Genomic DNA, 72089 nt, shown 5'->3' with positions numbered 1-72089 from the left:
GTAGGTTGTACTCTCTTATTTTATATCTTTCCTGTAACTCTGCTATTTCTCTTGAATGATACTTGTCATACCTTTCATTCCCAAGAAAAGATACTTTAATTTGTACTTTATTTACATGTGAGAATCTCATACATGTAAATATGGGCACACATGACCAATTCAATAAAAAATTGTCAGATTATGGGGACCTCTGGCAACAGAAAGATAATTTCTTCTATTATCTTTAGATAAGTGTGAAAACTTTGGATATCTTTTAATAAAAAGGGAGGCATATGCAAAAAAAAACCCACCAATTCTGTCATGATCAATTATATGTTAATATAATAGTTTACATTGCAGAATTAAATAATAATTATTTTCAAATTTGATAATATAAATACCAATTCTGTAAACTTTATACTTAATTTATTTAAATTATAAATCAATATAAAGATCAGAAAATTTGAAAAATACCATGCTTTAATTAACCATCACATCAACATTATGCCACACATAACTCCCATTATTAAAACATTTGGAAAATTAGACTTTTGAGTAAGGAGAGATAAAGGTCAAACTCAAAATTCTCCAAATGTACCAAAAGGTTTTTTTTTCCTCAATTTTCAAATTTATTTTACTTTTAAAATTGAAAACACTACAAACATATTCTAAGAAGCAAGTTTCAAAAGAAAAAAAAATACCAAAATTTTCACTTTGAAATTCAACCAACATAAAACCAAGTTACTTTACTGACATATTACTTTTTGTTTTTATGGTTAAAACAGAGATAATAGGCCTAGGAATGAAAACCTAACAAATGACAAACTTCAATTCAACGCTATCAAGTTCTACATATTGATGGATTATTCTTTTTCCTTTTTTCATCTTCTATATTTTCTACAAAGCTTAACATAAATTTAATAGAGACAATAGATTATTCCATCTTTACTGGAAGTGAAACCCATACTTCCTCTCCAACATGTATAGTAGGCTGGTTTATGATAAGCATGTTCTTTAAAAAAGAAAATAAATCATTTTTATGGGAGTTGCCCTCATGTTTATTTCAGATGCCAAATGCTGAGAAGAACCCTATGTGCGGTAATACATGTGGTTACATAACTGAAACTGAGGAAATCTTCCTTTTGCTAGACAGCAAATCATTATAGTATGCATTACGGGATGATTCTCCCTAGTGTGTTTCATTATCAGGAGATTTGTGTAGTCAATGCAATGGATTAATAAAATAACTTCTCATATGAAGAGATCAAAGCTCACATTATTTGTATATTTTATGTATAAAAGAAGTGGATAATTATTTGTTGCTATTGAGTTGACTTTTCATCCTCATTCAGCTTCAGGGGAAGCATAGTTCTGATTGATGTGTTTTCCTCTCTAAGTTATAATTAAACATTATTAATTTAAAAATTGTAGTTGCATTTAAGTATTTAGGAACTTACACTGATAATTTCTATTTGAATGAAATTTGAAATTAAAAATAAAAGACTATTCTTTAAAAGGGTTTATTATGACCACAAAATAATTCTTTAAAAAATATTAGATATGACCTACTGGAACACAAAAGTGAGAAAATATTCTTTCTCAAAGATACATTTTAACTTAAATTCAGAGAAGAAGGTTTAGAAAATATTTGAGAATCCACTTAACACAAAAGGCTCAAGGATTTTTTCCAACTATTGATAATAATAAAACATGGATAAATTTTGTCACGAATAGATAAAATTATATTCACATAAATATATTTCAAACTAACAAAATATTACTTCACTTTGATTTAACTAACATTTTTTCTAATACAAATTAAATTTCTAGATAGTTTTTAACATGAAAAGTGCTTACACGTGGGGTAGATGATTCATTTCATCTCTTTTTTCATTAAAGGATAATTTGCTGGTGATCTTCGTTAAAATAATATTCATGCTATAATGTTTATAGGTGTTGAGTAAAAGTATTCATAACACTCAAAAGCTGTGTCATAAATCTCAGAACTCTATGAAAATAACTTTATTAGACTCCATCTAATATAAAGGATAATTTCCACATCATAGCATTTATAATCCATGGTACTATATCAGTGGAGGAAAATGGATGATAAGAGATATAATTAAAAAGATTAAGAAATCATTCATTTTCACCAAGGGATGACAGGTTTTTTTTTTCATTTTTCCTACTTAAAAATGTATATTTAAATTGAGCATGTAAACACCTAGTCTGTATATAGTACCATGTGAAAGATTTGAAGAAAAAGAAGATCAAAGAATAACTGATAATTTTGAACAGTTCATAATAAATTTAAAAATTAAACACAAAACATAATTTTAAAGAGCCATTTAAGGTAATTCTTGAATAGGGTCAAATATTAAATAACTGACAAGTTCTACAAACATTTTCAAAAGAGTGGCAAAACTTGCTGGCCTGATTAGTTCAGGAAAGGATTAGTTCAGAAAAAAAAGAGATGATACATACTTTACCCTAAGGATGCAGGATAAAAAATAATAAAAGAGGAGCAAGAATCACTTGAACATAGCAAATACTGAGATACATCAAAGGCATAATTTTTCCTAGGAGTTCAAATGAAATAATGAAGCTATAATCACTTAGCTTCTGCAATAAGCTGAGTAATGTCTCCCTAAACAAGTCCAAGTTTTAGTTCCTGACCTGTATATTGTTGCCTTATGTGGCACAAGAGACATCACAGTTGTGATTAAATTAAGAATAATGAGATAAGGAGATTATCCTTTATTATCCAGATAGGCTCAGTGTAATCACAGAGCCCTTATATGTGGAAAAGAAGAGGGCTAGGGTCAGAAAAGGTGAGGTGGGGACAGAAGCCATGAGCCAAGGAATATGGAAGGCCTCTGGTGACTGAAGAAGGCAAGGAAGTGTAATATATCATCATAGCCTGTAGGAGGAACCAGCCTTTGTAACATCTTCACATTAGTAGAAAGAGACCGATTTTAAATGCTTGACTTCTAGAACTGTGCTGTATTTAAGACTCTCAGAATTTGGTAATTTGTTACAGCAGAAGTACAAAACTAATATAGGATCATTCACTCTCACACATCCCTAATTCCTGCATGATTTTGGTCCTTTGTAGATTTAAACCTTTGAGGGAAAAAGGGAATGATGCAAATTAGCTAATGTTGATTGAAAGGACTGATAATGAAAAAGATTCATGATAGTTAATCAGTTGTTTCACTCAAAATTAGTTAAAATTAGCTAATATATGATTTTGTATTAATTAGCCATGTTTTATATTTTAGTTCTGACTACCTTACACCTCTGACATCTCATTTCTTTGCAAGTGTGCACACATGCACATGCGTGCTTTTTCAACCTATTATTATATGCCTTAAGCTTTTGACTTCCTCATAATATTAATGATACTATACCATGTTTGGGTTTTTCATTGTTTTTATTTTTCCTAACACAGTGATATTGAGTCAACATAGGTTTTGTTGAGGGCCACAGACAAGTCAAGATGGTGCCTGGCACTTTGCCAGGAGGAGTGGTTTGAGAAGTAAGCCATCGAGCCATTAAGATGATGGAGATTCCTTAATGACTGACTGCTGTGTCTAGATTATGTCAATTAAGTTAAGCTGTGTATAATTATTAAGATGATGAGGATTCCTTAATGACTGATTGCTGTAACTGGATGATGCTAAATTGAGTCAAGCTGTGTATTCAGTTAGGTATATATACCTCTGCTGTCCTACAATAAAGCAGCTCCCGCTGTATCAATCTTCACAAGTTGCTCGTCACCCCCCCCCACCCCCGGTTATTTTGCCCAGCCAGACTGCGGCAGGTCTTATCTCTTATTATATAGATAATATAAGTTTCAATGCTTATTAAATAAATGAATAACTCAAATAACCAGATTTAAATAAATCTAGTCAAATTGTTACAAATTTTCAGAGATTTAAAAAGAAAAAAATGTTCAAAGTTTACATAAAAAAGGCAAAGAAATAAGAAGTAGAAGAATTAGGAATTATTATGATTTAGATGTGCAGTTTCCCCCAAAACTCACGTGTAAGACAATGCAAGAAGGTTCACAGGAGAAATGATTAGGCTGGGAGAGTCTTAACCCAATCAATGATTTAATCCATTGATAGGGACTACCTGAGTGGTAACTGAAGTGGTAGGATGTGGTTGGAGGAGGTGGGAATTGGGGCTTGGTTTTGTGCATATATTTTTATATGGCCCTTGACTCTCTCTCTGCTCTCTGATCAGGATGTGAGCTGCTTCCCTCTGCAACACTATCTTGCTTTGGTGTTCAGCCCCATGGTCCAGCCTTCTATGAACTAAGACCTCTGAAACTGTGAGCCCTTAAATAAACCTTTTCTCCTCTACAATTGTGTTGGTTGGGTGCTTTAGTATAGCAGCAAAAGAAAAAAGCAGACTAAAACAGGGATGTATTTAACTGGAAGGCAAGAATATTACTTTGTGTCATGAGCTCAGAAGAAATGATTTTCATTAATAGAAAAATATATGTGATATTCATTGATAGGAATATCATATAAATATTAACTTTCTCTTCCTATAAACTGTAGTTTTTGTGTATTAATTCATTGTTTATATGTATTTTTCTAACCATAGCAGGATATTTTGATATAAATATTTATTCTGCCTACTTTTATTCTTGGTGATTCCTTCCTACTCATAAACCCTTGTACTTCAAATATAAACTGTGAACTTGAAATTTATTGCAGAAAGAAATATTTAAATTCTTAGTATTAAATTTCTAAGTGACTGAAACTCGTTTTAAAGATAATGGTCTTGACACATTTTTTTTAAAACCAAGAACCATTTTGTAAAAGAGAAATAAAATTTTCACTCCCAAATTTTGAAAGTCTCAAAATATCACATCACAAATTTTATACCATAATAAACCATACATGCTGATGTAGCTCCCTGTTGAACTAAGCCTCAAATGATAATTAGTAGTACTCAATTACAATGCAAACCATCTTAGAATTCATAGCTATATATATGTGAAGTTTTCCACTATAACTATCATAAAACTAAATCTGCCTTAAACAATATCAGTGTCCTATTGGTGCCCATAGCTGAAAGGTCTGGAAGAGTACAGGCTGCAATCAAGGGTTCTCTTTATGTCTTTCATATGGGATGGATGCTTCATTTGAAGGCTACCTCCCTTTCTTTTTAGAGGTCAATTGCCTACAGCTTTTAAAGACTGTATGATTTCTTTGTTTATAATTGGCCAGCTGTAAAAGATACATATCCCTTTTCATGAATTCTCAGAAGACAGAAGAATTTTCTTTCTGTAACACTTCTGCCAGGTTCTCATTAGGATTAGTCCTGAATGGGTTATGGATGCTAAATTAATATTCTAACCAAAATGGGTGTGAACATGCTGCTTACCTAGGGTCATATTGGGGCTTTGGAACTGGACTTGGAGTAAAGTTTCTTCTTTAGTACTTGTGCTGAATTGGAAATATCCAACAGTGTGGTAGAGAGAACTGCTACTAGCTTGCAGCAGGTAAATACACAGAAATGTTATCAGTTAGTTGAAATCAATCAGCATGCAAGTATTTGTGACACTAAAGTCAGCAAACATGTTAAAGTAAGAGTTTGGGATTTTCATTGGTCTGTTTTTTCTTTCTTTTGTTTTTTCTTTTTCCCCAGCACATTATTGGGTCGTTAACTGCAACACTTTAATAATAAGAACTATCAACAACAATAAGAATAAGTTTCAAAATAAATATATAATGTGAAAGAAGCCTGACTCTACTAAAAAAATGTAAAGCCATTGTACAGTTCCAATTATAATGGATTCTAGCGAATACTAACTTTTAATCTGTAGTGATAGAAAGCAGGGTTAGAAATGTAGCTCAGTGATAGAGTGATTGCCTAGCATATATGAGCCAGTGGGGTTATTCCCTAGCTCTGGAGGAAAAAACAACAACAAAAAGCAGATCAATACTTCACCTCAATTGTTGCTTGTCCAGAGAAATTACAAGAGAATTTTGGGGGGTGCAGATATGTAAATTATCTTGATTATGTTGATGATGTAATGGGTATTTACATATTTATAATAATCAAATAAAGGAATTTTATAGTAAGTAAGTAGACCTCACTAAAGCTATTTTAAAAATAATTAAAGCAAAAAAAAAAAATAAATAAAGAAGAAAAAGATGAAGACACCATGAAGAAAGTTAAAAGTCAAGACATAAACTGGAAGAAAATAATTTCAAATTATATATCTGAAAGTGAATTTGTATACACAATATACAAATAAACATACAAACTATATAACTGGACAAACTGATATTAACAGAATAAAAAATTATAGTGCACATTTCACTGTAGAAGTTATATGGGTGGTTAATAATCACATGAAACTATTCTTATTACTCATTAGGAGAATTCAAAATAAACCAAAATGAGCTACCAGTAGAAAATGATTAGAACGACTGAAATTCTAAAGAAAATTTTCCTTATGAGGGCTGATGTAACTGAGTGGCTTAAACAAGAGAAAATCATTGTTTAGCAGATTTGGAAGTTGTAAGTCTAAGATCAAGGTGTCACCAAGGTTGATTCCTTCTGACAGTTGTGAAGGAAACATCTTCTCCATCCTTTCCCTTCATCTCCATATGGTCATGACACTTCCTCTTCTTCTTCTTTATTATTATTATTATTATTATTATTATTATTATTATTATTATATTATTATTATTATTATGCTGTGTGTGTTTATTCAGTTTTCCCCGTTTTATAAAAACAACAGTGATACAGGGTTAGGGATCACTATGGTAACTACATTTTAACTTGGCCATCTGTTGAGGCCCAATCTCCAAATACCATCACATGTGCTGGGGACATCATTTAACACATAACACCAATAATATCAATAGTTGGTATAGATGCAGATAATCTGGAGCACTTATATATTTTTGTTTGGAATGTAAATAATATAGCCCCTTATAAAACAATATATATATTTTTAAATTTCTTGAAAAATTAAATGCAATCTTACCTTACTACTTAGCATTTTGACTCCTAGGAATCATTCATATCTATTAAAGATAAGTGGAAACTCATATTTACAAAAATGTATGCATGTGAATAAATTATAGCAGAATTATTCAAACTGTACATATATTTCATAGCATCCCAAACTGGACACTACTCAAATGAACATCCAAAAATGTTACGTTTACCTAATAAAATACTATTTGACAATTAGATTAACATAAATGACATGAATGAACATTTTACATGCTACATAAATGTCAGAAAAATATAGAATTTCATTCATATTTAATTTCCCAAACAGCAAATTTGTAGAAAATGAAAACAGATGATTGATTTAAAGATGATTGCTTTAGAGATGAAGTATATCCCAAACTCATGTGTGAGACAATAAAAAAAATTTCAGAGGTAAAATGATGAGATTAAGAGTGGTATAACCTAATTAGTACATTAATCCACTAGTATGGATTAACTGTGGGGGTAGGGTGTAGCTGAAGAAGATAGGTCACTAGGGGCATGTTGTGGGGTTTATATTTTATCCCTGGTGGTGCAGCTGTCTCTTTTGCTTCCTGATTGCCATGTTCTAAGCTGCTTCCCTTTGCAAGAATGTTCTGTTCTGCCTTGAGTCCCGAGATATGACATTGCCTCACCATGGACTAAACCTCTGAAACCCAAGCCAAAGTAAACTTTTCCTCCTTTACATTGTTCTTGTCTTTTTTTCACAAGATGATTAAAACGAAAATTGATATGGAGAAGTGAGGTCTTAACTGTGGCTAAACTGACCACATAGTTAAGAAGAACTTGGAGCTATTTTCTTGCAAGACAAATTTTGAAAAGTTTAGTGATTCAAGCTGGAAAAGCTTCAAATGTTATAAGTAGAGATCTTAATGATTTTGGTGGGAGCTAAGAATGTCAGAATGCCAATAAAACTGCAGACAGTAAAGACTGTGCTTGTGAGATTTCAGAGGAGGACTCTATTAGACATCAGACTAGGGGCCATTCATATTGTATTGTGACAAAGAAATTTTCCACATTTTGCCCACCTTCTGAGACTTTCTGTGAAGGTGAATTTAAAGATGCCATACTATTTAACCTAGTGATGGGAATTTCAATGCAGCAAAGCATTCAGGGTATTGGTAAGAGCTTTTAGACAAGAGTACTGTCAACATTAGGAGCAGAAAGAATAGCAGAAAATTTTGAAAAATTTGAATGCTGGCCATAACAGTGGGAGTGAAACTAGGGCTCAGGAAATTATGGTTGTTAAATGGAATCTAGACACATTAAAAAGATGCTTATATACTATACAGAGACAATAAGAAAGATAGTTTGTGGGCATCTCAGAAACTGGAAAGACCACACCTTTTCAGATTCAATGGTATAAAAGTAAAAATTATTTTAAGAAGTAACCTTGGGTTTTGTGTTTGGGAGCACCAAGCTTGCATAGGGAGGGTAACAAAATTATTTCATCTTGCTCAACCACCCAGGCACTCAGAAGGTGCTGCAGCCATGGTCCCAGGAGACTTGGCTAATGTTTGAGATGGCAGCAGACCTTGGCATCATCTACAACTTGGTGGGGGTTCTTCAGAAATGCAGGATTCTGGAGTTAGGGGACCATGAAGGCTTGCACCAAGATTTCAGAGGAAGGCCTAAGAAGCCTGGTAAAGTATAGCTAGGTTGGAATCCCTGAATGTTGGCCCTGAAAGGGTGATGCATGATGATGTGAGAAGGAAGCCAAAAGTAACAGAGAGACTCAAGATTAAGAGATGTCAGCGACATGCGATATCTGCTGAGTAAAGCTCCAGGAACTAGTAGAAACAAACCAGGACAGAAACCATATGGACTGCAACTGGGAAGATCATAAAGGCAAAACTGCACAATTTCTTTGGAGAGGGAATCATAATACAATGTCATGTGCCCTAGATGCTGTATAGGTGGAGCTAGAGGATTTGTTTACTCATCTGGACCTTAGTCTTGTTTTCATCCCATCCCTTCTTTCTATTTCTCATTCTTACTTTTGGAATGAAAATGTTTACCTGTGCTTGTATATTGGAGATATATATCTTTATTTTTATTTTCACAGTTGAGATGTTGGACTTGAACTTTTGGGAAATGATAAAATTGTTAAGACTATAGGGACTCTTGGAAATGTACTAAATATGTCTTGCGTTGTAAGGTGGGCATGAGCTTCATGGGACCAGGGACAGAATATTATGATTTAGATATGAAGTATCCTCCCCCCAAAATCTCAGATGTTAGACATGCAAGAATTTTTAAAGGTAAAATACTTAGATTATAAAAGGTACAACCAAATCAGTGGATTAATCCACTGATATGGATTAATTGGGTGGTAACTGTAGGTAGATAGAGTGCAATTGGAGAAGGTAGGTTACTGGCTGTATGCCTTTGGGATTTATATTTCATTCATATTCTACCAATATGTTCTACTTCACGTGGTGCTATAGCTATGGAATTGGCTGACCATTGACTAAACCTCTGAAACTATAAGCCAAGAAAAAGATTTCCTCCTCTACATTGTTCTTGTCAGAACTTTTGGTCTCAGTGATGCAAAGCTTACTGAAACAAGGGTTGTGTTGATTGGTATAGTGACATGGCTACAGAAAAAGAGAAGCAGAGAAATAAAAGGTGGCAAAATGTTTGTGATATATCTATTGAAATATAAAGGGTAGAAATTCATAGGAAAAAAGGGGAGTTAGAAACAGAGAGATTTAGAAATGGAGGTGAAAATAGAAGCACAGTAAGTGATACAGATAAAAATAGAGTGATGAATAAGAGTAAGATTTTCATTAGGGAAAATGAGTAGGATATTCGATAGAAGCACAGTGTTCATTCCAATAATTAATGGTAAATATTTTTTGGAAAAGAAATATTTCATTGGTAGACTTGAATGCCACAGTATGTAATTTGAGCTTTTCCCTCTGCACACTTAAATCATTTAGGTGTTTTTGAGTCAGGAAATAGTACACTGAAATTGGTGATTTAAGAAAATAAATTTAGGAGAATAATTTAGAAGATCAAGTCTTTTAAAATATCTGTTATATATTTAGTAAGGTCAAATGACTCAGGAAGATTATTCAAACAAGTTCAATCATTTCATGAAAAATTCACTTACTATAATATATTCTTCAAGCATGGAGAGCCACAAGAAGCATTTTCCTTAGGTATGAAAGAATGTTACAGCATACTTCTGCTATGTAAAATGCATTTTGTCTGTGGAAAATATAATATGAAGCCCAACAAATTTTCATTTCTGCTTACTACCCACCATATCATATGACTACCAAGGAGATGCACAGCTAACACTTGAAATTCAATAATATTTCAATGATATCCACCAAATGCTGCTTATACTATATGAATTTCCATTGTGGATAGAAAATTTCTATCCATCTATACCATATTTTTTATGTAATTAAAAATAAGTGTAAAGCATTATGGTCACAGTAAGTATACACATAAGGAAACATTTACTTCTCTCCCCAAAATCATTATTTCTATGGATTAAAAAGTCCTAAATATAGTACTTGAATATTTATTTTATGATATAATTATCACCTTTCATATTCTACTCTAACGTCTCAGTAAACATTGTCAGTTAAAGTCATTTGCATTTTTAATTCCTCACCAACCATAAGAGCAAGGTGATTGGATCTGTTTTTTTTTTTTAAACTTTGCTTACCAGCCTTTGAACAAACATAGGATTCAAATTCAATCCTGTATTGGGAAATGCTATTTTGAACAATGATGAACTGCACATATGACAATGATCCCGTAGAATATTATGAAGCTGAAAAATTCCTATTGCAAATTGATATGAAATTCATCATAATGTTACAGCACAATGTGTTATTCACATATTTGTGGTGGTAACTGGTGTAAACAAGTCTACTGCATGGCTTGTCATTTAAAAGTACAGGAATTCATGATAGTGAATTACTATATTACTGGTTTATGTATTTACTGAGGTATATTTTATTATAATTTAGGGAGCATTTCTATTTATTTAAAAAAGTAACAGTGAAACTCTATGTTTTGTTTTACCATCTATAGACTTATTCGTCTTGGCTTTACCCTGTTGACCTGTACCATCTGTTTGTGTCAGTGTATTCCATGATGCTATTGTAATGATGAAATAGTAAGCTATATGTTCTTAGAGCATGTGCCATTATTAAGCAATATAAGACTATATTTAAACATTTGACAACAGTGGTATTCCAAATGAGGTATGAGTCAAGCAGACACCTCCTTCTAATGGTACCTCATAAGAACACTAAATTTCAGCAATCATAACTTTAAAATAATTTTGATTATATAATCAGAAAGCTAATTTTAACTTCTAATGTTGTATTTTTCAAGGTTTTCAAAATTGACTGCCATTTTAATGCAGGCAAATTCCAGTCTCTCTCCTACAACTTTGGTTTCAGAAGGATCATCACTTTAGTGTTAATAAGCAGAGAATTAAATCTTTGGAAAAGAAAGACCTCTTTGAAATTCCACTAATTTAAAGTAAATACAGTTGGGTAATATAGAAGAGAACCAATGTAAAGAGGTTGAGGAGTGGCTCCTAGGTAGTCATAATCAGAAGACATTTATGGTGAAGCAGGGTGTATTTAGGCAGAAAGAACCAGAGATAATTGCCTGTGTATTTAAGAAAGTCAATTTATTTCAGGAACATCTTGTGCAAATGTTTAATAATTTTATACAGAATGTACATAGGGAAATAATTACAGAGTAATTGAATTCATGAAACTTCAGCTTTACTGGATAATTCATAATTATTTTCAAAAGCAGTTGATTAAATTTATACTCCGACTAGCAGCATAATAGTGTTCATCTTTCTTTAAACATTTTCCAACACTATGTAATGTACTTGTATATATGAGTTTAAGTGTATAAATGCAATATGGTATGTCATGGTTTTATTTTTCCCTAGTTTTCAATTGCTTATTAATAAAACTGAACTACTTAAATATATTTAATGGTAATTCAAGTTCATTTTATAATTTAGCTGTTCATAAATAAATCTTATCCACATGCTCTTAGATAATTTGTTTGATCTTTTATTCATCTTTCAGAGTTTTATGTTTGTTACTGATATAAATGTTGCCTAGAGTTTTGCCCTATAATTATCTTCTCAACATTTGTAACAAGCCTTTAAACTTTGTTTACTATACAGATAATCTTAATTTCATCTTAACTATGTTTTTCAATAGTCTCTAGAATGATTTAATCTTTCAAGGTCTCTTTAAAAATATATTTATATCGTAAAGTCATAAACATATCACTTTATATTTTCTTTTGAAATTTATGGAAATTTATCTTTTAGTATATATTATATATGTAAAATATAATATATACTAAAAGATAAATTTTTGTATTGTAATCTAGTTTGAATACAAATATTTTTTTTCCTACAGAAGAGAAAAATATTCCTGTTAAATTAGTTTAGACATGCATCTTTACAAATAATTTTTATGTCTTACAAATGCTCTTTTAAAATATATATTTTGGATGAATTGTCTCTCTTTTCCATGTTTCTACTTATATATTAATAAGCCAACAGAGGGCTGGGGATGTGGCTCAAGCGGTAGTGCGCTCGCCTGGCATGCGTGCGGCCCGGGTTCGATCCTCAGCACCACATACAAAGATGTTGTGTCCGCCAAAAACTAAAAAATAAATATTAAAAAAAATTCTCTCTGTCTCTCTTTCTCACCTCTCTCTTTAAAATATATTTTAAAAAAATAAGCCAACAGAAAGTTATCACAGTTATGCTTTATACTATTTAAAATGATTCTCAAATATAAAATATCTGACAATAATTTATTTCCCCTAATTGGATTATTGAGCTCAAGAAGACAGTCATTCTATAAATATATGTAATATTTGTCATTAAAAAGATGAGGACTTTTAAAAACTGAAAAGATGTAAAAAAGGGAAGAAAATAAAGGAAAAAATGAAGAAGAGTGTGGAGGAGTGAAGTAGAAAAGAATGAAAATTTGTTTTTTATTCATTTCAATATTTTTCTTAAAAAATATAATATCAGAAAAAGGAATTTAGAAATCACCAAAATTAAAAGCTAAGAAAATTCAAAAGAAGGACTTTTTATTCCTTGAGATAGTAATCATCTATAAATGAAAGCAAACTGTCAGTTTTGCTGTAGCATCCTTAATATAATTATAGGACTGAGATACAGATTTTAATTTGTTTTTGAAATTCACAAAGATATCTCCATGTTCTAGCTATGCAAAGTGAGTTATGTATTTAACTTTATGAGCCTCCATTTCCTCTTCTACTAAATGAAATAATATCATCTTATAGACTTATTTAAAAAAGACTAAATAAGATAATGGAATATAAAGTACCTAACATAATATATGGTACTCATGAAACAAATATACTCTAGAAATATTAAATTAGTTAAAACTATAAAAGCATTACCACTTTTTTTCTGAAATATGAGATTGAAAACCATACATTAGCCAGCCATTTTTGAGATATGAATGCAACATATGGATAGTATTGTTTAGTAAGTATTTTTTGTATCAACAAAACATAAATTCATGTGCTTAAAAATAATCTTCTAGTGTAAATGAGTGCTGGTAAGACATAAAAAGAGACAACTATACAGAGGGAAATCTGAAATAATTTCTTATTCAATAATCATATACTTTTGGAGCAGATTGAAATAGATTCTTTCTTATTTCTGCTGGGACAACAAAAAACAATTTTAGAGAATGAGATGAGTAAGTGGCACAAAGTTTCAATACATCAAAGAGTCACATTGACACTATACAGTGTGTTCTGCTCAGAGAAATACTTTTCATGGTCAGAAATATTCCTGTAGCACTGCAAAACTGATAATGTAGAGAATGAGATTTCTCAGGTTTTCAGGAGTGCTTTTACCATTCTTTGTCATGGGGCTCTATGCTTGTGAATAAAATTTTTTAACATAATAATTAGCTTTGAAATATTATGGTGGTCAGCTACTTTTTAGTTCTTCTCTTCATTTAATAAGATCTTATAGAACTATTTTTAAATGTGGTTCAATTTCAGATGATAATAATTTTTTCTACTTTCTTGTCAATAATTTGCCATCAGATTGAATTATTATTTTAAAATGTCAGCTTAGTGTTTCTGTCATACAAAGTATAATTTCTTCACTATATAATTCCTAGGGTTAAAACTATCATCAAAGAGAGACTCTGAAAGTTTAGCAGTCTATTGTGTTCCTCTTTTTACTTTTATCAGAAATTGTAGTCATAGATATTTAAGTGACTGGAGTTCAAAAATTATTTCGACATGAAAATATCTACACATTTTATAGCTGCTTTGTTCATAATTGTCAAATACTTGAATTCTGTAAGATATCCCTTAATAGAAGAATGGGTAAACAAATTGTGGTATATCAATACAAAGCTTATTCAGGGCTTAAAATGGAATGAACAATCAATTCATGTAGTAACTAGGATTATTCTCATATGCACACTGCTAAATTAACACAGAAAAAATCTACATATCAAATTATTCCATTGATAATAATTTTGTCTACTCTCTTACTTTTCAGTAATTTGCCAACAGATTGAATTGTTATTTTAAAATGTTTTGGACCTGAAAGATGTACCATATTAATATGAATATGACATTATGGAAGGAGAAAATTCAACCAATAAAAACATATTGTTGTTTACCAGGTATTTAGGGAGGAGAGCATGGATTGAATACATTAAGCAAACATTTATTTGAATACATTAGGCAAGTATTTATTTATTTAATGAATTTGAAACTACTATGGACTAACTTAATGATGGATACATGACAATATTTACTCATCAATATCCACAGAACATAAACAACACACAGAGTAAATCATAATGTATCCAAGTGTAAAGAATTAAGATACCATCATGTATAACCAATTAGCTCAAATAAAAAAGATGAAGAAGAATATCAAGCATCCAAGGAAGCTTAGATAGACTTCACCTAACTGAATTATCAATGAATAATTCAACCTCACTGAAGAGAATATGGTTCGTGAGAGAGTGCTGAAATGAGAGGACAAGGATAAAGATAGAAAAAAAGAAACTATATGTGAGCACATGCTCTTGTTAGTTATTTCCCATGGAGCTATGTATTAGAAATTTTGAAAAAAAAAATATAGTGTTTATTGTGGGAGGCCATCCTCACTCATGATTTGAGTTACTTCCCAGGCTGGACGAGTGGTGCTTAGACACATCCTTGTGTCCAGAGCTTTCCCCACCCTTCTCAGGTCCAAGGGCTTGTCCTTGTGTAGGCATGTCTGGCTGTAACCTGAAGACCTAATTGTTACCCCTGACCTTGGAATACTGCCCCCTTAATCTTCATTGGATGGGATTTTCCCTAGGTTTTTTTGTTCCACAATAAAAGTCCACTCCCTGGTGTGTTCTCTCTCTCTTGCTAGCCTCTTCAGTAAACCTCACTACCATAATAGGTGGCTGGAGGCTGGAGGTAGGAGAAGCTGTCCTGGAGCTGGTTTAAAGGTAATTAGAGCCTGTCTCTTTATTTCAAACTCCCTAAGGATTTCTCATGTACTGAACCTTCATTTATGAATCCTGTGCTGGCCGCGGGATAAAGTTTATATATGTGTGTGTGTGTGTGTGTGTGTGTGTGTGTGTGTGTGTATACACATATAAGAAGTGAATAAAAAAATGGATGAAGGAATAGTTTTTCACTGTTGGAGTTGGAGAATATAGATAAACAGGGAAGAATACTAGGAAAAAATTGGGCACTAAATTAGAATTAGAGACATCATTGGATGGGTATTTAATCAAATAACAAAAGCAAACAAACAAAAACAATAAACAAGGAAATATTGGATTTTGATCCCTAATATACAGAAATATCTATGAATTCATACTGGTAAAAAGTATATGATATAGTAAACAAACTAATGGAAGGGAAACAGATAAATCTATGGAGAATCCCAAATAAATTTGTGGATCCTCCATGCAGAAAGAGATGTACCACAATTCCACACTTGTCTGTGTAGGTTGTACACAGTGAAATTGTTCCCACACATTCTTTATGGAAAAAGAAGAAAAGAGTAACTTGACAGTGGAGGAACATTTCAGTGCTTGAAGCACTGCTTCAGCCAGGTAACTAAGGCTAACCTCAACAATGTAAGTCATTTTGGTAATATGATGAGAATGGTACTTTACCCAAAACTCCACAACCCCACTCAATCATGAGAAAATTAGGAGATGATACAAATTCTGGACACTCTACAAAACAGAGGACTAGCACTCTTCAAGATTATGAGAGTCATCAAAACCAAGGAAAGTTTTTAAGAAATCATCAAAGTACAGTGGAGCCTAAACACATACAAGTAAATGCAATGTGGTATCTGGCATGGGATGATGTAACACAGAAGGTTATCAAGTAAAAAACTAATGACTTTATTAATAATAGTATACAAAAAGACTAATAATTATATATGTCTTTTGGACCTGACAGATGTACCATTTAATAAGAATATTAAGAATGGAGGAAACTGGATGTGGGGTGCACAGGATTCCCTAAAGACAATGAATTGTCTTTGTAACATTTCTGTGAAACTTATTATTTTTTTAAAAAAGGAAGAATAGCTAAATAACTATGAAAGATGAATTTTTCCCTCTTATGATATCAAAGTGCAATTAAGCTCTGATATATAATAAATCCACTGTTTGAATCAGATTTTTTTTAATGCCAAATATCAAAAATTATTTACATAGTTTTAAGTTGTTTTATCTCTATTTTGGGGGAGCTTATATTTATTTTGGGTAAAATATAAAAGAAATATTAAAGAAATATTAAAGTATTGCATTTGTTTAAACATTCAACATTTTAATTATTTGAAACTCTCAAAAGAGGACAATCATCTTTTATAGGGTGCTTTCTTTCTGTGTACCACTGGGGTATTTTGAGATTAAGAAGGGTCAACAAATCAATTGAAAACATTTTATGTGGTGTAACATTTACTGGAAAGTCTTATTATTTCTCTACATAATAATGATTCCACTCCAATTTAAAATATGTTTAAAGGAACAGTAAAGTTGACAACAGCAAAGTGTGATTAATTGATATTGAGTGCAAAATGATTATTGAAGTCTTCAAAGTGCATAGATATGGAAGCCTTTGCTATTATAACCTTCTGCCTTTCTGATAAGCCACAAATGCACCAGACAGAATAAGCAAAAATCAATTTAATAATTCAAAAAATATTCTAACCACAGTTCTTATGGTCACATTAATTGATTTTTAAAAAATGCCAAAAAAGCAAGCTTAAAGCATTAACCCAAAAGGATCTGAGGTCACTTCCAAGTAATTGTGATAAATGATTTCAAGTTCGTTAGTACTTAGATTTGCAAATTGAAAGCATTGCACTGAAAAATAAGAAATGCTAATTCTCTTTATATCTCATGTGTATTTTTTAGTCTTTATTTACTTTGTATCTATATTTTAATTCTTTCTTGATTTTCACTCATTTCCTATACTGAACTATTCTTCATCTAGAATTCAGACTTTTGTTGGTTCATATACCTATTCTCAGAGGTTCATGAATTATCAAAAATTTTTTATTTTGTTTTAACATATAAAGATTATTTTATGACCCTAGTAAACATACCTCATAATCCATTAGTGCCACATAATTCCCATGTCTAAGTCCATAAAATCACTTTCATGTTTAAATTCACATCAACACCAAATAGAATATTTTGATTGGGAAGGACTTTAAAAAATGAACAAATATGAACTTAAATATATGAATCTCATACATATCAGGTTATTTTAGTCAGCTTGTATTACTCTAACAAATACCTTAGACAATGGACTTATAAGCAAGAAAGATGCTTCAAACTTTAGTCACTAGGCCCTATTGTTTTGCCTATTGCTTTGGGGTCCATGGTGAGGTAACACATCATGTGAGAAGTATATGTTAGGAGTTGTTCACTTCAACAGGTCATAGTCCTTACTATTTGAAAAACCCTAACTATGACACTACATTTCACTGTGCCTTTGTTCAAAATCAAACTCAAAATATCCTTTAGCAGATTTGGAGGTTGGGATCTATATTCCAATATTAATTTACCCTATTAAGAAAAAGTTCTTAAACCCTAGGGTGAACCCGGGAACTTTTCATTGTGCTTTTTAACCACTGCATGTGTATATATATATTTATTTGTTACATCAAACCAGATGTGTTCCATATGATACCAATATCATAAGGAGGATAAATACACAAAACCCCAAAAATGATTTGCTTAAAAATTTCTAACTTTAAATGTGCTTCAATACTTTGATAATCTGATTGATCACCTATTGGAATTATTTGAAACAGAACAAACTCAAACTATACATGTACATTAATGTTGTAATCCTTCAGAAACTAAACTGTAATTTTGGTGTGATTCAAGGATTATAGAATAAGATTCAAGAATACTCAGATTAATCTTTATAGAAAGTAATAATGAGTTTCTAATGCTCCCTAGTATATTCAAAGAAATCTCACTCTAGAAATCATAATTTTAGAATTTTTCTCACCAGTCCATCATGTAAGGCTTTATTTACTTATTAAAGTACTAGGATTGAAACCGGGACCCTCTATCATTGAAATATATCCTTTGTCTTTTTCATTTTTTATTTGACACAGGGTTTCACTGGATTGTCAGATTGACCTTGACCTGGCAATCCTCTTGCCTCAGCATCCTGAGTAGCTAGAATTACAGATGTGTCTCACCACATCTAGCTTAAAGTTTCTTTTAATCCTGTTATTATCTGGCAAACACTGAAAACATACACTTTCCCCACATTTTACATTTTAAATCCTCTCCATAAATATGAAACTATACATGGAAATTGTGATCATCTTTTTTTGTAACTTTATATGTCTAATTCAGTACTGATAATATGTTCAGTCAATTTCAATCAACTTGTTCTCTGATCATATTAAAATTGTTGTTTATGCCTTCCTAAAACAACTTATATTGAATATCTGAACTGTATATAGATCTGCTCCAATCTTCAGAAGGAAAATCAGAGAAGTTTGAAATCTTACTTATTTCATGAAGCTAGTTTCTCTGCAATGAAGAATTATAGCCATTTAATTCATAAAAATTGGAGCCTGCTAAATTAATCTTATTTATTAGAAAGTTCTTCCAAGTAAAGGAGCTTCCCTTATTTCCAGAAGAATGATTGAATAGCTGTATATACTTAAAGATTAAAAAATGTAATTAGTTGATTAATTATGGTATCAATAATAATGATATGAGCTTGAATATTGATGAAAACAAACAAAAAGGCACCAATGATGCAAAACTTTATTTCTCAAACAATAAAAGGAATAAAAGGAAGATAGATTTGTTTCTCTTATTGTCTCCCTTGTTAAATAAAAGTAAATCAAGACTTAAATAATGAAAACACTTGAGATCGTGGTGAATGGACTATTGTCATGTGGGGATAGGGTGCCATCACAATAGGGAGAATGTCCACCAGTAGGATCTGCAAGAATATCAGGTGTCAAGAAAAAGGTAATTTATTTTATACAGGAAAGTGAATAGGCCAGTAAAACCCCAGGGTGTGAAAACAGGATGAGTTTCCTGCATGATAAAAAATCAGGCAGGGCCTCTTCTCTTCAGGAAATTCTCAAGGAGGAGTGTCCAGGAAGGAAGGTTGGTTCCACATCCACAGTCCTGTGCTGGCTCAGGATGATGGTGGTACACAATTAAAGGATCCTCAATGAGAGAAGAATTATTGAAATTTGGTCAAGGAAAGTTAGAAAATTTTTTTTTTCAGACTGGTTAATAGGTACAGAGAATTCAGCTAATTGTTTAGAAAACAAACAAACAAGGTGTGAGTGGGCGGATTTGTAGAATTTGTTCCTGGCCTCATCAGAGAAAGCTTCTATGACTCTTCTCCCAGTCACACAGGGGAGTTTTACTCTTTAAATCAGCCCATTGAAGGTGAAAGAAATATTTTTTAATATCATTGTACATATTTGATCTTGAAAACATCCAACACACAACTTAGGTTGTTTCCAGAGCTTGAGTATTTCGAATCTTAACCATTGATTTTTTTTCAAAAACCCTGTGTTTGGGTAAATTTTATCTCACTCTTAGGTATATCTCAATATGTTTTAGGGAATCTCCTCCCTACTGCCAAAAGATGCCTTACACTTTTATCATTTACCTCTATCATAAATTCTGATTGAATATGCTCTCTAGATTAAAGGGACTACAAATGTACATGCTGCACTGAATAACTTCATCATAATTACATTATGTTTCTTTTAAACATTTCTATAGATTAAAAAAGTATGAATTTATTAAATTAAAGATTGTTTAAATGTATTAGGCTACTAGTATATTTGATTTATTTGTAATTCATTGTACCCATTTGGGTTTTACTTTATCTTATAATTTGTTTATTTTTTGTGATAATGGAGATTGTCTCAGGGGTGCTCTGTCAATGCGCTCCATCCCAAGGGTGTTGAATTATTTATTGTGAGACAAGATATCACTAAGATGCTGAGTGTCTCACTAAATTACTGAGGCTGGTCTCAGTCTTGCAATCCTCCCATCTCAGACTCCTAAACTGCTGGGATTACAGGAGTGAGCCACTGTGCCTAGCATTAATTTTACTTCAGGAATAAACAAAGCATTTCAGTTCTTATTTCTGTTTTGACAGAGAAAAGTTACCCAGCATAAATATTACTAGAAAGAACAACTAGAAACTTCTCTGTGACTATATTTTGCCATTGCCATATGCTTTCTCTCTAAAACTCAGGAGGAGTTTATTCCACCATATCAAAGAATCTAGGAAAATGTTAGGATTATTGTACTGTTTGAAGGCATTATTTCAGCCACTGTATTTTTTGTAAGGGAGAGAAACCTGGATCCTTGAGATACATGATCACTATATGTACAATGGTTTCCTCGATGGTGTGATGATATGGAAAAAAAAAAAAGGAATGACATTTATTTTCACATTCCAATTTAAATATTTTTTCCTCTGAGTTATCAAGCTCCTAATTTTTCATCTGAAATACATATTTTAATAAATTTATTTTAAATCTTGAAAGAAAATGTTATAAATTAGGAACTTGAAGGTAGAAAATTAACCTGAATTACTTGAGTGGACCCTAAATGCAAACATGTGTATGTTTTATTTTATTTTATTTGTCTTGGGGATTGAACCTAGTGCCTTACACATGCTAAGCACATGCTTTACCATTGAGGGGTACCTTCAGCCCATCTGTGTATTTTTATGAGAGAGGCAGATTGAATTCAGACACTCAGAGAAGAAAGCAACTTGAATAAAGTAGATCAGAACAAAATGCAGTCACCAGTCCAGGAATGTCAGAGCGCCACTAGGAGTTATGACAAACAAAGACATATTCTTCCCTGAAGGCTCCCTGTGGAATATGGCCCTTTCTATGCCTTTCAGACTTTTAGCCTCCAGAACTGTGAGATAATACATTTTAAAGCCCTCTCATTTGTGGTAATTTGTACAACCCTAATACAAACTTTGGCACTGTGTAAAATTTTGAGAAACATGATATGAATATCCTAGATTTCCCTAAACTTACTATTGGTCAAATATGAACATTCAAGATAATTCAGGTAAGATCAAAAGGAAATGAAGAGCACATCACTAGAAACTGTTGAAAAACCATTCTTGTTACATAGTGTCAAGAGATTAGACTGAATTTTGTTCTACTATTAGGTCTAAAGCAGAACTAGTAACTAATAAATTTGAATATTTACCAAGACAATCTCTAATTAAAAGGTCTGAGGGAATCCCAGTTTCTTCTTGATGCTGTTGTAAGGTGTGAGCAAAAGGAAATAAACTAATAACTGTTAAGAAACATTGAACCAGTGCTCAATATTTTGGGAAAATTTAGCCTGTCCAGATTGAAAAAGAGACCAAAATTAGGATTTTTACTATTAGGAAGATGTGCACTGGAGTGAAACTCAAATCACAAATTGAAAACTTCTGCTGAAAACATTAGGCATGTGACTCAGGGATTGAACTCAAACATCTCAGATGAAAGCAGGAATACAGACATAATTGCCAAGAGAAGATCTTTGGAGGTCATACTAGACTAGTGGTCTGAACCCCTGTGGCCTGCACAACTGACCTCTAGGGCCTTTGAACATGGGACTCCAACAGAAACACTCTACTGAAAGCCATAGAACTAGAGTGACATGAAAGAAAACAGTCATACTCCCCAAATTCTACAGGAAGCAAACAGATTATAAAATCACTAAGATGCAAACATGTACTTACCAGCAAGAAAAAGAAAACCCAACTTTAAAGATATAGTGTTAGGTCAAGAGGACAGAGGTATAAATCCCAAAGGATTACATACAGATCTTGGAATATTTGAATTTTTTTCCTGATGGAATATGAACTTACTTGGGTACAGAGATACTTTTACTATTTCCATTTTCTTCCTAAGAAGACATTATCTTCCTATTGAAACAATAATATCCATAGCTGTTATGAATGCCACAACACTTCATGTTGGAAACAACATACATTGTTTGCCAACTTCTGTGGTTTTAAGCCACCAAGTTTTCGAGTAAGTTGTTATTGTAGTCATAATAAAGTAATACATGCAACTGCTAGAGGTGCAAAATAAAATACACACACACAATACAAATCTCCCTGGAAAAGATTCGAAGTATATTAGACATTAGAATTTAATATTTGTAAATGTAATAACAGAAGAATAAACTCATTAAAAGGAAAACAAAGTTTGAGGAACTGGAGACAGCTTCAGGAACCTGCGTGACAAAATCTATAAATACAATATATTTAAAATTGGAACCCTGGAACACTGGTGGGTGCTTTGCTGAGGAAACAATGGATAACTACTTAATGAATTTAATAACATTATAAATCCAGATATTTCATTCATCCCACAAAGAAAAAGCTGCTAAGACAAAAACAAAGCTAAACCCATGGTCCTCATAATCAATATGATTAAAAACAGTGCCAAAGGATAAATTTCAAAGTAGGTAGATTGGAAAAAAAAAGTACAGATAAAAAAATGACTGCTGTCTTTTTGTTTAATATGATGAAGAACAAAAGACAATGGAATAGAATCATTAAAATGCTAAAAGGAAAAAAAAAATGGCATCTTACACCCAACTAAAATCCTTTCAAAATTGAAAATAAATAATGCAATTTTCAGAAAAACTTCATCTTAAAGACATTTTCTGAGAAATCCTACATAATAAGAAATCATAAAGGAAATAAAGAAAGTGTTTTTAAGTTCAAAAAGAAAAAAAGCCAAAATGCAAGATGAAAACTTGGATCTTCTTTTTAAAAAAATGGCACTGCAAATGATAAATTATAGATAAATCAGAAGGATTTTTTTCTCATTTGATAAAAAATCTTTTTAAAAGGCAACTCATAGTTCAGAGAAATATTAATGCCAATGGAGTGAGAGTTTAAGACAACAATTCAGAAGAAAACAATAGCAGAACTTAACAATTTTATTCATGCAATTTTTCAAAAGAAACAAAGTATAAATAGTATTGTCTTATTTTGCAATGTTTGTTCAGGGAATATTTCTATGAAACAATTTATTTTTATTTGTGGATTACAGATGTTTAAATTTCAAACACAGATACACTACCTATAATTTTATAAAATACTGATTTTATCCTTTCAATTTATACATGTGATTTCAAGGAAAATAACTATATTTGTTCTTTTATTGGGGAAATTATTCTAGAAGAATACTAATAACAATGCTCAATAAATTGAAGAAATATACAATCCCCTTGTCTGAAGTTCTATTCCCAATGATACAGACTCTTAAAGTACAGTGATTGCCACTTAAAAGTAAATTTTATCTATTATTTAAAAAAATGAAATGAACCCTACATGGAGAAAAAATTAACTAGAACAGTTAGGTGTAAATTTTTTAAGTCCCATTTACATAATGGAAAATGTTTTATTTAAAATACATTTATATTTGAAGATCAAAATTTTGGCACTAACTTGCATATATACTTAATTAAAACACATAGAAACTTCTCACTTCCTGCTGTCAGGGAAATAAACCAATTAAGTGGTAAACTGGTGAGTTGTGCATTTCAAAATGACTTTAGGCTTATTAACTAAATCCATGAGCAAGCATAAATGCCAAAGTTTTATATTTTTTTTTCTCATAAACATGGAAAATTCTAATTACTATAAATTTGCAAAGGTATACTAAAGTTTTCTGTTGATTATTTTAAATATTACATAAACCTCAGAACTTGTCTATTTTCTTTGTGTTTCCTTGGATCAGGAATCTTTTCTTAAATATTCTTTTACTGTGTGGAAGCCACAAAGGCATTCAATGATGAAGTAAGCACTTCATTTTCTTCCTAAGAAGACAGGAGTTTTATGTGGGTTTGATTGGTATCGGTTTTCCTCAAGGACTTCTGATAGTGTTGGCAAGTAGCTAATAAGACTTCTTGAAAAATCTGGGGAGGGGAGGCCCACACCACCACTAACCTAGACAACTTTCTCTCACAATGAAAATGTTCTCTGCCCACTCAGCAGTCACATGGAGCTTTTGAGCTTTTTAACTGAATGTGAGTACTTTTGCATCACTGTGATTGAGAAGCTGAAGTTTTAACTTCCTTTGATTTCAGTTTATTATTTTAGATTAAAACTTTTTAAATAACACATGAAAGTTGGCCTCTATTAGACTGTTCAGATATAAACCTGAGGTTATCCAACATATTTTCTAAAAAAGTCTAACAATAGTTTTGATTTCTGGGCCAAAGGTCTCTATGGCAACTATTCAACTCTGCCATTTTAGTGTAAAAACAATGACATCACAATGTATAAGTGAAAGGGTATGGTCATATTTGAAAGGTGGCAAGCATAGTTTTACCTTTTGTTTTGCTTATTTCTAGTAAAAAACAAATGAACACACAAAACCTTTTGGTAAGTTTTGGAGGATACATTTTTTTTTTTCTAATCATAGATTTCTTGCATTTAAAGCACTCGAAACAGAGATTAAAACTGCAATATTTAAAATAAAAATAGAAGAGCAAAATGACTCATAATTAAAGGTGAGTAAAAAAAAAATCTCAGGAAAACAATTAAACTTTATATTATATGAGGAAGATTATCTTCTTCAGTCAAATATAATTCTTCAAATAATGCCAGATTTTTATCCTCCAAAATTATATTGATTTGTTCTCCATATTAATATAGTAAACATAATCAAATCAATAGAAGCAAAGTAATTCGATATCTATACCTAATAAGAATTTTCAAGAAATTAAGAATTGATGATAACTTTATCAATGTAATAAAGTCTTTTGCTGTAAAACCTATAGGTAAAATCATAGTTATGTGCTTTTTAATCTATTCCACTGGTATTCATACCTTTTTTTCTCCTATCATACTGTTTATTATATCTCCGCAGTGTAATTTAAGGTCTGGTCTGTGATGCCTCCTGCTTCATTTTTCTTGCTAAGGATTGCTCTAGGTCTCTTATTTTTCCAAACTTTTTTTTTTTTTTTTGGTACCAGGGATTGAACCCAAGGGTGCTTAATCACTGAATCACATTCCCATCTCTTTTTCAGTTTATTTAGTGACAGGGTCTCCCTGAGTTGCTTAGGGCCTAGCTAATTTGCTGAGGCTTGCTTTTAACTCATGATCTTCCTGCCTCAGCCTCAGAATCCCCTGAGATTACAAGCATGTGCCACTGTACCTGACTCTCCAAATGAATTTCATGACTGCATTTTCTAGTTCTGTGAAGAACTTCATTGGAGTTTTAATAGAAATTGCATTAAATTTGTATAACTCTTTATGTAATATGGCTTTTTTGACAATAATAATTCTACCTTTCCGAGAACATGGGAGATTTTTCCAACTTCTAAGGTCTTCTTCAATTTGTTTCTGTAGTGGTTTGTAGTTTTCAGTATAGAGATCTTTCACCTCTTTTGCTAAATTTGGTTGAAAAAAAAATTTTGAGGCTGTTGTGAATGGGAGAATTTTTCTGATCTCTCTTGTAGCTGATTTGTCATCTCTTTTAGCTTATTGTAGAGGAATGCAACTTATTTATGGGTGTTAATTTTATATCCTGCTACATTGCTTAATTCATTTAAGAGTTCTAGAAGTTTTCTGGTGGAATTCTTTTTTTTGGGGGGTGGTCTTCTAAATACAGAATTATGTCATTGATAAGTAGGGACAGTTTGAGCTCTTTTTAGAAATTTATATCCTTTTAATTTCTTTCTTTTGTTTAATTGCTCAATTCACAATAACTTGGCTATGGAACCAAACTAGGTGCCCTTTAACAGATTAATGGATAAAGAAAATGTGGTATATGTATACACAATAGAATATTACTCAGCCATAAAGAGAATAAAATTATGGCATGTGCCAGTAAATGGATGAGTATGGAGACTATCATGCTAAGTGAAGTAAGCCAATCCACCAAAGTCAAAGGCTTAATGAATGTTCTCTCTGATATGTGTATGTTAACACACATTAAGGGTGGCGGAGGGAAGAATAGAACTTCAGTGGATTAGACAAAGAGGAATGAAGGGAAGGGATAGGAGATGGGAATACAAAAGATACTAGAATTCATCAGACATAGTTTTCCTATGTTCATATAAGAATTCAAGATCATTGTTACTCCACATCCACATTGTGTACAACCATAAGAAAGGGAAGTTATATTCAATGTAGGTATAATATGTCAAAATATACTCTACTATATCAGAGCTGAGGCACAGGCCAAGGACCTCCCCTGCCTACCCATGTAGAAGCCCAGGCCAAATTTATGCTAAGGACTGCCTCACAGACTGGCATACCCTACCCTGGAGCCCAGTCAATAGCCCTGGACTGCGCCCACTGACCCATTGACCAATGCTGGAGACCAGGCCCAGACCTAGGATCACCTCTGCTCACCCATGCAGGATCAACACATATACCACATTTTCTTTATCCATTTATAACAAGTCTAGCTCAGCTCCATTTTGGGACACTGCAGCAATCACCGTAGCCCTCCCCACATAATAACCTCCACCTTGGGACAACAGACAGAGCCTGGAGGCAACTGCATCTCAGAACTGGCAGTCCATAGCCATGGTAAGGCCTTTCAGTCCCACCTCTCAAAATATTGCATCCATCTTGAGACAATCCCACGGCTGTCTTGAGATATCTCTGTTATTCCACCACCATCTTTAGTTGGAACAGCATCCGTTATGAAACACCAGCTAGGGACTGGAAACCCAACACCAAGCTGAGGTATAAGTAATCTGTGAGGGCACTACAAGACTATAGCATAGAAACTGTAATACCTTAGATCCACACTGAAAAAAAGGGAAGACACACAGACAACATAAAACAAACAAACAAAACAACAACAAAAAAAGGGAAGAAAGTATCCTAAACAAACCAAGACACTAAAATAATAGGATCCATGAACACCACACTTGACGAAATGTCAGAAAAGGGTTCAAAATATACATAATTAAAATGATCTGTGAATTAAAGAATGAAACAAGAGAGCAAATATAGGCAATTATTGATCACACCAACAAAGAGAGAAGGGAGTAAATAAAGGCAGCAAAAGATTACTTCAAGAAAAAGAGATTCTGAAAAAAAAATCAGAAATCCTTGAATGGAGGAAACAATGAACCAAATAAAAACTCAAAAGAAAGCATCACCAACAGAGTAGATCGCTTGGAAGATAGAATCTCAGATAATGAAGACAAAAATACAGTCTTGAAAATTAAGTTGACCACACATTGAAGATGGTAAGAAACTATGAGCAGAACATCCAGGAATTGTGGGATAGTATCAAAAGACAAATCTAAGATTTATTAGGATAGAGGAAGGCCTGGAGATTCAAGCCAAAGAAATGCACAACCTCTTCAATGAAATAATATCAGAAAATTTCTCAAACATAAGTAATGAATTGGAAAATCATATATACAACACTTACAGGACACCAAATGTACAAACTTACAACAATCTACACCAAGACACATTGTAATGAAAATGCCTAACATACAGAATAAGGATAGAATCTTAAGGCCACAAGAAAGAGGAATCAGATTACATATAGAGGGAGAACAATTTGTATTGGCAGATTTTTTTCAACCTATACCCTCATAGCCAGGAGATCCTGAAACAACATATACTGAGCTCTGAAAGAAAATGGATACCTACCAAGAATCTAATATACAACAAAATTAAGCTTCAGACTTGATGATGAAATAAAAACCTGTCATGGTAAACAAAAGTTAAAAGAATTTACAGATAGAAAGCCTGCACTATAGAGTATTCTCAGCAAAATATTCCAGAAGAAGGAAATGGAAAGCAACAATGAAAATGAGCAAAGGGCGGAACTACAATAAAGTAAAGTCCAATCAAAGGAGAAACCAAGTCAAGCTGAAAAACAAGAAGAAACCAAAAAGTTCAGGAATACAAATCATATTTCAATAATAACCCTGAATTGGCCTAAACTGGTCAATTAAAAGACAAAGACTGACAGACTGGATTAAAAAAAGATTCAACAATATGCTGCCTTCCAGAGCCTCATCTCATGGGAAAAGACATCCACAGACTGAAGGTAAAAGGGTGAGGGAAAAAAATGTATCACGCACATGGACCATGTAAACAACCAGGGGTTTCCATCATCATATCAGATAAAGTGGACTTCAAACCAAAGCTAGTGAAAAGAGATAAAGAAGAACATTTCCTACTGCTTAAGGGATTCATACATCAAGAAGATATAACAATCATAAATATATATGTCCCAAATAAAGGGGCTTCTATGTATATCAAACAAAACCTTCTCAACTACAATAACCATATAGAACCATATATAGTCTTAGGAAATATAAAAAATAGAGATACTATCCTGTATTCTCTCTGACCATAATGGAATGAAATTAGAAATCAATGATAAAATAAAAAATAGAAAATATTTCAACATCTGGAAGCTAAAAAATATGCTATTGAATGACACATGGGTAACAGAAGATATCATGAAGGAGATAAAAAAATCTTAGAGTTAAATGAGAACTCTGATACAACTTATCAAAATCTCTGGAACACTATGAAGAAAGTGTTAAGCTTATTCATTAAAAGAAGAAAAAAATGATAAATGACCTGACATTATAGCTCAAAGTCCTATAAAAAGAACAAACGAATACCAAAAGCAATAAAAGACAGGAAAGAATTAAAATCAGGACAGAAATCAATGAAATTGAAACAAAAGAAATAATTCAAAAATATATGAGAAATAATACTTTTTTGTGCTCTTAGGATAAGTAGATGTTATAAATGTTTGAATTTGAATGATGTTTTTGAATGATCAGATACCAAGGTTGTACACTATTCTATGCAGAATTAATATAGTTCATCAACAAAGAAGTATCCAGTTCTGCTATGGTTATATCATTGCCTAGTATTGATGTAAAATAGAGTCCCTATATATTTAAATTTGCAAGGAGAGATAATAAAATTAGGAAAGTCTACAAGTGGAACATTTTGACTCATATAATACAACTTATTCAGAAGTAGAGGAAAAACAGTAAGAAAAAAAATGACTAATAACTTATGTGAGCAGAAATATTTCTTGGGTTTTCTGAAGGAAGTCTCTGAAACTCAGGGGAATATAGTATTAGTCTAAATATTGATTGATCTTACAATCAAATGAAAACTGTGGAAGAAAAAGAAGATAAAGACAGTGACATTATTTCAACAATAATTGTTGCATATAAGGATAGAAAAGAAAATCATTCTGATTTTGGAATTCAATATAAATCTTAAACTGCAGGTCATTCTAGTTGAAAAGAATATTATAGAGAAGTTACAATCCTACTGCAGAGATTGCTGATCAAAATTTAATGTTCACATGAATCACCTGGCATCTTGTTCAAATATTTTTTGATTCAGAGACTGATATAATACATTTCTAATAAGCTCCCAGAAGATGGGGATGGTACTGCTTCCCAGATAACCCTTTTATTAACAAAACACCAGACATAATGAAGTAAAATAGTCAGAGAACAAAATGTAAATGAATATCATTCAAGGGCATAGGACTTAAAATGAGAGAAATCATGTCATTTTGAGGATGACTATCCAAGTCAGGATGCATGAGACTTTGGTGAATATCTAAGCAGTTGATTTGGATTCATTTCCCAGGAAAAGTACAAATTGTATGGATTTTCTGTTTTAAAAAAACAGCTTTTTAATAAAGAAAATTGAGATATAGTGAAAACAATAGTCATCACCATTGAAAAGATAGTTTTATTACTGACAATTCCCAAGAGGAAGTAAAGCGGATACACTATGCTTGGGGAACCACATAGTGAGGTACTGGGGTCAGTTACAAAGTAAAAATTGGGAGAGCTGTAGAAAAGAGCCTTTATTGTGGTTTTCTGTAGGAAAGAATAAATAGCAGGTTCTGGAGCACGGGAATTGTTCCCCATTGTGAGGAACCTGTACCTGGGTGGATTAGGCAGAATAGCTGGACTGAAGAGTAAAAATCAGATTAAGTTGGTGGTGGGAGTGTGGATGGCTTGTTGCTTTATTTTTGATCAGCCTAGAAACAAGAAAATTGTATAAATAAATAAAAAATCTAAAGATATCTAAAATTTAATGACAAGGTAAAGAATTCAATCAGGCTTGGCATAGTGGCACTCACCTGTAATCCCAGCAGCTAGGAAGGTTGAGACAAGTGGATTGAGAGTTCAAAGCCAGTCTCACAGTGGCAAGGTGCTAAGCAACTCAGTGAGACCCTGTCTCCAAATAAAATACAAAAGAGCTGGGGATGTGGCTCAGTGGTTGAGTCCCCCTGAGTTCAATTCCCAGTATCAAAAATAAAAGTGATTTTCTTCTCAAAAGTTTATTAAAAATCTCTCTTAGCCCTGGTCCCACAGACAATTTTGCAACTTCGACCAAGCCCAGTTACACCTGGTGTTTTAAAGAACTCCTCCAGGACCTTATCTTTTATTTCAATTGCTCTGAAAAAAAAAAAAAAAAAAAAAAAACACCTCTTTTATTTCAGATATTACTTAGTCTCTAGCAATTGACCTAACAATCTCCAAGAAATGACTAACCCTGGTAGGATCAATCCATCCAGGGTCAGCAAAGCACCAGATGTGAAAGCACTTTGGTATTCTGTATTTTGATACAGAAAACCATGTTTAGTTAAAACATTGTGAGCATAAGAGAAGATGTAGTAAAAAAGGAATGAATTATTATTTTTTTCCTAATTTGGGGAAATATCAGGAAAGTTTATCTCAGAATATGCTCCTTAAGATGTATTGAAGGATAAAGAGAATGTTTCCAGGTTCTTAAGTAAGAGATTATGCCTGATTCAAAGTGATCAGTTAAACAAAGGCCAAAATAGTAAGAGGTTTATTGGAGTCTTGGAAACAAAGTGGTGTTGTGTTTAAAGAATTAATATGTGACTGGAGAGAAATTTATAAACAAAACTGAACATCATTCTACAACCCCTCTTCAAAGTAGACCTTGAAAAACTCAGAAGAAGGGTGAGGCAAGCATGTATCAGACACCTGCCTCTTGATTTTCCAATTTTTTTCCCCACCTTCCTGACAAGTGATTATTCTGGAGTATGACATGATCATGTGGGGAGAAGCTTGTTCGGACACATCAATGACATTAAAAATTAAACTAATTTCATTCCCACATGATGCTGCTTCAATATATATCCTTCAACTGTTTACCCCATACGATGACAAAACCATCTCTCATGACTTAGCAAGAATGTGAACAAATACCTTATGATCTGTTTTTCCCTGTAGGTATGTTTATACATGGAAAAAAAAATTACCCATTGAGAGAGATAATTACTCAGAGAAATGCTCCACAATTACTATATGACTAAAAAGTGTCAAGAAAAAATGTATAACAAAACCTTTGTCAAGAAGGAAAGGAAAAGCAAAAAAATAATACTTAAATTATTATGCACTTTTCTCTACTAATGATCTTATCAAGATTACATAGTTCTAATGAGAAATTTATAAGAATCTTTATTGTTAACTCTAAAATAAAAGCCTTATGAGAGGATCACTTGAGCACATGAAAATATACACACTTGATCTGAGGACGTAGATTCAAGATTTCTGACTCAATAGACCTAAAGTGAACACAAGAATCTGCATTTTTAACATACAGCAAAAATGACACCAGTGCGAGTATAATAGCCCTTGTTTGAGACAAAGTATTTTGATTCACTCATCAACATTGTATTTTAAGTAGCAGAATTCCATCTGACTACTGTATATATTTTATGTCTGATCATCATGATCCCAGAAAAGAAATGTTTCCTTAGATTATTCAAAAGGTGATCACACTTTTATTTTTTGCAAGTTCAGAGATTATTTATTAAATACATTTAATGAAATAAAAATAGATATAATGGAAACTAAGATAAGCTCAAAGGTTCTTTATCACAAAGAAAAAAATCTATAAAGACTTTCTCCAAATTTGAGACAGTCAATTATGCTTATTTTAATAACTTTCTTCCCTGTTATAGTTACAGAGGAATTACATATTTCTATAATTTATGAAATATAGGAAGTTATGTTCCATATCAGAAAGATTAAGAGTAATCCTCCATAAATTATTTTCCTGACAGATTTGGAAGGTAAGTTTATAAAATATTTGGTTGTTTTTACTATTATCTTTTTATCTTTTATACATAATTTAAGCCTTTTTTACAAAAATAATACAATGGAAATTAAAGAATCTTGTAAAGTTATGCTTCACTAACACAGTGAGTAAAATTGTAATTTAATTTAATGTGTCTTCCATAGTGAGGTATTTGTGAAATTAAGAAAGCCATAAGTTAATACCTTGCTGTTTTATTTTTTTCCTGTTAATAGTATGCTTCTTTTAAACCAGGGCCAAATTTATCTAATTTCACCAAGTTTTTATTCCCCTATACCTAAAGGATATAATATAAATTTAATATTTCTTTGAAAATTAGTAAAATTGTGGTAAAATATTTCTTTAGAGAAGACATTGAATTAAGAATTCATCATTATCTGTCAATATCTCCTGTTTCTTGATCCGCTACAAAGGGAATACTGAACTTAAAATGATATAACTGTGAGGGAGGATTGATGAGGATATTCTGGGTAAAATTATGTTGAACCAATGTTAGAGTGGTAGATATTTGGCCCCTATGTGTGAAATCCATTTAAATGAATAAATTATTAAGTAATATCTCATTTCTAGGAAAATAAATTTGATTAATCAGGTCAAGTATTTCTGTCTGTCATGAAGTTGGATTAGCATTCTTATCAGATGTTTTATGATGTATTACAGATATATTTTCTCCTTTTAAATTCCAGACAATAGGAACTCAGTTTCCGTAATTTGTATAAGTAAAAGAGATGTATATTATATACCTATAAACATACATATGAAACTTATATTTTTAATTTCCTTTTGTTTTTCACTATTTAATATTTTACATCCCCAAAGTACAAATATATAGCAAATAGTACATTTTAAAAATTATCCCATCATATTTAGCCCTAATCTTTTAGTAAAACATTGTGTTCTATGACTTAACAAAGGAATATTTTCAAATTTTTTGTAGCTACTAAAGTTACCAAGACCCTATATTTTTGAATTATGAGAATAAGTAGGTTACTTTAAATGGTCAGCAAATAGATTCAATATTATAGGATCAGAGATGAAATACACAATTTTAAGTAAAAATTTAGTAACACTAGAAAACACTTATCACAAAGTTAGATAAGTTCACTTATTTTTTTTTACATTAAGATTCTGCTTATAGGTATTTATTACATAGAAATAATAAAAAATATTATATAAAGTAAGCAATAAACATGTCCAAAATGCTCCTAATTAAAACAACAATATAAAAATTGCTATTTAAAAATATGGAAATGCATCCTATTACTGGTATGACTATCAGAATCCATAATTATATCTCATATGACTATATGCAAAATGCTAAAGCAGTTATCAGTTTTTAAAAGAAATACTGTGAATAATTATTTATTATATCTTTAACATATGTTGCCGCAGTCCGGCTGCAGCAAAATAACTGGGGAGTGACGAACAACTTGTGTACGTTGATACAGCAGGAGTGGGAGCCATTTATTGTAGGACAGGAGGAGTATTTATACATTCCATACAGCTTATCTAATTAACATAAACTAGATACAGCAGTCAACTAATAAGGAATCTCCACACTTAATGGCTTGCTTTTGTTACTTCACAAACCACTTCCTCTGGCATTTTGCCAGGCACCATCCAGACTTGTTTACAGACTAACAATATGTGTGTTGCATTGAATGTTATATAATGTATATGTGTGTAGAAACATCATTTATCACATAAATAGGGTGAATTGTATGTGCCAATTAAAAATAAATATAGAAAAGGAAAATGAAAAATGCATTTGGATTTATCACACACACACATATATATACAGACACATATATATAACAAAAACTAGAAATCATGTTCCTGTAAAAATAGAAATCTGTATTTTAAAAATAATAATCAAATATTTTAAAAACATACATAAGAAAATGTATTTACTCTTCATCTCATATTATCATCCTCAAATACAGAAGTAAATTACATTTTCCTTAAATGTAAGATCATCCACCCAATACATGAACAGACAGCTTATGTCTCCTGCCTCCCACACAGGGTTGATTCATGCTCATTTCAGGAGAAACAACCAAAAATTATTTAAAAATTACAGACCTTGAGCTCTATTACCAGAAATAAATAAGGATGGGAAAGACTGGTCTGAAAGTCATTTTATTGGTTCTTGAGCAAAGTTCATACACAAATGTAGGTGAAAAAAGGGACAAAGGTCAGTAGACAGCCACTGAGGACATACTCAACCACTTGTTCACACTTCTATTATTCCACCAGAACAAATCCACAGAGCACTGATGGCTTAGTGAGATTGATAGGTGAAACAGAGTGCTAAATCAATATTTATTGAACTTTTATTGAGTTCCTACTTGAGAGAATAATATTCTTGGTTTTCCTAATACTCTTGAAATTCCAATATGCATCTTTTTTTTAACTTTTACCTTCTCTTAATTATCCATCCAACATATTTAATAAACTATGTGTAAGGCACTCTTCTGAGAAATGGGTAGGTAGCAGTGAATAAAACACGAATGGTAAGTGTTTTGAGACTTTGCATTTTAATTAGCAGATAATGACTTTAAATAAATAAGTTAATAAATAGATAAAATATCTAGTTGATTTTAACAGTAGAGAAGTAAGATGAAACAAAGTGTTATTAAAATAAGTAGATATTAGTCAGTCAACAACTTTGATAAGATAATATTTGACTCAAGTCTTAAGTCATTCTTCCATAATTCTATGAAAATTAGTCAAATTAAGTCATCTGGTCCTATGGAAACATGTAAAACTACACATAAAATGGATATTCAATTAGAGATCATTCAATAATAACGCTGAGGTCAGATATAAAGCTCACTTATTATCTTTAAAGTAAAATTCTAGAGGAAAATAAGTAGAAGGGTAAGTATGTTCTTTTCATCTGTAGATATCCAATCACTGAAGAAGTGAGAGACAAGGCATTATCAGAACATAAGTTTGATATTCTGAACAGATAGTCAGCAGAGCCTGGAATCGTACTCTTGTCACTTCTGCCACATCTTGACTGATGGTGTTCTGGTCTCCTTCTACATTTATGCCAGCAAAACTGTATTAATACTAAAAGTCAACTAATCTTCTCTATTTAACCAGCTCTTGAATTTCAGATTCTGATATTCCTTGTAACAGATATGGGTTTGCTGGAGATAAGATTTGACTCTAGGTGAAAGATTTTCTCTAAGAATGACCAACAGACTATTTTCTCTTTCTCTCCCCCTCTACAGAAGTGCCATACATCTCTTGTATATAACACAAATAGAGAATGAAAAAAGGGAGAAAAATTTTCAAGTGGTGAATTATCACCATAAAAGACAGTGTCACTTCTTGTCTCCCATCCCAATTGACCTCAAAGCCAAATAAAGAAAGCTCCAAATGTCTGTATAATCAAGACTATTTAACATTTATGTCTATTCTGAGACAGTTCACTAGAAAATGCATCTATTGGTCTGCTGTGTTCTTACCTGAGCACATGAAAAGGTAGTTGAAGAGAGATGGTGAGAAAAGTGAAAGATTGACACATAAATAGTCACAATCCCCATTATTTGAAATAGACGAATGGGTGATTTTCTGGAGGGTTAAGTACATCAAATAGAAGATAACTACACTTGAGTAGCACTCTTATCATTTCCCATTGTAGAGAAATATCTGCCAAAAAGGCCTTCAGTAGCAAGAGTTCTCAAGAAATACTTCTTAAGGAGTTCTATTGAACAAAGGAGTTAGGATTGGTACTCTGTTTCTCATATTAAGACGTAGCACAGTAACAGCACTTAGAAAAATCTTCACTAGACACCCATAAGAAAGCTTGCATTTTGATTGTAGCATTAATAGCCACAGGTGTTTAAATCATCAACCACAATCAATAGAAAAACTATCAAACACCAATTAAACAAGACACACTAGTCTCATTTCCATTCCTGAGCCAGAGTGATCAGAGAATGAATTGGAGTAAAGGTAAAGAGGATTTCCTGTTGGTTTTCTCTGTCTCCTTTCCATTTTCTGATGTCAGGAAAGGCAAGGTTTGGTAAGATGATAAAAATACTAGTGTACTCACTTTTATTTCAAGGCCTTCAAGTCCCAAGTTTGTGCATAGATGAATAAGAGGAGGAGTAGAGATAATAAATGAGAGTGATTCTTTAAGTAAATGCTTCATGTTGAATCATTCAAAACCATGCATGAAGCTTATGAAGTTTTTTTTTTTAATTATAGGAAGAATCCTGATGATTTAATTCAATATTACAAAATTTGTGTTTAGTCTTCTACCTATAACTGCATAAAGTCTAAACAGTTCCAATGCCAATCAGTTTCATGATTTAACAAACAAAAGGTATGGGGAATGCTGAATAAAATTTCTTCAGTGCTATACTGTATAAAGCAGATACTTGTATTTATGTATTCTAAAGCAGGCTGTAATGAGATCATTTTCATAATGCAGATAAGAAATATTTATTTATTTAGTCCCTGTAGCCTCCTTTTTTACAAAGTTAATTTGCTTAAAAATTTTAAAAAATTTTTTTTAGTTGTAGGTGGACACAATGCCTTTATTATTACTTATTTATTTTTATGTGGTGCTGAGGATAGAACCCAATGCCTCACATATGCTATGTGAGCACTCTGCCACTGAGAGCCCCTTGTTTAAAATTTTTGAGGATTAAATTGAGAGAATCATTTATTGGATGTGACATGGAACGCTACATTATAAGAGTTTACCCTGGATGAAATATTCTCATTTCTTTGTCTTTCTTATTTACATTTATATAATGTTCCCATAGCTTAGATTCTGACTTTAAAGTCATCATTTGCATGAAGCTCACTGACCCCCATCTCCTCCAGGATTATTTAATTTTGACTGAACATTTTTAATTCTTTCTAGTGTCCTTGGACTTGCTAAATAACTAATATCAGGAGTAGCAAATAAAATTGCTATTTTGTTAATAATACATACTTGATCTTAAAAAATACATTTGACTTTTTTTAATATGAATATCTTCACATATAAAATGAGAATGATAGCATTAATTGTGACAATACTGAAAAATCACTAAATAGGATGTCAAGAGTAATAATCACTGAATAATGTTGACTATTATTATTGTTATACAATATTACATATAACTATTGGATACTGCTTAAATTTTTCTAAATGACTTGAAACTGCAATGCATTTTATGTTCTTATGTTTGAGGAAATATATATATTTGAGGAAATATGGATATATTTCCTAATATCCTTCTTTGAACTCCTTGTGGCTTAGCTTCCAATATCAAATAACATCTCAGTCCTCTCAAACTCTTTTAATTTGGTGCTTCTGATCTTCAGGAAATAGAGATGGTACATCTAAGCAATTAAAGACAAACCACTAAAGTTAATATAATTAAGTACTGACTTGATGACTAAGGGATTCTCTTATTAATTATTAATAAATAAATAAATACATAAGAATAAATGCAAATTTAGCATATGGTGTACTGGTAGTACTGAGAGAGAAGTCCATCATCTGTTTTGGAAAGAAAATATGTCTTAGCTTTCTGGAAGGATAGTTCTACAAAATAATGTCTACAACATTTATACTTCCATGACTATGCCATTATTATTATTTGTTTTTATTAATGCAGTATAATTATGAATAATATTGGAGTTCATTTTGACATGATCATACATGTATGGAATATAATTGGCTCCAATTCAGCCCTCAGTATTTCTTTTTTCCTTCCTCTCCTCACTCTTCCCCTTCCCCTTTCTTTACTCTATTTGCCTTCCTTCTATTTATTAATAGTTTTAAACTAGACATTTAATTCTAGAATACAATAATAGAGTATCAGATTAAAATCTTTTTAGTTTGTGTTAAGGTAACTAAGGTAATAGTATTAATGATTATAACACTATAATCTGAATAAGCTATTCTGTACAAAACAATAAAATAGCATTAATCACTAACTTTCATTGCCATTTGTTGAACACCTACAATCTTTTAGGATCTTCCCAAATACTTTAATATGAGTATTGTGACTAGTACATGAAAGATAGAGTTAAGTTTAAGAAAGATTAATTAACTTTCTAGTCTCATATGTCTGTAATGTGCTTGTCTTATTCGTAAAGTTCTAAGGAAAAGTTATTTTCAGAGAAATAGATGAGCTGAATAAAGTCTGCATAACTCTTATTGTGAACAATATTTTTATTTATTTATTTATCTATTTATTTATTTATTTTTAAATTTTTATTGTTGGTTGTTCAAAACATTACATAGTTCTTGACATATCATATTTCACACTTTGATTCAAGTGGGTTATGAACTCCCATTTTTACCCTGTATACAGATTGCAGAATCACATTGGCTACACATCCACTGATTTACATATTGCCATACTAGTGTCTGTTGTATTCTGCTGCCTTTCCTATCCTCTACTATCCCCCCTCCCCTTCCCTCCCCTCCCATCTTCTCTCTCTACCCCATCTACTGTAATTCATTTCTCCCCCTTGTTTTTTTTTTTTTCCTTTTCCCCTCACTTCCTCTTGTATGTAATTTTGTATAACCATGAGGGTCTCCTTCCATTTCCATGAAATTTCCCTTCTCTCTCCCTTTCCCTCCCACCTCTCATCCCTGTTTAATGTTAATCTATTTTTATTTATTTATTGTGAGATATTTCTTCACAAAATGATATTTTAGCAAATTTATATCTTTCCTGACTTTTTGCACATTTAACATTGACTGGATGGCATTTATTTTGACAAATTTTCCTCTTGTCTTTGGTTGGTTCTGAATAAATGTATGAAAAAGAGTGTATGTGACTATACAAATATGATTCTCCTGACAATTATGTAAGATCTACCACATTTATGGTTATGAAAATTTCTATTAATGCAGAAACTGATGGTAAAACAATTGTTTTTATTTATACAATAGTAAAAGTTTTTATTGTTTAAATAGGAAGTGTCATTAATTTTTATCACACATCTAAATAGAAACTACTAAAAAAGAGATATTTCTCAGGAAGGGGAAAAAATGGCAGTGGGAAGGAGAGGTGGGAGGGATAAATCTGGAAATGTGGATAGAATAGATCTGGAGAGGGGTAGAGATAGATCTGGAAATGAGGATAGAAAATAATAGCTTCCTAGAACTGTTTATTATTGTTCCTCATTCAATGTCAGTAAAATATTATTGTCATTAAATAGATAATTTCCATCCTACATCATCTGCAGGTGTAAATCTATAAAGTAATAAATTATATTCATTCAAACTACAAGTTGGAGATTATAGTATTCTCATTAGTTTACTAAGTTTTGATATTTTAGACACCTGTTATTTATGTTTATGATAGATTAACAATAAACTAATTATGCCTTAAAATATATATAATTGTTAATATTTATGAAAATAATGTATATAGATATTATTTATTTTAATTTCCTAGTAAGACAACTCAAATTATTGAATATAAAGTTTGAGGGTATAAAAACATTAAATAAAAAATAATTTACTGCCAAATCCTATGAATAAAATATTTAACTTGACATTATCCAATATATTGACTTAACTGATTATTTTTGCTATTTTACTATTGATTATAGAAACTAATATTAGAAACAAAGGTAAATTACTTATGTATGTAACTACTATGTCTGTTTGTGCTACGGTATAAAATTCTTATAATGTGTCAGGTAAGAAAATTTTATTGAAGAATAAAACTTAGATGAGACTTGCAATCTGTATCTTCTAAAGCCATTTTTATCCAAAGAGTGTTTATTTTCTGCACAGTGGTCTTGGTTCCTATGACACAGAATGAAGCAGATGGGTATGTTGGCAATTTTATTCATGAACTTATATGTAAATATTTTCATTGGGCTGGCATACAGATTTTTTAATCTTTAGTGAATATCTCATAAATTTAAAAATAACAGAATAAGGCTTTTTATTAATGCAGAGAAATACTCAGGTGCATTCTTCAGACCTTGATTTTGTATGCATAATAAAGCCAAAAATGTCAGAGAAACTTTACTGATAAAAAAAAAATAATAAGGTCTGACCATTGTGAACAATACAATTGGAAACAGATCTATTCTAATATAATTGTCCTACATGGGTACATGATAGAAGCCTTCCACACTAGGAGATACTATGGAATTGCCCACTAGACTGGGTCTTGTTTCTGGAATATATGAAGATTTCCCTGAGAGCTTTCTATTTATCTGCTGCATTTATGCCCAGCCCCCACAAGAAAAACAAAGTCCCCAAACAAAATTAAGTAGTCCTAATTGGTTTTATTTCAAGACACTTGAAGAAGCAAATACTCTGTATATATGATTTTACTGAAATCCATTCTTCACAAAGTTTTCTTAGATGAAGTCTCAAAAATCATGAGTTAATAGTGAAAATAAATCATGACATAATAAGGGAAAATAAAAGTTACAGACTTATAACTATGGAAGTGAAATAATAAATACTTAGAGAGCACGATTTTTAAAAAATCAAAAAGTACATAACAAAGAATATGCAATCAAAGTTTTAGACGTGGACTGTAGCATAGAGATATGCTGCTGAGATTTCTGTTGAAGGACTCACTGTTCAATAGTAGGAAATGCAATCAGCAGACAGTCTGCAGGACTCTTGGTCTGCAGAGAGCCCTTTTACTTTGCAGAGGCAACCTTAACAGATGATGGAGCAAGGTGAGGGAGTAAAGGCTCTTTGTGTATTATTCTGACAGGTTATACTTGTTCCAACACTCTGTACAGACTAGCTGAATCTTGAACAGGTCTGAATCACAATTCCATTTCTTCCTCTGTCCAATTCTGTGCCCTTTCCAGCTCTTTTACATATAATTATATCTAATTAACATCTTAAATACCTGGAATCTACTTCAGCAATTACTAAGGGAAAAAATACAATATGAGAATAAAATTGTGTGCCCCCAAAGTTCTTATGTTGATGCAAAAACCCTTAAAATAACTGTAGTCACTTTGTAGAAATTGAAAGTTAAATGAGATCATAATGCTAGGGACCTTAATCATATAGGACTGTGTGCCTATATGAATAACTGTAGTCACGTTGTAGAAATTGAAAGTTAAATGAGATCATAATGCTAGGTACCTTATTCATATAGGACTGTGTGCCTGTAAGAAGAGGAAGAAATACAAAAAAAAAATAAAAAACTGTTTCTTCCTAGATACACTCAAATATAAGACTATGTGAGATACAAAAAAGATGGTGGCTGTATACAAGCCACTAAGAGAGCTTTCATGGGAAACTGAATTTACAGTAACCTTGATCATGAACTTTATGATCAATCTGGCACTGTTCATGCCAGCAGAACAATAAAACAATAAATGCTGTGCAAGGCACCAAGGCTATGGTATTTTGTTAAGGCAAACCAAACAGGCTAATATACATATGTATATATAATTAGAATCTCAAATATAAAAACTGTGTCAAACTATTGTTAGGTCAAATAGGAAGCATAAAATATTATTTTAAAAATATAAACAAATCACTATCTAATCAACTAAAAAATGAAATGACTCAACCAGATTAAAAAAGCACCACATAGCAAGATTGGCCATCTTTATGAAGACACATCTAAACAACATAATTATATATTAAAAGGAATAGAATTTGTATAATTTTAAGATATTGGTTATCCTTATCAAACAAAACAGAATAAAAATACCTGTTAATACAATTAAACCATCCACCTGTGAGACTTGAAACTTTTGAAGAAAATATTGAGCTAAATAACCCCTACCAGGTCTTTCCATGAACTTTAACTAAACTTGTTCTTAATTTTGGAGCACTGGCAATCAACAATACTACATTCAAAATAGTTATTTGAGAAGCAAATCTTGGAGAAAAAAGCAATTCAATACATCTAGATGCTTGTAGTGAGAAAAAAATCTGAATGTCACTATGTGTCAACAGCACTTGTCCAAGTATTACTGGATTTCTCTTACACTGTCTTCCTATGTTCTTAGTAGTGTGCACTACGTGTTTAATAAATATTAAATATAATGCACATGCCTGGAGGCTATTCAAAGGATTAAAATCCGTGAAAAATCAGCTACTCAGGAGTCTGAGACAAGAAGATTGCAACTTGGGGGTCAGTCTCAGCAACTTAGTAAGACACTGTCTCAAAATAAACAAATAAATAAAAAGCCTGAGGATGTGGCTCAATGGTTAAGCAAACTTGGGTTCAGTTCCTGGTAAAAAAACAAAACAAACAAACAAAAACAGCAAAAGAATAAACTTAACATTAATCATACTCATCAGTAAATTGAAATTTAATGTTCAAAGTAATGAAGTATTTTCTACATAATTTCAGTTATTCAGTGGTAATAGAAAACATAATTTAAGAGACTATATTATCATTATTACTTCTATGTAAATTATATTGCCGGGTTTCTGTTCTCGCGACTAAAAGGCTTAGGTCACTCCAGTTGAACTGGGCTAACTGGGCTGCACAAAATAACCACACAAGAGACACAAATACCTTTTTCTTTGGGGTTGCTATGATGGCTCCTCTTACCTTAAGGGCCCACAGAAAGAGAGAGCAAGAGCATGCGCTGACCCCTTTTATTGAGGAGAAGCTATTCAAATGAGGCAAAGGGTCAGGTTTCAGGGGGCTGAATCTATCTTCATGATGTCCACTGTCAGTAGGTTGACTGACACCTGGGTAGGCCACACCCAAGGGCTCAGTAAGAGAAGAGGACACACACAAAGCACTTCCATGGAAGATTCTATCCTAAACAGGGCAAGGGGTTATATTACAAAGGAACAGATGAGCATAGCTTCACCCATAGGGCTGTAGCAAGACACACCCATGCATGAGACACTGACTCTCAAACCCAAGAAGGGTGGGGAAAGCTCTGCCACATTTCTGTGACTGACCACCTCAGCACCCAGCCAGGGAGTGTAACTCAGTCCTGTGTAAGGTTCATTTCCCACATTATATAAATGGTAAATTATGATTGGTACCAGGAGTGGGATTAGCAATACCAGTGACTAGATTTGATCATAGTAATTACTCACACTAAATTTTTTAATTAACTGGAAAGAATAAAGAATTAATCTTGTCTTTACAGTATAAACCATGATTCAGTATAACTAAATATGCCTAGTTGATGAGTACAAGCATTTTCTTAAAAAGTTATTGAAACTACATAGAAGAGAATTTTAAAGGAATTAGAAAATCATTGATTTATAGCCATTAGTAAAAAAAAAAATGGGTTTAATAATGCCAATCAATGAGTAAGAGGATTAAAGGTGAGTGGAAATTTTCACAATGGGCAAACATGATGTCCCCACTTAAACCACTTATCAACTTTAACATAACCAAATGTGGGCAGACAGGCATGATGTGCCCCAGATGTAATATAATACAGAATAGAGGGCATCATTTATGACTTATTCTTGCTGAGCAGAACTAAATCTAAGTAGGCCTTTAGAAATAATGTCTGTAACTTTAGAGATGCATACTGAAGTATGTCACTGTAAACTGGCATGGGCATAATATGTGGTACTCTCTATAGACCCCCTAGAGGTTAAAAAGAAAAGAGAAAGAAAAGACAGATGAAGCGGTAGTCTTAATTAAATGTGGATGATTCACACTTGGCAATATATTTTGTGGCGGTATTTCTAATTAAGAGTATTTTTTTAAAAAATTCCATCATTTAAAAAGAAATAAAAGCAGTATGGAGTTTCCTTGGAAATCTGGGAATTTGACCCAGCAATCCCTCTCCTCAGTCTATACCCAAAAGATTTAAAAATAGCGTACTATAGGACATCATCAATGTTTACAGCAGCACAATTCACAATAGCTAAACTGTAGAGCCAACCTAGATGCCCTTCAGTGCGTGAATGGATAAAAAAATTGTGGCATATATACACAATGGAATTTTACTCAGTAATAAAAGAGAATGAAATCATGGCATTTGCAGGTAAATAGATGGGATAGCGTTGGAGAAGATAATGCTAAATAAAGTTAGCCAAATCCAAAAAAATAAAATAAAATAAACAACAACAACAACAAAAAATCAAATATTTTCTCTAATATAAGGAGGCTGGCTCATAGTGGGGTAGGGAGGGGGAACATGGAAAAAATAGATGAATTCTAGATAGAGCAGAGGGGTGGGAGGGAAAGGAAGGCAGCAGAGGATTAGCAAGGAGGTGGAATGGGATAGACATCATTATCCAAAGTACATATATGAAGACATGAATTGGTGTCAACATACTTTATATACAACCAGAGATATAAAAAATTGTGCTGTATATGTGTAATAAGAATGGTAAAGCATTATGCTGTCATTTATTTTAAAAAATCAATAAAAAAGAAAAAAATCTAGTGAAGAGAATAAAGGGAGACATTTGGTGACATAGAGAATAAGTGGAATAAGAGATTCCTTTTAGAAACTATAAATGTCAGATTCAAGTAAGATATTCAAATATAGTCCAATGAAAGTGTTGAAAAAGTATAAATGATGTTCATCAATGAGTTTCAAACTTGATCAATAGAGATAAAAAATAAATGAACCTTATTAGGTGGAAACCACTGTGCTAAGTCCCAAAAATATTAAGATAACAATGACTTTGATACTATTTTTGGGAAATGTTGAATCTAAAAGATCCTGTGGAATCTAGACATGAGGATTTTGGAGTTTTCACCACAGAAATCATAATTGAGAATATTCTATTCTTGTTTTCATTTGTTTGTCTTGTCTTATACCTCAGTGACTATCTGATATAATGATTTCAAATATTATCCAAAAATATTGAAATTCTTTGTTGCATATGACTTATTTAGCCTCTTTATATAACTATCTAATGTATAAGTCACACGTTGATAATTTCTTTTTCTATTCAATGGTCAAGATATTTAGTTAGTATTTAAAAAAAATTGTACAGTTTAAAAAGTCATTTATAATGCCATCAAAATTTATAACTGTTGTGGGGTAGGTTGCTCAGAAAATACACCAAGTCCCATTTTTGTCCAAATTGAGGAGTCTTTATTTAGCCAGCCAGCCAACGACTGTTCTCGGCAGTAACCATAACTGTCTCTGCAAGGAATAGCCCTGAGCCTGAGCATTTTAGGCAATTTAAAGGCAAAAAAAAAAAAAAAAAGAAAAGAAAAGAAAAGAAAAAAAAAAACACATCTGGGTTGACATAGCTGCAAGAAAGCAGGTACAGAAGCATTATTGGGCAGTTAGTGAGACAATGCAATGGGTATGTTGTTATTTCCCATGGGACTTTCCAGGTTGGCATAGCAGCAAGCAAGCAGAAGGGAAATGGGTCAAAACAACCCTAGTTTAGTACAAGTTAGAGAATGCTTACTAACATCTAGACAATCAATCTCTGACAAGGTACCTTAACCAAGAAAAATGGAAGCCAAAGAGAACAATTTCACATGTTATAAGAATTGCTTTTTTGTGTTGCCAAGTATGTTATGCTAGGTAAGTATTAAAGGGTACAGAGGTGGGGCTTTCCCAAGGGAGGAGCATTTCTTACATGATATGGAGTCTCAGGATAAAATGGAGTCTGGTTGGTCATTGCCCATATAGCCTGGCCCTTAACAATAACCAACTCCAAAGTGAATGTCTATCCAACAAAGTGCACTGAATTTTAATCACATGCATATTTTTGGGTTATGTTTATTTCTAGTTTTAACATTTTTACCAAATTTTGGAGTTGGAATACTCAGGTCAAGACAAAAGTTGCAAGGTAATTTAAGATTTCTACCACGTGGTTTAAGAGCATTGTATGAGTTTACAAGTTCAAATTTATGAAATTTTATTCTAGGCAGAAACTTGAATTTGATCAGACAGTGGTAGTTTGATAATTCTGCCCTGGAAGGTGAACGAATGCTGTGATGAGGCCATGAGTATTAAATACCTGAAGTTCCCCACTGACTAAAACCAATTTCACAAAAATGAAATTACATGCATTTCACAATGTTTTTCATGTTTATACTTGGGAAGTACTACTGAAAACAAAAATGTACATAGTTAAATGCATCCAATAATTTCTACTAGGCAAAGAAATAAATAATATAAACTAAATAGTACAATTTCCATGAGTGTGATATATAATCAATTGTGAGTAAAATTTGCATTGGAAATATAATTTCTATTGATATAATAGAATTTCTTATATTACAATGACTATTTTTTCTTAAAAGCAATTTTTCAGACATATATATGTATATATATATATATATATATATATATATATATATACATATATATGTCTTAAAAATATATATAACTTGATCTGTAATGTCATGCACTTTTACAAGAAATAAAGTACAAAGCTTAAATCAGAAAGAACCAAAGTTTTGTTAGAAGTATGTTTTTTTCAATTTTTTAATTTGTTCTTCTTAGTTATACATGGCAGTAGATTGTATTTTGATGTATTATACATATATGGAGTATAACTTCCCATTCTTTTGGTTGGACATGATGTGGAGTTACACTGGTTGTGTATTCATATATAAACATAGGAAAATTATATCTTATTCATTCTACTGTCTTTCCTACTCTCATTTTCCCTTCTTTCCATTCATTTCTCTTTGTCTAATCCAATAAACTTCTACTCTCCATCCTCATCCCCTTATTGTGTATGATAAGCATCTGCATATCAGAGAGAATAATCAGCCTTTGTTTTTTTGGAATTGACTTATTTTACTTAGCATGATAATGCCAGACCCATCTATTTACTGGAAAATTCAATAATATCATTTTTTCTTTATGGCTGACTAATATCCCATTGTGTATATATAACATATTTTTTCTATTCATCTGTTTATAGAGTACATAGTTTGATTCCATAGCTCAGCTCTTTTGAATTGAGCTTTTATAAATATTGATGTGACTGTATCACTGTAGTGTGCTAATTTTAAGTCCTTTGGGTATATATATCAAGGAATGGAATAACTATGTCAAATGGTGGTTCCATTACAAGTTTTCTGAGGAATCCCTCTATTGCTTTCTGGAAGGATTGAAACAATTTGTAATCCAACCATCAATGTATGAGTGTATCTTTCTCCCTACATCCTTGTCAATATTTACTGTTACTCATATTGTTGATAATAGCCATTCTGACTGTATGAGGTGAAATTTCAGTGTACTTTTCATTTGCACTTAAGAGAAGCATTTATGTTTGCACATTTATGTGCCCCAAATCCCTTGGCTCATCCTAATATTAATTATATTCACATTTATTCCCAGAGGACCACAGACTCACTTTAAATTCCAAATATTTTTGACTAATTGTAAGTATCTATGAACACCTATTGTCTACATGAGGCAAAGGCATCTGTATTACATTCTGTAGTAGTTTATCTTGCCTCTTGATTCTCTGATTGGAATCAAAGCCACCAATGGCATCTTGCTCAAAAATAGGGTCCCAGAAGGGACATTGATGATGTTATCAATGTTTCACTATGTAAATATAAATAAAATAAAACCCTCTTATTCTCACTGTTTTTTTTTTTTTTGTCACAATTACAGAAAAATAAGTTATCATCTGTCCACTTCTTTTAAGAAATTGTGTATAAACATTGGGATCACCTACTTCTTAAAGGAAATTCACAGTCAATAAGACATAAGTGCATCCGAATGGGAATTATTTCAGTACTATGATCACATTAAACCATCTATCACCAGTTTTCCAGTTTTCTAGATTTAGCGAATCTTTTTTATACTATTTTAAAAATTAAAGATACATAGAAAAATAAGAATTTTGAAAGCAAAAAATGCACAATAAAGTTATCATTGAAAAAGTCAGAGAAGAAAAAATATATACTAACAGATTATAATATCATATTAACTCTATCACGATTTATTGATTATCTAAATGGAAAAGTATGAAGGAAGCCACAAGACAAACTACAAAAACAAATGTATCACCCTTCACCTAATCCCCACTACAGATGCTTCTGCTTCTTAAGTTAATATGGGGTTATATCCCAATAAACCCACCATAATTTGAAAATATCATTAGTCAAAAGTGCATTTTAGACACTTAACTTACTGAACATCATATCTTAGCAACACATCACACTGTAGCATATGAATTACTTACTGTCATGATTGCCTAACTCACTGGGGACTGAGACTTGCTACCCCTGTCAAGAATGGCTAGAGAGGATCAGAATGAATGATATTAGCCAAGGAAAGGTTGAAAATTGGAAATTCAAAACATAGCTTTTGCTGAGTATGTATCACTTTTGCACCATGGTAGAGTATAATGATAAGTCAAATCATTAGAAGTCAGGAATTTCTATTTCTATTTTACTAAGTGCTCCCATCTATCTGCTCAGGTTTATCCTAATTCTAACCCGATTCTCTGGAAAATAGAAAGCATTTTGGTTTTCTTAACCCACTATGAGTTTGTACCACATAGACCCTTTTGAAGAAGCTTTGCAGTGAATGACTAGAAAGTCCTTGGCTATATACAATTTAGTGCTAATATAGTCCACTTTTCTGATAACAGCACTCCTGAATTCAGATTCTGTACTTTTTATCTTTTCAATTACTGATTCTAATATGTGTATTTAGATCTAGCCTTTGTATTCATTTTAAGATTATGGTGAACTAACTCTCCTTGTACACATGACTTGTGAAATAGTTAAGGATCTGACTGTAAAAATTAGGGTCAACCCTGTGGTGCAGCCTTGAGATAGGGCTCTTCCTTTTGTCAAAAGGGGTGTCATCTACTCTTGTGGGTGTGCTTTGGTTTTCTTTGAGTACTCCAGTGTCTATTACCTTAAATCTTGACACACTTTTTTACTTCCCTTGGAAACATGTCATTTTTCTACAAGTGAACCCTGGCTTCTTTCTTGTAAATTAGGGGCAAATCCTGTATTAGAGTTCAGGTGACTAGCATCTTTAAGCCTTGTTCTACTCCTTCCATGCCAAGTTCATCCACAGAGTTTTCAGTTAAACAAAAATTGAAATGATGTTCTGTAGTGAAACAAATGTATATTTTTAGTCTTATTTTCCAAAATTAAGAATAATTTGAGTGAAATCTTATGATTTCAAGAGGACAAAAAAAAAATAAAAACAATTTAAGCATAAGAGAGACTTAATGAAATAAAGTGAAGGATGCCTAAAGAATTAAAATGAGAGATGCAGAAATAAAGGAGGAAGACAATCACAGGTGCCTAGATAAATATACGAATGAATGTTATTTCACATCATAGTAAGGTCAATGATATAATCATGTTTATATGAATTGAGGAAATAATCAATTATATTACTAAGTGAATGGAGAAAGGGAGAAAGATAAAGAATTTGTAGAAAAAGTTTTAAATGAATCAGATTTTCTTAGATGAAGACTACATATTTATGAACAAGGTCCAGTATAGTTCCTAAAGGTAAAGATACAAATAATCAACTTTGTCCAAGTTGTGGATCATTTGAACAAGTGAAATAATTTCCTGTAGTTGAAAAGTATGGAGGAAAATCAAATCTTGAAAAGAGAAACCTATTTCAATGAAGAACCAATGATTAGCATTAAGGAAATGATTCAGTTTGAGAGTTGTCCTCATCAGAACTGCATTTTAGGCCACTGTAAATGTGATGGCTTGGAGTTACGGAGAGATGGGAGACAGAACAACCTATGACAGAGTTACTGTAAGAGTTCAAGAACTGAGGCGAAACATGGGTGTTATCAGTGGAATTTTCAAAGGGCAAAGCCAGCCTGAAGTCTCACTGAAACTGAATGAGTAAAGAAGAAAGGAAGAAAGAAGATCAAAAATGATTGTAGATGAAGTGAGGGAGGGAATTATAAATAGATTTGCAGATGAATGACTTGGTTCTATTTGGGAAATTTGATGTGTTTTGAAGACATAGTTAGAGAATTACTATAAATTTAGTTAAATAAAATGAAAAACATGGTACAAGTGGGAATATAAAATCTAAATACAATGTTCTGATATTATACATAGCTAGAAGTTTTGACGGAGGGGTGTGCAAGAGCCAGTTGAGAAGGCCAGTTTTCAATTGGCCAATATTCTAATCTTCTGAACAAACTACCACCCTTCTAAACTGTAGGCTCCAAATTGTGGAATCAATGTTAAAAAAAAAAAAAAAAGAAAGAAAAAGAAAGAAATCAAGCAAAAAAAAATTCAGTAGCAAAAGTTTAGACGTTCCAATATGCTTACAGTTCATTAGATTTTAAAATATGCAATGAAAAAGAACATTTTTTTTTCTTAGAGATTCAATACAGGAATGCTCAACCACTGAACCTCATTCCATGCCCTTTTTTGTGTTTTTAATTTAGAGACAGGTTCTCACTGAGTTGCTTAGGGCCTTGCTAAATTGCTAAGGCTGTCTTTAAACTCATGATCCTCCTTCCTCAGCCTACCAAGTTGCTGGGATTACAGGCTGGGGGCAGACAGCTAAAAAGGATAATATTTTATATAAAATCTACAACCCCTATAATACTTAATGTGAGTTTTTGTATTAAATAAATGCTTAATAGAAAACTAATTAATCAACAAATTATAATTATATGTACAAAGATTAATGAATGCATATGATAGTGACTTAAGTCAGCTTACAATAGATAATATAATAAAAATTATTTATAGTAATAATATAGCAAAAGTATTTGCAAATGCATTAGTGATATTTCTAATACATGAACAAGTTGAATTTATTAATATAACAAAGCCCATAATATCCATGGAAATTAATATTCTTAATAATTAGCTACTGGTAAAATAAAATGTATAACAAAGAAACAATTAAATTAAATAGGTCCTATTATTTCAAAGTTTTTTTTTAAAAAAAAAGCACTTTAGTAGCTTTACCAGAGTAAACAAATGCTTCCTTGCATTTAATTCAACATTAAATCAGATGCCTTTCCATGTAGTTGTAAATTTTGTCTTCAGTGTAGTCACCTCAATTTTCTGTATCCAGCACCTGGAACAGTAATTATTATATCATAGGTGATATTCAGAAAATTCTGTTAAGTGTTGAATCAATAACTTAACCAATCAACGGATTCCTCAATAATAAAAAAATTCTTTTACTATATATTTACAAACTAAGTAAACATAAAACTTAAAAACCTCCTTCATTTAATAATTTTAGTAGTGCTCACATTATTCTATAAGATATAGATGTCTCAAATGAGATGAAGTTATGAATTACATGGAATTGTGTTTAAAGCCTCACAAATAACAGTGGAGTTAGAATTGAAACTTTCCATTTCTTCTCAAAATCCTTGGTGATAAGAAACATCTTGTACCACCTTTCTTTATCTCCATATTTTTCCTCCATTTGCCATTGATTTATCTTTTGAAACCTTATCTTTAGAGAACTAGCTTTAAATTGATACTCTCAATAAAATGTTCTAATCATGCTTCTATTTCAATCATTCCTCCTCATCAAGGAATCAGATCAGTTCATGTTGGAGGTTCATTGTCATTCAAGATGATGAGTCAATTAAGGTTTTGGGGATGCCTCTGTTCCACTGTTAAAGCTGAAATATATTTATTTCAATCCATGTTGCTGTGCTTCTAGATTACTAACTACTAAATATTATAATTCAACATGAAGAAATATCTGAAGAGATAAATATTGTATTCAAAAGCATTTAATCTACTAATTTATGAGTTTTTACTACTCATGACTAAATCACACTCTATCAATACATACATATGTATACACACATTCTTATAGACTTGTTTTTCTTCAGCTTATGGATTTTTAACTTCCCTCTTGTTTTGTAAAAGTGCTTGCTTATTATTTCATATCTTCCTTTTACTTTTCATTTCTATTGAATATGATTTGTTTGTCTAGCTTTTAAATTTTTACTATGGCTTTTCTTTCCAAGCATGTAATGTGTTTATCCTTGGGCCTTCTCACACTTGTTGTTAGAAAGTGAGCTATTATCATCTTTTGAATGACCTAATGAGCACATACAAACCGATAAGTCTTGTCAGTATCTGACAATCCAGTCGTGACTGATAAGAAATGAATCACATCCCATATCAATAGGAAGGCAAAGCTTCATTGTAGAAGTAAATTCATTCTGGTGTGTATATTGGGTTTCTGAATTACAACTAAATTACTACAGCAAGATGTTGCGTGGCAGCAGTGCTTTTAGATTGGTCTGTGTGAGAAGGTACTCATCACCTAATAAACAGCTGAATAAATCATAGAAAGATAAAAAATGTATTTTTCCCCATCAGGACTGAAAGTAGGTGGTTGAGACACTAAATAGTAGAAAGCACTGTGCATATCAATTGTTTTTCAGTCTCTTCAGTGAATTAAGCTCTTTAGCCATTTTTCATGTGAATTAAGTGGAAATAGACATAAAACACTTAAAATATATTTTTTTAGTGCTCAACCTGTGGGAATACACTTTTGTTTCAGGCTCCAGTGAGCTCCTTCCTCATTGCACCACAGAGAACTAATTCTTATTACAAATTCCATTCTGAATTTGGGGTCCAAAGCAAGACCTTTTTGTATTATGTCTCTATTATTCCACACTTTTATGAAGTGACATTACTGTCAGTGTATTTTCTTAACACTTTCAGTAATACGATCAATCCCCTCTACCATCATCTGCATTCTAGAAATATGTGATCTCAGTGAATCAAAGCTATGAGATTGACCAAAAACCTAATTTTAATTTTGATTAAAAGCATTCTGCATGTGTGTGTGTGTGTGTGTGTGAGAGAGAGAGAGAGAGAGAGAGAGAGAGTTAGTTTAGATTTATGCATGCTCTCACTTGTACAGCCAAAATAAAATTTTAAATATGGTGTTTGCTCAATGTTTGAAAGTAAGTGACCTTCTCTCATCTAATGGATTTGTGAACATGAAGCCGTGAGGCTAGATTCTGGAAGGTTTTTGTTGATTGTTGTTTACTTACTGCTTGATTTTCCCAAGAAAGCCCTTTGAAGAGCAAAAGCAGAAGTCACTAAGGGACCTGGCACACTCAACATCCTTTGAGATGACCTTCTCATTCTTCAACATCTGAGCTCCAGATGCTTTAAATGCTAAATAAAATGTGTGTATTTTTACAGGATTATATTTGTTAGGGTACGTGTTTCTTTTTTCAGTTTGCTTGCTTTTATCAGTAAGTCCATTTAAAAAAAAGAGAGAGATCAATTTAGCTTGTCATTTTTTTTTGTTAACCTATCCACTCATCATTCACCAATTAAAACTTACATTGTAAAAAAATCATCTCTTAAAACCTGAGTTTTTCTGAAGAACTTTGTGCCTGGAATTTTGGAGTCTGTTACTAAAACATGATATATAATTTAAAAGAAAAATATTGAAATTAATTACTTAACTATATACACTGCAACTTCTTATGAATCTATTATGACTTCAAAATTAGGTTCTATCCTAATAAAATTGCTATTTTCACTCTTGCTATGTGATAAATTTTTATTTTATTCAGTGCATTATTTAGTTATTTTTTGTGCTTTTTTCTCATCAAATATAAAATATATCCACCTCAGCTATGCAATTCCATTTCTTCTTGCTAATTCCTGATTCAAATACAGAAACAATGTAATAATTATTATTAATATAGAATAGTTACTCACTGCATTGCTTTAAATATATTTTTTATAAAATATAACTTTTAAACAACTTTCTAATCTATTTCATTGATGACAAAACTGAGACTTAGGGTGAAAGGGGCCATGTACAAGGTCAAATACCTGGCTAAATGAAGAAGCCAGGATCTGAATTTCTGTTTTGTAATTGGACATTCTCCATTCTTTAAGTCTGTATCATAATTGAAGGGACTTCAGTGATCATTAAGGCCAAACATATCATTATAATGATGAAGACACTGAAATTCACAGGGGTCAATGGCTTGCCTCCAGGAGGCATAAGTTATAGTTTGAACTTGAACTAGCTGCCTCCAAGATGTTAATAGAATAATTATTACACTTACAGCTTTAGTTGCTATGTCCTAGGTTTTCCTTGATCCTTTGGTCTGAAATAAGCATGAGTTAGCATGGGACAGCATATATTTAGCTGACTGTTTGATAGACAAATACACAAAGAACATTCATATGAATTCAACTGTTCCCTGTGAAACCAAACACAGCAGTAAATAGTAACTGTTGAACTAAGTTCTACAACTTGAACAAAGTAGCATAATGTTGACAATGGAAGCTGAGCCCTATTATCAAACAGCTTCAATCTTAGACCGATACAACTGGTGGTTCAGAGAGCAATACAAAAACAGGAAAGGGTTAACAACCCCACCTCTTGCTCTTTCTGTCAGTACACATCTCAAAAAGAATTGAAAAGTAACCCTGTTGGACATAGAAAGTGGCCACTCAATCTGGTGAACTATTTTTACCAACATGTAAAGATGATTCCTTCATTCTTCATTAAGTCCCCCATCCCCTTGCTAATGTGTGTGTTCATGTGAATTCTTACCATGCTGATTGATTCAGGGACATATATACATATACTTATTTGTTTTCTTTTCTCTCAGCTTTTGTGTTTTTTTTTTAAAGATATAACTGTTTTTTTCTAGCTTTATTTTTTGAGGGCTCAAGATTTTTGGGTTATATATTTTAAATTGGTTTTGTATAATTTTCATTTTGTCCCTGGGACAGTATAAAAGCAATTCTAAGAGAAAAAAAATTATAGCACTGAGTTCCTACATTAAAAAATTCGATATATCCAGAATAAATAATTTACTCTCCACTTCAAGGTCTTAGAAAAGAAGAACAAACTAACACACCAAAACAGTAGAAGACAGAAAATAATTAAAATCAGAGCAAATTCAATAAAGTTAAAAATAATAAAACAATACAGAGTTGCTATGCAACAAAGAATTGGTTCTTTAAAAAGATAAATAAGACTGACAAATCCATAGCTAAATTAACCAAAAGAAAGCGTGAGAAGGCTGAAATCAACAAGATTAGACATGGAAAAGGAGATATATCTACAGATACTTCTGAAATCCATATGATTATCAGAAACCTTTTTGAAAAATTTATACCTTAATAAACTGAAAAATCTGGTAGACACTGACAAATTTCTAAACGCATATTACCTGCCCAAATTGAACCAGAAAGATATCAAAAAGCAAAACAGGCCAATATTGAGTAATGAAATTGAAACACCAATTAAAAGCCTTCCCAGGACCAGATGGATTCTCAGCTGGGTTCTACCAGACCTTAACAGCAGAACCAACACCAGTCTTTCTCAAATTATTCTATGAAATTGAAAGAGAGGAAACACTCCTAAATACACTCTGTGCAGTCAGTATAATCCTGATACCAAAATCAGAAAAAGATGCTTCAGGTAAAGAAAACTACAGACCAATATCCTTGTTAAGCATAGAGGCAGAAAATTCTTAATAAAATTTTAACAAACCATGTTTCAGAACACATCAAAAATATAATACACCATGATCAAATGGGTTTCATCCCAAGGATGCAAAGTTGTTTCAACATAAGAAAATCAATCAGTGCAATTCACCTTTGAAACATAATTAGGGATGAGAATCAAATGATCAGCCTATTAAATGTAGAAAAGGCCCTTGGTAAAATTTATCACCCATACACATTAAATACACTGGAGAAGCTAGCGATGGAAGAAACCACTTCAACATTGTAAAGGACGTTTATGACACACCCCAAGCCAACATCAAATTAAATGGAGTTCATAACCCACTTGAATCAAATGTATAAAATATGATATGTCAAGAGCATTGTAATGTTTTGAGCAACCAATAAAAAAAATTAAATGTATTTTTCTAAATTCAGGAACAAGAAAAGGCTTTTCACTCTCACAACTTCTATTCTATATAGCCCTCAAATATTAAGCCAGATTTATCAGGCAAGAAAAGTAAATCAAAGATATTCAAATAGGAAAAGAAGTCGTCAAACTATATTTGCCAATGATAGGATCCTATGTTTAGAGGACTCCAAACATTCCATCAGAAAACTTCTAGAGCTTATAAAGGAGTTCAGCAAAGTAGTAGAATACAAGATCAGAGGAGATCAGGTGTGTTCAGGGTAGTATGGCCTTAGTCCAGCATACATGATCAACACCTTCAATTCAATACATTTCCTGTACTCCAACAGTGATTCAAATGAGGAGGAAATCAGAAAAATCATCCAATTCACAATAATTTCAAAATAAATGAATAACCAAATAAATAAAGTACAAAATATTTAGAAATTAGTCTAATCAAAGAAGCTAAAGAGATCTACAATTAAAATTATAGAACACGGAAGAAATAAATTGAAGACCTAAGAAGATGAAAAGATATATCATGTTCTTGGATAAGTAGAATAAATATTATCAAAATAGCCATATTCCTAAAAGCAATATACAGATTCAATGCACTACCCATCAAAATTCCAATCACATATTTCACAGAATTAAACAAAACAATTCTTAAGTTCATTTGGAAGAATAAGAAACCCAATATAGTCAAAGCAATACTGAGCAAGAAAAATGACACAGGAGGGATTACATTACGTGATTTGAAATTATACTGCAGAGTTGTAGTAACACAAACATCATGATATGTGTATCAAAATATACATGAACATCAATGAAATAGAATTCCATAGAAAGTACAGAAACAAATCCACATAACTATAGCCATCTGATGTTTGAAAAAGTTGCCAAATATAAGTTTTTCATAAAGGTAGCCTTTTAAACAAGTATAGTTCCAAAATTGGATAGCTATATGTAGAAAAAGTGAAACAAGATCCCTCTCACCCTATACAAAAATCAAACAAATAGATCAAAGACAGGAATTAGATGAGAAAATTTACAACTTCTAGAAGAAAACATAGAGTCACACTCTATCACATAGATTATGGCACTAACTTCCTCAATAAGATCCACAAAGCACAAGACATAAAACCAAGAATAAATAAGTGGGATGCATAGCAAATGGAAGGGGAGAAAATCTTAGCCAGGTACACCTCTGAAAGAGGATTAATATCTGGAATCTATAAAAAACTCAAAAACTTAATATCCCTCTATACAAAATAAATTTATAAAGCCCAATCAATAAATGGGCTAAAGAACTAATCAGAAACTTCTGAAAAGAAGAAACACAAGTGGCCAATAAATATATGAAAAATGTTCAATATATCAAGCAATCAGAGAAATGTAAATTAAAACTATAATAAGATTTCAACCCACTCCAATAATAATGGCAATGATCAATAATATGACCAATAATAAATGCTGGTAAAGTTTTTGGAAAAGTATGTGCACTTGTACATTGTTGGTAAGACTGCAAAGTAGTATAGCCACTCTGGAAATCAGTATGGAGATTTTTCAGTAAACAAGGGATGGAACCATCCTATGACCCAGCTATCCCACTCCTTGTTATTTTCCAAAAATATCTAAAATCAGAACACTGTAGTGATACACCCATATCAATATTTATAGCAGCATAATTCATAAGAGCTAAATTATGGAATCACGAAGATGCTTCTCAATAAAAAAAAAGGATTAAAAATTGTGACACTTTTTTTATCCATTCACAAGGACACAGGAATTCTATTCAGCTATTAAAAGAGGGTAAAACTATGACATTTGACAGTAAATGCATGAAAATGGAGAAAATCATACTAAGTGAAATTTGCTAAGCTCAGAAACTCAAAGGTCAAATGCTTCATCTCATAAGTAGAAGCTAGAGTAAAACTAAAGAAAGGTAGAAGGAACAATAGGTTAACATGAAGTTAAAGGGAAGATCAATATTTTACAAGAGGGATATTAAGGGCCAAGTAAAGGGAAGGGTAAGGGTAAGGGAATATATATATATTTGACAATATATATATATATATAGTCAAAATAGCCATACGCCTAAAAGCAATATACAGATTCAATGCACTCCCCATAAAAATGCCAATCACATATATATCTTTTCATCTTCTAAGGTCTTCAATTTATTTCTTCAGTGTTCTATAATTTTCATTGTAGAGCTCTTTGGCCTCCTTGATTAGACTAATTTCTAAATATTTTGTTTTATATAATATATATACATATATATATATATATATATATATATGTCATGTATGTATATCATATATATTGTATATATGATATAAAATTTTATAACATCTATTTTGTTTATGTTAATATATATAATGAAATTTCATCTTTATGTATTAGCAGCAAGAACCAATTGAATATAAATTAATAGATGAACAAAAAATCCCAGTACAGTAGAGGAAGGACAGATAGTAAAATGGGAGTATCATGAATTAAAGTTGAATTCCATGCATGTATAAGTTTATGGGATGAACCCAAATATTATGTGTAATTGTAAAGCTCAACTAAAAAAAGAAAGGATGATTTTTATTGCATTTAATTTTCAAAATCTCTTGGAATATTGAAATTTTTAATAACAATTCTGACTAGTAAAATAAATGTCATGCTTTTGCAGAATATTTTATTGTTAAATAATCAATTAATAGCAAGTGATTATTAAAGAGTAATAAATATAAGCAGTAGAGTTTTATGTCAGGTATCTAATACAACAGAAATATAGTAGAAGGAATACGGTATAAAGATACTACATAAAATAAGAAAGTAGAATGATATAATTATAGAATATAACCAAATATCATTATACAATGAATTACTTTAAAATAAGTGGATTAAAACAAGAACTTCTTACAAAAGAAAAAAAAAAGCACACTGAAGAGGAGGTCAAGCCTTCAGACTGTTCTTCAATCTCAGATATCGTCACGAAATGCTGCAGGTCTCCGGTACTAGTGGTTGCCTGTCATCTAGATGTTGGCATGGTTGTTGAGGTCGGTCATGTCCTCTCCAGCATTTTAGTTTGACCATGGTCTCATATTGAAGAAAAGGCACATAGTAAAAGAATGAAAATATATTAAACTTCTGAAACCTAAGATAGAGCCACACACTAATCAATTCCAACACAGTCTATTAGCAAGTACATCCAAGGAAAGGAGACATAGATTCTACATTTTTTTTTGAAACGCAGTGTAAGTCAAATTGGCAAGTGATATAAATCTATAATATACAAAGAATAATGTATTTCTAGAAAATATTTCAGTAAATTAATTTTCATTCATTAAAGTATTTAAAGCACTTTAGTGCTGTCATAAGTTTAAAAAGCTTGATTTAAGTTAAAATTGACCCACAGTTTGTTAAAATTGATAATTTTAATATTCACAATTAAGATGAACAATATCTTCACAAGTTAATTTCTTTTTTAAAACATATTTTTTTAAATTGCCAGTGGACCTTTATTTTTATTCATTTATTTATATGTGGTGCTGAGAATCGAAACCAGTGCCTCACACATGCTAGGCAAGCACTCTACCACTGACAAAGTTAATTTCTATAGTCAATTTGAAATTTTTACTTAGTGGACATTTATTAACATATATGTTCACATTGAGGTAGGTATCAGAAAATGATGACCAACATAATCAAGGTTATTCCCATATGTAATGTTTAATTTTATTTGTCACGTTAATATACTGTCTTCAGAGTACTTATAGGGAAATCAATTACACCATTCATAATTTTGAACCTATTTTCTAAGGTTTTATATATTAAAAATAATAACAAATTAATAATAAAGTATTTACTATGGAGGTCTTCTTTGGGGAAAGTTATTTTTCATATCCAATCAAGGCTGAGAGTGTGGAGATTCTTGCCTCTGGCATTAATTGGTATAAAAGTATTTTTACCAATCCAATCAAAGTTTAATTTTTCATAAATTCAATTTGACATAGCTCAATTTTTTATGTTTTCAGGCTTTTATATTTAGTATTTTAAAAAGGTACATAGTAAAATATATGATAATTTTTCTTTTGCCTAAAAAATTTAGGTTTGCTTCTTCTGGTTTGCTTTTTTTTTTCCTTTTTCTTTTTCAATTTGTTTATTTAGCTGCTATATACATTTCTGTAATTAACAGTTATTCATATAGCTATTACCCTCATTCAAATCTTTTGTTCTTAAACTTTTTGCCATGTTTTAAATAAGTTCTAACTTATATGATATAAAATTTTAAAACATCTATTTTGTTTATGTTAAAAATTTCATGATATTACAAAGGTTTTCTTTCTCTTAAGTAATTATGTATGCTTCATGGTAGCATCAGGACTTATAGCAACTTCTTATTGATTTTAATTACAATTAATTATTTTCTACTTGAAGTTGATATACATACATAATACTTTTTTTTTACAGTTTAGTACTACATTCAGTCAGACAAATAAAAATTCTCTTTAGAGTCACATTTTGAAAGCCAAAATACATGATATGTAGTTCAGATAATACCATTCAGCTGAAAAATGAAGAAGTCTCATTTGCTTATCTAGTCATCTATATATATTTTGTATACAAAAGAAATGCCATTCTACATTCTTTTTATTGTAATTCTTATTTTATTGTTATCTCCAACATTTTTGCCCATAATTTATACACAAGTCATAAATATATATAGAAATATGCATGTATTCAAACATACATGTATATATTTTATGGGGATTATGTGAATTCTGATAGTAAAAAGGTTTTCATCTACATAAAGAAATGTTTTTGTAGCAGTTAACCAGTTGGATTTCTTTTACCAAAAGGAAGTCAACTTGGAAAAGAAAAAGAAATTCTCCTATGGTTTTTTGGAATTGTTATAATCAACACCATTTTTTATACAAATACATTCTTATTAACCAGGAATTAACCATCCAAAGCATAAGATGAACTATTCCCTATGTATTTTTTTTTTTTGTTTTTGTGATGCTATAGAGCAGATGGAATTTTATGTCATGCTGCATTAGTATACTGTTAAATTTTAATTTTAATTAATGATCTTTACACTTTTCTTTTATGCACATGAGGGATATTTTAGGCATTCATTTCCCTTCTAATTAGCTTTTATTATGGAATTCATTCTGAATCAGGAAGTCATTAAATTCTAAAACATTCACAGCTGAATTTATGTATGCCCTAATAAAATTAATTAGTGCTTTGAATAAAGTAGTCTGAAAATTTTATTTGACCAGTAGTTTTTTACTGGGCTTGAATGCGTGTGCATACACTCACACACACACACACACACACACACACACACACACACACACACACATTTCTCCTCAACAAAATCATGACCATATTTTAGGACAATGACCATTCAGAATGTTTCCTAGAATTCAGTGAAGATTCATTTGTTATTATTCACTATTTCCAAGAGCTTCTCAATATTTCCTGTAAAGATAATGCTATTTTATGCATTTTCCCAAAGGGAAATTATCTCTCTTTCTCTTTCTATTTCTCTAACAAACTCCTAGCCAATCTTTCAGCCTGATTTCAAATGATTTTTTAGTTATGAAAGTTTCATGTAAAAATAATTATGTATTTGATAATTAAATCTCTTAAGATTCTCTAATTTATACTAGGAAATCAAAGAGAGTTAAAGACAAATTACATCAAGAACAAATTAAAAACAATCAAACTTATGAAATAGTTTAAGTGAACAAAGCAGCATTCTGTCAAATACAATAACTACTTCAGCTATGCTTGCTGATAGTTTTCCTGCAAAGACAAGGTCATTTTTTTTTAAGAAAAGCATATCCATAGTTGAAAACTGATAGAAATAATGAGAATGATTTTCATTTTCATGTATTATTTTATTTTTCCAAAATTCTGTTTCTAGGAGTCATATCTTTAAATTTGAATCCAGTTTCCCAAGAATCTGCATTTGAAAAAAAAAATCTCAAGTGATTTTAAGTCAGTTTGCCCAAACATAATGTAATTAATAAATAATAGATATGTTCATATACACATGGAGTCAATAATTTAATCAATCTATAAACAAATTTCCAAAGATGTGTTTATACACAGTTTAGATTACTTGAAAAATGCATTATCTTAATTTTAATACATTGTTTCAGTTTATTATATATTTCAATTTTTATAAAATTTTCAGTAAACATTTACAGTTTCAGTCTCTGAGTCTTAAAAGAAAAATATCTCTGAATTCTCCTATTCTAAAACAATTATGTAGAGGGCATTTAATACAATTAAATGATATTTAAATGTTTTGTGATGAGTTAAATCATTAATTCTAGAAGTTATACAATGAATATTTCTTGAATTTCTTCTATGTTCTCTATACTCAGCATCATGTCAAGACCATCAAAAGGCTCCTATTCTCAGTATTTTATTGCCACATGGCATTTTCAGGGAGGGAGGACAAGGGTTTTGACTCAAGAAAGTCTAAAGTACACTATAAATTACATCAATGGTGCACAAAAATCAAACTTGGAAGCAAGATGTAGTGGTCAATCCTCGCTAAACAAGAATAACCCAAAATTTTTTCACTAACCTTGATGCCTACACTTCACCCCAGACCAATGAGATCACAATCTCTACTTTAGAACCCAGATATTAGTATTTGTTAAATTTTGCAATAATTCCAATATGTAGAGAAACATGAGGTATGCTGGTTAGGAATGATACTCAGGAAAATAGTTGTTGTTGTCGTTTTTTCTTAATAGACCAGTAACAAAATAAATAAAAATAAAAAATGGAAAAGGTAAAGGTGAAGTCAAGTATGTCAGGAAATTGGAATGAGACTCTAGGACACCAGTATGTCCCTAGGGGATTGCTGCAACAAGGAAAGCAAGAGGTGACTGAGACTTGGATTTGATTGTTGGCAATGGGCATGAAGAGCACTTTACTTTTAGTTGTTACATTTTTAAACAATGCCAATTTAAATGTTATTTTTGTTTCTCATATGAATAGACCAAATTTTTAAAATAAAAGCAATTAAAATATGAGAAATAGGGCTGGGGATGTGGCTCAAGCGGTAGCGCGATCGCCTGGTGTGCGTGCGGCCCGGGTTCGATCCTCAGCACCACATACAAACAAAGATGTTGTGTCCGCCAAGAACTAATAAATAAATATTAAAAAAAAAATATGAGAAATAATATCTTTGGTTTTATCTATTATTTCTTGTTCATACTTTTATCATGAACTATAAGCTCAATGCTTTATTTTCTCTCTTGAGGCCAACTTTTAGTTATCTGGGGGCCAATTACCTTGCTAATTGTTTAGTAGGAGCTTTGTTGCATGTATCAGTAGTTCTTAAGATTTATGAAGTTGGCTAGACAGCAAGGAAAAAAATAAAAATTGTACCTTAACATTGGTCTTATTTGTTCTCCCTACTTACATTGCACAGTATATAGATAAAGTGTTACATGGTATTTATTGTTTCTATTTTATTTGAAACTAAAATTGCCATACATAGCAGTTCCTACCAAGAGTTAGTCTTTAATTAGGTTTTCATTTCATTTTTTGTCTGTCCAACCACCACCTTAGTTATTTATCAAGCAATTAATATTCTGAAACTTAAGACTTACCTATGTGACAACACAAGATGTTTTATTTTTGGTTTTGGATCAAACGATTATAAGTTACTAAGTAGTTCCTTTTTAAGAGGTAATTTTCACATATCTACTTCTATGTATCAAAAGATTTTAGTGTACAAATAGGTAAAATGCTAATTAAATGAACATTTTAGCTTACTTATTTATTTAAAAATTACAGGTCTTCCTTTTCCATCACCATAGATTATTACTTATCCCGATATATAATTTAAATTTTCTTTCTTCTTTACTTCTGAAAAATCCTGTGCTAGCTGCAATTTATTTTGATCTGGTCTTCTGTAGGCTGTCCATAAATTCTTGAACAATACTCAAATCCTTATCTTTGTGATTTCCCTATACCTCTGACTCTTAAAAAAAGTTCACAGCTTATTCAAATCATTCATTGGGTGACTCTTTCATATTTTATTTTCATGGGTATAGTTTATTTCCTTGCCCTTATTATTGTATCTTAGAAGCTGCCAGCTTCCAATTTTGCTATAGACTTTCTGTCAATGTGTTCTTTCCTACCAGTAGTCTGGGCTTGCTGATGCATACTTTTTTAAAAGTGTATTTTCTTGGTCCTTTCATTCCCTTCCAATTCATGATCATTATCTCTTAAATTGCCTCCCACTATTACATTTTCAGCATATGAAATATAGGTAATGAAAAACGTTGCTAGCTTTAGGTCATCTATTTTGAAATTTAGTGTCTTCAGAAAAGCTTTAAAAGCTAAAAGTATTCTTCCTTTTTAATTTGGCAAACTCATTTCAAAACTAAGTCATCAGTGGTTTAAAATATGTTCAAATAATTTAAAGCTTATCCACTTACTTGGCAACATGTCTTTATGCATGCCTAATCTTACTGAAATAATTGGAATTAGAAAAATTGTTCAATATAGGTTGGATATTATAGTGTGTGTTTGTGTGTGTGTGTTGTTCATTTCTGTTGTTATCCATTTTTATTCTTTTTTTCACTTGGAAATTATATTTTGATTATCAGTGAGATCACTTTTTAGCACTTATGTCCACAGTTTACAGGATAACATTATTCTGACAAAATGATATTGATCTGGGTAGTGAGAGTGACATAATAAAGACATGATAAGGTGTTCACATAAGATATCTTGAAGTGTAAGCTATTTTCTATTATAGCATTTATTTCAGACTTAAATATCAGAAATTAGCTAAAAAAATTGTTTAATAAGAATCGCATGTTTGTTACACATTCTAACTCAGGCCTGAGGATTGTGTGTTAAAAGACAAAATTACTACAAATGTAGGTTAAATAATTTACTTTTTTTAAAAAATTCTAGAATGTACAACATCACATTCTATGAAAGAGAATCAGTTTTCCAACAAACTGAGCAAAGAATGTTAGTTTTATAAGCAGAAAAGTCCATTTTGGTTTGATCTGGTCTATCCCAGTGTAGGAGGATAGTTCAAAACAATGGCTTCCCATAAAACTTTGTTTAACAAGAATTTAGAAATAGAAATCCTAGCTGGACATTGAGGTGCACACTTATGATCCAATTGGTTCTGAAGGCTGAAGCAAGGAGGATTGTGATTTCAAAGCCAGCTTCAGTAACTTAGCAAGGCCTGAAGCAACTCAGCAAGAACCTGTCTCTACATAAATAAAAAAATAATAAAAATGTCTGGGGACATGGCTCCGTGGTTAAGTACCTCTGGGTTCAGTCTTTGGTACCAAAAAAAAAAAAGAAAAATAGAAACCCTGAAATTTGATTTTAATTGTTGTTTTACATTAACAATAATCTCTAATATGAAAAATTATTAGTTTGAGTAATATAATATTATTACTTAGATGTTTTTTTTGATTAAAACAAATTCTTGTAAAAGTAGCTGAGAGTGATCATGTTAAAATTGATTCACATTTTTCTGGAAAAAAACGTAGTAAGTACTTTTTAACTATTTAAACTGATAGCATGATCTAGAGAAACTGTACATGTGAGTGTGTGTATGTGTGTGTATGAGTGAGAGAGAGAGATAAAGATCGAGAGAGAGAGAGAGAGAGAGAGTGAGGTTGAGAGAGGGAAAGAGAGATAAAGATTGAGAGAGAGGGAGATAGAGAATAAGAAAGGTAATTCACTTTTAAATACTAAAAAATTACAAAATATATCAGAGAACAATGCTTAATGTATAATTATTGAAGACACTGGCTTCAGTTTGAAATCCTATTTCCTTACTCTTTTTTAAAAAATAAATTATCTGAACAAAATTTGTGTCTTAAGTACTGATAAAAACAGGATTCTGGCACATCCTAAATTTAACTACAAGTGTCAGAAGATGGAGGGAGGAGATACAAGGGAAGTTAGTTAGTTAAACCTGAGAGTCAAATCAACAAAAGATTATTGACATTTCTGAAGGTATATTGAAGCCTTGACTTATAGTCCTAGCCACTGGACATCAGCATGTCTGGCTGATGATGAACTTTTTGCACTGTTAACTTCAATTAATCCACTATCAATAAGTACTAGTCCTTATGGATTGTCTTTCTCTCCTAAAGCTTTTTTTTTTTTTTTTTTATGTAGAGTCAATGTAGGCTCAATGTAAATGATAAATATTTTCTCTCCCCAGTTTTAGTTATAAAGATTCTCTTGGTTCCTAATATATATGACATATTCCTAGTCATTATCTAAACTTACTGCTCCCAGGGCCAGTTCTTTGCTGGATAGCATCTATAACAATTCAACATACCCCTTTATTTTAGGAGAATCCTTGGTCTCTAGCATTTTGGTTTAACAGTGCAATCTATGAAACCGTGAATAAATAAAAAAACATGAAACTCTTAATGTAGTTAGAAATCTGACAAAAGCAATGAAATAATTAAAAACATTTCAGCATTACCTATAAACACAGATATAAACATCTTCAATAAAATTCTAATTAATAAAATCTAACTATAAATAAAATAATAAAACAAAATTCTTTATGACCATTCCTGCAACCCTAGTATAACAGTTTCATTCTCAAACCACATGATAGGCTATTTATAGGGAAAAATAAAGGTGAGTTTGAAATATGTTGAAGAAATTTCCTTTGTTGCATTTTTTGATGTAGTGTTTAGTCATTTGCAAGAATTTTAAGACTCTATAAATTCCCTATTTCACTAAGGACCAAGTTTTAGAGACACAGAAACACATTCACAGAAACAAATACCGTCAGGGTACCTTTCTCTATTGCTGTTTAAATCTTGATCATACATTGGGAGCAGTAGTGTTACAAGGTCAAGTAGAATTGTTTCTCATTCCCAATTGCTTTTATCCAGGGCATCTGTCACAATGTGATCTAACAAATTACTAAAGCCAGCTCTGCAGAAAGTTAGTGGCTGTTATTTTTCACTTGCAAAGCATGATCCTCTGGAAACTTTTTCTTGTGAGAGTGAACCATAGAGCCTGCTTTTTTCTCTTTTTTTCTTTTACTTTTCTTTCTTTCTTTTCTTTTTTTTTTTTTTTTTGTGCGACCGTAAAGAACAATAAACATATGTTCTCAAGAATCTGCTGAATTTGCTATCTTGATAAAATGAGATATTGCCTAACAATTAAGGTAAATTAAGCAGCTGTTTCTTGCTATTTTGTACTAATGCTGCATTGAAATTGTAAGTTGTTGATGGGATATGGGGATGAGAAGAAAACAATATCATTTCACATTTCTATAGCAGTTCATTTTGTGATTATCATAAGAAGAAAGTGTTTTTGCAGCTGGTAGTGACTCAAAATAAAATAAGATAACCCAAAAGACTTACATGGAAAAAATGGTAAAAATTAAACTAATGGAACAGACCAGCTTGATAATATTTTATGGTTAAGCATAAAGTCCAACTCATCAAAGGTACATGTGGACTACTGCACAAGTTAATTAATATAAATGTAGGTCATTACATCTTTCCATTAGAAACTGAAGAATGTAAAAAAAAAAAACCTCTGAAAAGTATAAAATACTGTTTAATATCCTAAAGACTATTAAGTACCCTAAAAATTTTTGTCAAAATCAAAATAAAAAGCAGGCCTATAGAATTCAAATTTGGGTATTCAAATATTGAAGATAGAACAAGTTATCTTGTATTACTTCATTTAGATAACTTGATTTTAACACATTACTTAAATTATTAAATATGAATAAAAATTTAAGAATTAATAAAAATGATAGTTTTAGAGAAAGCAAATAAGTTTCCCTAGTTGGTCCACCTTGAATTATACCTTTGTATTAAATCTATGCAGATTTTGTTCCTTTCCTTTCCTGACTTTATTTTAGCAACACTCTCAAGTTGTTGGAAAAAAGAAGGTTGCTTAATTTCTCATTATATATGTGAATACATAAAATAATGTTTCATGTTCATTCATATGTCAAGATATCTTTGAAATTCTTTCACTTTTGTTTGAATATAGCTGTGAAATTTGATTGACTAAAATAAATATCTCATGCATATTTCTTTATACAGTATGGGCAATAAATATACACTAAGTAAACAAAAGAGAACATTATTCACCAGCTTTATCATGGTTAATTTTGAAAACATGTTTTTAAACTTATTAAGAATCGAAAAATTTATTTCACTCTTGTTCTTATATTTTTACTAAAGTTTTAAATTGTATTACATTTGTGATCACATGCTATTTGGCTACACATCACCATTCTTTTAAGGAAGTTCAGTGATATTAAAGATTTGTGAGGTGGTGATGCTTTACCTTTGCAAAGGGATATAATGAGGCACAAAGGAAATGGGAAATTATTATATTTCTTTATGTTACACGATAACCTACAGATAGAATTCAGTATAAACTTTCCAAACTTTGACTTCTTGTTCTATGCTAGACTGAATTCCTAATATTTTCTATCTGTGGTTGTCATTTTATTGTATGTAGTTGATATATTTTAATACCTTCTAGTCTTCTAGTCACATTTTACTTTTGTGACCCATCTGATCTAATGATAGGTAAGGAGATTAAAAGTGTCAAATTAGGTTAACTGAATTTATCAGATTGAATCTCTGCTCATTTATTTTTATAAATTTATTCACAACATCAATAAAACTACCCAATTTCCTGCTTAACCAATTTCAAATTATTACACTCATCGTCATTAACTTTGAATTTATGGCATTCGAGATATTTTAGGTAGATTTTGTTAGATTATCATGTGCATCATTTGGGGAAGTTAAAGTTTTTAATTTTTTTTCTTATTTCATTATGATAGAGAGACATTACTAATATCAATAAAGTGTGGCTACCTACAGATTAGGGAAATTAAACTTTGGAGTAGTAATTTAATTGTGTTTCCTCAGAGGTAGACAAATATAGTCTTATGTTTATCAAAGATAACTTGAATGTTCACTACATACTAGATAAGTCCTAACAGCCACACTTTCTTTTTCTTGACATTTACACACAGAACATAATAAATGGGTGATTAGTTATTTGAGGGAAACTGTTTTGATTAAAACTATTAGATAGTGGTGTAATAAAGTTTCAGGAATAAAGAAAAAAAAAACGCAAGCCAAAAGACTGTTAATGGACATTACTTGGCAAAGATAAATGAAAGCTGAAAGACTTGGAAGGGGGCTATTTCTGTATTCTTAAAATATAATTTATTACTGTTTTTCTTAAGTCAAGTATTAACTCTGGTAAAGGTATGATAAACTGTAGCTTACCTGGATAAATTTATATGTGAAAAACTCTTTTAAAAAGAAACAAATTTAATGCTAACACAGATCTTTCATTCATTACTATTTATATCACGAATCTTCAATGTTTAGACAGGAAGACAGGTGTTATGAATTAAATTTAACATGTGACAAAAATAAAACAAAACAGATGGTTTTTGCCTTTTTTCTCATTTTAATGCAAACAAATTAGTCTTTCTGAAATGTGGGGTTTACCTATTGAATTTTAAAAAGCTTAATTCAGTTATTTTCATATATGACCTAATATTTATTATCTTCCTGAATTTTAAAAATATTTTTATTTGTTATTCTTGTCTAGATTCAACTTGTTTTTTTTTTAAATGGGGAAAATGAATTTTTTTTAAAAAAAATATTTATTTGTTGTTTTTAGATATACATGACAGCAGGGTGTATTTCATTTTAGCTGATATTACTTGGGGATGCTGGAATGCCTTGTTTAGGATGATCCTACTTCAAACAACTCCACTTTTTCTATAGGTCTCTCCCATTTTCCAGCAGGATTACCTCACATTCTTATAATGTAGGTAGTTCATGTAAAGCAGCTTCTACTTCAGGCTTGTACTTCAGGCACTTTAAAGCCTCTTCTTGTATCAAATTTCTTCCTTTTCCATTGGACAAGGTAAGAACAACAATTCACCACAAAGAGTGGAGAAACATATTTTCCCTAAGAGATGTCTTACTGAAAAAGCCTGTCTACAGAAGGATGAAGAATTTCAGCCCATGTTATCAATCGATGCACCATAATATATATTCCCTTTGTAAGTAGTTACTGAAAATATCTGGAACTTCAGGAAATAATACATAAGTGGATCATAGGATTCATAGACACGGAAGGGAATTGTAGGCTACAAATTTAAAAGAGAAATCAGATTTATAGTCTTTAAAGGCTATAGTCTTAGTAGATTAGGGTTGTAGAAGGTTCTTGATGTTAGATTATGGGACTAATTATAGGAGGAATGAGAGTGTCAAGGATTTCACTCTGATGACAATATGCAAGGATGGTAAATTGGAAAATAGAAGCTAAAATGCTATCTATCTTAACATTTTTCAAAGTTCAAGAGACAGTGAGAGGCAGGAAAGGCAAATGGACTTAAGCTGTCTCCAATGGTGACTGTAACTTAACTCTCCATGCTTAGTGTTTAGTCTTCTGTTTTAATAGTGCCAAAAATTCAACTTTTTTTTTCATTTTTTATTAGAGTCAAAGAAATAGGTTCAAATTTCTATTCATAAAAATGATTTATAAAAAATGTTGAATAGCAAAATTATTTATTCCCAGTGTTTTGAATTCTTGTAGATATTTTCATTAACATGTTTAAGGTTTGAAGAAAACAAATATATACACATATACACACATATTCATCATATGTATGTATATATACATATATAAACATATATGTATGTATATGATTGCACAATTTTAGAATAAAACCAAAAGGGTAAAACTGTGCTTGTATATTACTTATCCCCACATCTCACATTATAAGGAAAGTTAGTAAGGAGGAGTAAACTAAAAAATAAAGTGTTATGGAGCTCTAGAGAGTTCTGTTAGAAATTAAAAAAAAAGACTTGGTTTTAGTTGGCTGCATTTTATTGGCCATTCTTAGGAGAAATAATGCCAACTAGAATAAATCCTGTGCGTTCGTGTGCTTTTAAAATCAGATTTGGACTCACTAAGGAATGTTAACCTTTGTCTACTCATGGAAGCCTCCTGCAAGAACTCTTATAGCAAAGAATAGCAGAAAGTCAAATAAAGACTATTTCATTTTTAAGCCCTTTTCCTGGTCCTTGCTCAATTTACAGCTAGATGCTTAAATTTTAACATTTAAAAGTTATTTATTTGCAGAAATAATTTGAGAACAACAGAGTCTTAGCTACAGATTTTTAGAGTAAGATGAGAAAGTTTAGAATTGTTGCATTACAGCATGGACATTTAATGTACCTTGGATATTTTGGTGTCAAACTTTCTTTTATAGATAATGTCATTCATGGTAATGGGTTTTCATTCTGAAAGTGTTCTCAGAATTCTTAGCTCACACACGTTTTTCTGTCTCTCTCCCTCCAAAACTCAAAGAAAGCAAAACAACAACAACAAAATTACTCCCAACTTTAACATATATATTTAATTTAAACTCTATTTCAGTGTCAAATCTCAAATTTCTGTCATATCCTTCTTTTCTTCATGATGACCAGATAAAACATATCTTTTGATTAATGAGATTCATATTTTTGCATTCCCTTAAAAGAAAGGTCAGAAAACTATTGCCCTGTAGATTCAATCTATTTTTTATCTATTTTTGAAAATAAGGTTTTATTGTAATATACATATGTCAT

The sequence above is a fragment of the Callospermophilus lateralis genome, chromosome 9 (genome assembly GCF_048772815.1).
Source record: "Callospermophilus lateralis isolate mCalLat2 chromosome 9, mCalLat2.hap1, whole genome shotgun sequence".
NCBI classification, from domain to species: Eukaryota; Metazoa; Chordata; class Mammalia; order Rodentia; family Sciuridae; genus Callospermophilus; species Callospermophilus lateralis.
This window is presented reverse-complemented; position numbering follows the sequence as displayed.